General features: G+C 43.2%; 1 protein-coding gene and 1 non-coding gene across 3 annotated transcripts; one reads left to right on the forward strand and one right to left on the reverse strand.

Moving 5' to 3' along the window:
• Nucleotides 1-15,818: 15,818 nt before the first annotated feature.
• On the forward strand, nucleotides 15,819-31,892 carry WSB1 (WD repeat and SOCS box containing 1). 2 transcript variants are annotated; one of them, XM_043903127.1, is made up of 9 exons: nucleotides 15,819-16,169; nucleotides 21,431-21,599; nucleotides 23,231-23,499; nucleotides 24,924-25,055; nucleotides 26,579-26,679; nucleotides 28,941-29,113; nucleotides 29,576-29,689; nucleotides 30,415-30,522; nucleotides 30,763-31,892. In XM_043903127.1, the coding sequence occupies exons 1-9, from the start codon at nucleotides 16,130-16,132 to the stop codon at nucleotides 30,920-30,922; spliced, it is 1,266 nt and encodes a 421-aa protein (XP_043759062.1). In that variant the 5' UTR covers nucleotides 15,819-16,129; the 3' UTR covers nucleotides 30,923-31,892. The 2 variants fall into 2 exon arrangements, with proteins under 2 accessions (XP_043759062.1, XP_043759064.1); XM_043903129.1 differs by lacking the exons at nucleotides 28,941-29,113; nucleotides 29,576-29,689; nucleotides 30,415-30,522; nucleotides 30,763-31,892 and adding an exon at nucleotides 27,567-28,668 and having other exon boundaries at nucleotides 15,828-16,169.
• Nucleotides 31,893-49,631: 17,739 nt separating this feature from the next.
• On the reverse strand, nucleotides 49,632-49,703 carry TRNAG-UCC. The gene has a single exon. It is a non-coding gene; the product is annotated as a tRNA-Gly (tRNA).
• Between the last annotated feature and the right edge of the window lie 13,536 nt (nucleotides 49,704-63,239).

The following is a 63,239-nucleotide window of genomic DNA, read 5'->3' on the forward strand; positions in this document are numbered from 1 at the left end:
AGAAACTTAAGTCTACCTACTTTAAAAAAAAAAAAAGTAAAACCAAAATTCACCTAAATGCCAAGAGGTAGGAAAATAAATCAGATTACTACAGAGATGATTCATTTGGAGGCCTTTTGTTTTCTTTTAATAAGATGCTGATTGAAAATGAAAAGGCTCTGAATCCAAAGCCTAGATCTGCTACATTTTATCAAAAATTTATGGAATACAATTTCAGAAACCTCAGCTTATCCAGCAGTTATCTTAATTTGGGCAGAAGAAAGGAGCTGGGCAAATATCCCTGATGATGGACCTCTAGGTAATTTCCAAGAATTAAATAGCACTGTTCTTCTTTTCTTCCTCTTACAAGTCATTTTTCCCAGAGTACACATGGCCCCAGGATAGTTAGCTGATTTTTCCATTGTTCTCTTGGTAAGGGGGCAGGAAACATACTTGAATTATTTACTTATTATGATAATAATAATTACTCAAAATTCCCTCCCTATGTGTTTCTGGATAGGGTGAACCACAAAAAACATTCTTACATAGATTTGGGGTTTGGAAGCAAAAAGTAGCCACTTCGTAGCTCACATTGTTGCTTACCTGCTGGCTTATCTTGTTGGCATGGGACAGTGGCTGGACCTACACCTGCTCAACCTTCCCCTGAATCATTCTCCAGCTTTTGCAGTTCCTGAGCTAATTACATACTGAGGGGGACAGCTTTTCCTTGATCTATACCATCAAGGTCAGAGGCAGTGGGTCCTGACATGGTTTCAGTCTGTCCTCCTGGGGTTTTAGCTCAAGTTTTAGCTCAAGCTTGCAGGTTCCAGGTTGTGCTTGGTTTGCCTTACTTTATATCTTTTTTAAGAAAGACTTATTGCTTTATTTTTGGCTGTTCTGAGTCTTTGTTGCTGCATGTGGGCTTTCTCTATTTGCCACGAGCAGGGGCTAATCTTTGTTGCCATGCTGGGGCTTCTCATTGCCATGGCTTCTCCTGTTGCAGAGCATGGGCTCTAGGCACACAGGCTTCAGTAGCTACAGCATGTGGGCTCAGCAGTTGTGGCCCCTGGGCTCTAGAACACAAGCTCAGTAGTTGTGCCACATGGGCTTAGTTGTTCCAAGGCATGTAGGATCCTCCCAGACCAGGGGTTGAACCCATGTCCCCTGCATAGGCAGGAAGATTCTTATCCATTGTACCACCAGGGAAATCCTCCTTCCTTTATATCTACTTCCTCTTCCAAGCTGCCTTCCCTAAAGTCTTCAAGCTTCAGGATTAGGTGTGACAGCTTTACAGAGACTCCTTAAGTCACACAATTGTGTAAGATTCTATATGATGCATATAGAATACACATACACACACACAGCTCCTAGTGGGTTCTGCTTTTGTGGGTTCTGAGTCTGTGATTGAATCCTGGATGGTTGTATTATATACACTGATTTTATAGTTGGGTAAATGCATTATTTTGGGGGATTTGTGCAAAAAGAAACTTTATCATTCAGAATAGTGTATTGTAGGTTGGTTTGTACATGGAAGACTAATCAATTAAACTCAATACCTGAATTTTGAAGAATCATAAATTTGATCAAATAAACAGCTTGCTCACCTCTTTAAGTTTTCACACTTTCCTAGGTTATATAAAAAATTGCTCTGGGACAAAATAAAGAGATGATATACATATTCTTCTTAGAAATACAGGGGTAAGAATCAGAAGAGATCAATTTAAGCGGATGAGTGGTTGCCTCTGGGTGGCCGGAAATGATGATGAGTGGGATCCAAGACCACCAAGGAGATGGTGCTTTTGGTAGAAGTCTTTTTAGCATCATTTGACTCCCTAAACTAGATGCATGAAGCATTTTGATAAAAATAAACTCTGATTACAAGAAAGTTTTAATAAAAAGCCAAGTCCATGCCATCTATTTGTAATAGGGCAGGCAAGAGGAAAGGAAATAGGAAAGGTTATCATTTGAGTTGGACAACAGAATTCAGTTCTGGAGAGATTCCAATACAAGTTGAAAGGAAGGTCAAATCTGTGGAGAAATATGAAACAATAAGATTTCAAGGGATAAGAGAATGAGCTCTGCCTTCTTTAAGAGTCCTTTGCTGCAGAAAGAAAATCTTGGCAACAAGTTTCTCCTCCCCAGCTCTCTGCCTTCTCTTTTCTGTATCTTCTGAACTGAATGAATGGAAACTTAAGAAGTTATTGAAACAAGATAAGACATTGAAGCATCTCCTTCCAGAGCCATGTTTCATGGACTTGAGGAGCCTTAAGTTCTGGGACTGGAACAGTGACGGCCATAAACAATAATTTTCATTTAAGAAAAAACTTCTGATTCCTCTCACAGCTTGATTATATTTTAACCCCTATCATTTCCTTTTCATGCCTCAAGTCCTTGGATTTCAACTTCTTGCCCATCCTTCTACCTCCTCAATTTGGCCTTTCCCTTAGCATTTATTATGTTCCACCCAAGTCCATATATAGAAACATAGTTTAGAAATATCAGGACAAATTTAAGTCAAGGCATTGGTGAGAAAAGTTAGGTAGTTAACCCTTTCACAATACCTTCCCCCAAAGGAGTAAATGCAAGAGAGGTTTTTAAAAAGAGAAAATAAGATAAGTTTGGGAGGAAAACAACAAGAAAGACATAAGGAAAATTTCAGGGAAAATGGTTCTTTTTTTCTTTTTTTCTCATGTTTTTAAAATACTTTATATGGTAAAAATACAGCAAAAATATTTTTTTGTTCAAAGAGAAAAAAATATACTGCTATGGTCATGGTTCTAAGGATGACTTAAGTAGTCTCTGGCTCCTCAACAGACTAATTCACTTATATCTGTTTTATAAGCCTGCTTTTATAAGCCTGTTTTATAAGCCTGTTTTATAAGCCTGCTCCTCCATCATTCAGAGTCTCTTCCTCAAATCATTTGGTAATTTCCAGCTGCATAAATTTCTAAGGAGTCCAGTGAAGCCTGAGAGCTGAACAGAAACTATTACATTACTAGCCTGCCTTTACACATAGTTTTTCCATCTAGAGGCATAAAGCATTTCACAAATACTTTCTCTTTTAGTCAGCAGGCATTTCTACGGCTGAAACAGACGGCTGCATATTCTAAGTCATGTGAATCATCAGCAAGAGAGACTCAAATTCCAGACTCAAGTTTCAGACTTTTCCCACTGAACTTTGCTACTTCTCCAGACCCAAATGATGTACTTTCCAGGCTATGGTTCCTTCTGCTCGATGACTGGTTATCTTCCTGTTTTCTAATTCCCCAAGGGCTCCCTCCTAGAGACCTTTTTTTTAAGGTCAATTTCGTTCTGTTATCAACTCCTTTGGGCACAAATCCTCCACTAGTTACAAATTCAGTTAATGTCTGGAACTTCTCCTCAAAGAGAAGAAACTTTGATTTCATGGTCACATTTGCAGGTTCTTTCCTTTGATGGAAATTGTCTGCACCTGAAGACAAGCTCCTTTCTCAGATTGCATACACTCAATTCCTTCTTGCCTTCCTCAAGTTTTAATTCCTTTTAAGAGAGGTTTGTTTGAAATCACTTTTTTTTTTTTTCCGCAAGAGGACAAATCAAGAGCTTGGCAAACAATGAGATGTTTTATTTGTTGGCTTAGTCACTGACTCAAGGACTTTCACTATTCCTTGCTGTTATGTTGAATACACTTTCTTTGTGCTTTCAAATTGTCAATAAAACTGAAATCACTCCAGTGAAAATTACTAGCTTAAAGCACTGATATCAGAGGGTGTCCCAACTTCTTAAACATCATTTACCACCCACAATCTTTACATTTATTGACAAAAAAAGAAAATGATTAGAATTTGTACGTATGTGTGTGTAGCAGGCTGTGTTGGGGGGATGAAATAAATGGTAAATGAATTATCCAAAATCAATGATGTCATTAGACAAGCCCTTGAGAAGGATGTGTCACTTGCTAGCTCCTCATGTGATATGGGTCTATTACCTTTGGGCCATATTTCAATAAACAACACTGAAAGATGGAGGAACCTTTAGTTCCCCATTTGAAGTTATTCCTCAGATACTTTACAAAGCTTGTGCATTAAAATATATGATACATGGGCCATGGAGATGGTGGCATCATGGCGTAGGCAGTGTGAGCACTGTAGGGCAGGGCATCCATGGGGGTTGAAGGAGAAAGTGTTTATGAAGGACCTGCTGAAACGGGAAAAGAAGATGATGATATTCTCCAGGGCAGCAGGCTGCTGGGGGAGCCGCTGTCCAAAAGGAGCAAGAAGGAGCATTAAGCCTCTGTCTTCTACTTGACTGAGGGCACTGCCAACTCAAGGGACGGGAGAAGACACTGGGATACACGCAGGAGGTGCTACAGGCAGAGGAACCAGGCTAAGGAGCTGCAGAGAGGAGAAAACTGTCCCTGTCCTTTCCCCCTTGTCATCTCCTGTCCTCCCACTCCCTGCCGTCTTTTTCTCTCTCCTCACACTCTGCTCCTCATTCCAAGTCCTTTTGAATTCCTGTTTTTGTTTTGTTTTATTTGTTTTTGTTTGTACCTTGAGGCATGTGGGATCTTAGCTTACCAACCAGGGCTGGAACCCACCCCTCCACACCCTCCCACCCCTGCATCAGAAGCTCAGAGTCTTAATCTCTGGGCCACCAGAGAAGTCCCTGAACTCCTGGTTATTAAGATGTCTCCCCTCATTTTAGGCCCTTTCAATCTCCCTCTTAACCGCCTCCCTCTAAGCAGGTTCCTCTCAGCCTACACTTGCCTCCCCACCCCTCAGCAAAGGCATTCCTGGTGAGGTTTAGGAGAAAGCCAAGTCAGTTTATAAATTATCTCTCATATGGATCATTTCTACGCATGAAAAAAATTAATCTGGTTTATGTTGATTCTTAACAGCATTTAATTTTGAAATTTCAGCTTTTTAAGCCAATTTCTCAAAGTTTGCCATTGCTCTAATAATGTCACAGCATGATGCAAAATGGGTTTCCCTGGTGGCTCAGACACCTGCAATGTGGGAGAACTGCGTTCAATTCCTGGGTCAGAAAGATCCCCTGGAGGCGGGCATGGCAACCCACTCCAGTATTCTTGCCTGGAGAATCCCATGGACAGAAGAGCCTGGCAGGCTGCAGCCCATGGGGCTGCAAAGAGTCAGACACAACTGAGTGACTAAGCACATGTGATGCAAAATAAAGATAAGGGCTAAATGGTACTTATGCAGGGAAGAGACATGGAGTTAGGGGGCTACTACATGAATCCACTTGAGTTCCTGGAGGAGGTAGTGAGAAAACTAAGGAAGCCCATGACTGGACAAAGCAAACAGGGTTGATAATGGCTCAGGATCCTTTGATCTTTTGAATAGTATTACATTTCAAACTGGTGGCACAATAAGCCTAGAACCCAGGTCTCTGAATGTATAATTTCACGGTGTCAGTGAAGCACATGAGCTTAAGAAGTCAGAAGGGGCGTTCATATGCTGCCTCTGCCTCTAACCAGTATGTGAATTTGCAAAATTACTTAGTCTCTTTGAAATTGTGAAATGGGATATGAGCACTGGGAGGATTAAATCAGCTAACCTGGCAAGGGCCAGACTCAGTTTAAAGGCTAGCCTCTGCCCCACCCTCCTCAACCCTCTGCTTGACAACTGGAGCAAACCATAGTCAGTTCAGTCGCTCAGTCGTGTCTGACTCTTTGCGACCCCATGAATTGCAGCATGCCAGCCCTCCCTGTCCATCACCAACTCCTGGAGTTTACTCAAACTCATGCCCATCGAGTCAGTGATGCCATCCAGCCATCTCATCCTCTGTCGTCCCCTTCTCCTCCTGCCCCCAATCCCTCCCAGCATCAGGGTCTTTTCCAACGAGTCAACTCTTCGCATGAGGTGGCCAAAGTATTGGAGGTTCAGCTTCAGCATCAGTCCTTCCAATGAACACCCAGGACTGATCTCCTTTAGGATGGACTGGTTGGATCTCCTTGCAGTCCAAGGGACTCTCAAGAGTCTTCTCCAACACCACAGTTCAAAAGCATCAATTCTTCTGCACTCAGCTTTCTTCACAGTCCAACTCTCACCTCCACATGTGACCACTGGAAAAACCATAGCCTTGACCAGACGGACCTTTGTTGGCAAAGTAATGTCTCTGCTTATTAATATGCTATCTAGGTTGGTCATAACTTTCCTTCCAAGGAGTAAGCGTCTTTTAATTTCATGGCTGCAATCACCATCTGCAGTGATTTTGGAGCCCCCCAAAATTAAGTCAGCCACTGTTTCCACTGTTTCCCCATCTATTTCCCATGAAGTGATGGGACCAGATGCCATGATCTTAGTTTTCTGAATGTTGAGCTGTAAGCCAACTTTTTCACTCTCCTCTTTCACTTTTATCAAGAGGCTTTTTAGTTCTTCTTCACTTTCTGCCATAAGGGTGGTGTCATCTGCATATCTGAGGTTATTTATATTTCTTCTGAGGTTATTTATAATCTCAATCTTGATTCCAGCTTGTGCTTCCTCCAGCCCAGCATTTCTTATGATGTACTCTGCATATAAGTTAAATAAACAGGGTGACAATATATAGCCTGACTACTCCTTTTCCTATTTGGAACCAGTCTGTTGTTCTATGTCCAATTCTAACTGTTGCTTCCTGACCTGCATACAGGTTTCTCAAGAGGCAGGTCAGGTGGTCTAGTATTCCCATCTCTTTCAGAATTTTCCACAGTTAATTGTGATCCACACAGTTAAAGGCTTTGGCCTAGTCAATAAAGCAGAAATAAATGTTTTTCTGAAACTCTCTTGCTTTTTCGATGATCTAGCGGATGTTGGCAATTTGATCTCTGGTTCCTCTGCCTTTTCTAAAACCAGCTTGAACATCTGGAAGTTCACAGTTCACGTATTGCTGAAGCCTGGCTTGAAGAATTTTGAGCATTACTTTACTAGCATGTGAGATCAGTGCAATTATGCAGTAGTTTGAGCATTCTTTGCAATTGCTTTTCTTTGGGATTGGAATGAAAACTGACCTTTTCCAGACCTGTGGCCGCTGCTGAGTTTTCCAAATTTGCTGGCATATTGAGTAGAGCACTTTCACAGCATCATCTTTCAGGATTTGAAATAGCTCTACTGGAATTCCGTCACCTCCACTAGCTTTGTTCATAGTGATGCTTCCTAAGGCCCACTTGACTTCACATTGCAGGATGTCTGGCTCTAGGTGAGTGATCACACCATCATGATTATCTGGGTCGTGAAGATCTTTTTTGTACAATTCTTCTATGTATTCTTGCCACCTCTTCTTAATATTTTCTGCTTCTGTTATGTCCATACCATTTCTGTCCTTTATCGAGCCCATCTTTGCATGAAATGTTCCCTTGGTATCTAATTTTCTTGATGAGATCTCTGTCTTTCCCATTCTGTTGTTTTCCTCTATTTCTTTGCATTGATCGCTGAGGAAGGCTTTCTTATCTCTCCTTGCTGTTCTTTGGGACTCTGCATTCAGATGGGAATATCTTTCATTTTCTCCTTTGCTTTTCACTTCTCTTCTTTTCACAGATATTTGTAAGGCCTCCTCAGACAGCCATTTTGCTTTTTTGCATTTCTTCTCCATGGGGATGGTCTTATGGAGCAAACCATAAGGATTGCACAACTCCTAGGTTCCCAGATCACATCAAGGGGAGGAAGCAGGCCAAATCCTTATCAGGAAGTTAAGCCTAGTTTATTTGCCCTGGGCTCCCTCAAGCTTATCGCTGTGCAGGGATAATTCTCCAAACCTCTCTGGAACTCAGTTCATTCCTCTTGTGGATGGCAGGGCGGGGTGTGGGGGGGTGGGGTGGGGGTGGGGACGACTATCTATGCCCTAAAGACACAGGTTAGATAAGAGCCAATCAATGTTTATAAAATACAGTGTAACCCAAGAATGAAAGCACAGGGTCAAAATGCATTTTCAATACATGCTATTATATAGGTCAGGGCAGTATTGCCCAGAATGTGGAGTATGAGTTGCTGGTGGCATACAAAACATTTTTTAGCTGCCACATACATGACAAAAAGTGCATAGTGAGAAAGAGGTTTCCTTTCAATTGCCTTTAATTACATCAAGAAGTAATTCTCATTTGGGGTCTCTAACACTTGCTGTTTCTCTCTTTAAAAAGAGAGTAAACCTCAGGAGACATGCCTTCAGCAAGAGGAGAAATTAAGCAGAATTTAGAAATAGAGCCAAAGTTTTAATGTTTAGATTTGTCTTCTGATATAGCAACCAACACTGGTTTTCCATTTATGATAATAGCCATATTTTTTCCTGAAGAGTAAATGGAAGTTTTAAAATACATTACATATTATTTAATTTTAAAAGTAACTTGATTCAAATAAAAATATTAAGTAAATACTAACACAAATGATAAGTGGATTTGGACAAATTGGAAAGGTAGTTTTCAAATGATTGAGCTTTGGAAAACACTGGCCTCCTGCATGGGGAATCCAGGGACCTAGATTCTAGACCTGCCTCTGGTAATAACCTACTGTGTGACTTCGGTGAAGCTGAGCCTCAGCATCTTCATCTGGAACTAACAGGGCTTGTTCATGTGGTCTCTAAGGATCCCTTCTGCTCTAATGTCCTAGTATTTGAAGCATATGATTAGGATGTTTTCTATCTTTGGCTAAGAATCAATTGCTCTTACATACATAACTGATTCACTTCGCTGTTGACCTGAAACTAACACAACGTTGTAAACCAACTACACTACAAGATTGGAGAAGGGAATGGCAACCCACTTGGGTATTCTTGCCTGGAGAATTCCGAGGACAGAGGAGCCTTTCAGGCTACAGTTCGTGGGGTCACAAAGGGTCCAACATGACTGAGTGACTCAGCACATACTCCAACATAAAATAAATTAAAAAAGAATGTTACAAAATAAAATTATTTTTTGAAGAAAGCCAAAACATCCAATTGCTCTGTCTTCTTACTTTCTTTCCAAATCCCCCTTCAGGCATTTGATATCTAATTCAAAACAAATATGGATCTCCGTTTTATTAACACTCACAAATTGAACTAATGCACATGATCCAAAAATGCAAAAAAAAAAAAAAAAAAAAAAAAAGGAAGAAATTCTTCACAATGAAAAGAACAAAATTCTTTGAAATGGATTTTGAGGGAGATGACATTTGTTCTGGTCCTCAACTTCACCACTTACTGATAATGTGATCTTAGGTGACCTTAAGGTCCCTTTGAAAGTGTGTTAGTTGCTCAGTCATGCCCGACTCTTTGCAACCCCATGTACTCTAGCCCACCAGGCTCCTCTGTCCATGGGATTTCCCAGGCAAGGATACTTCAGTGGGTTGCCATTCCCTTCTCCAGGGGATCTTCCCAAGCCAGGGATCAAACCCTAGTCTCCTGCACTGCAGGTAGATTCTTTTCTGTCTGAGCCAAATTAGCAATAAAATTCTATGAAATTCAAGTGAGTCTATACAAAGGAAATAGATCAGCTGAGATATTTAACACCCCATAACAGTATTTTAATATAGACTCAAATTTGAAAGAAAAGAAGATAAATATTTTTAAAAAGACATAGCTTCTGTCTTCTGTTAATGAGTGGCACTCTGAAGGGAGATGGAAGGCATCTGGTCCCATCACTTCATGGGAGATAGATGGGGAGACAGTGGAAACAGTGTCAGACTTTATTTTTTGGGGCTCCAAAATCACTGCAGATGGTGATTGCAGCCATGAAATTAAAAGACGCTTACTCCTTGGAAGGAAAGTTATGACCAACCTAGATAGCATATTAATAAGCAGAGACATTACTTTGCCAACAAGGTCTGTCTGGTCAAGGCTATGGTTTTTCCAGTGGTCATGTATGGATGTGAGAGTTGGACTGTGAAGAAAGCTGAGCGCCGAAGAATTGATGCTTTTGAACTGTGGTGTTGGAGAAGACTCTTGAGAGTCCCTTGGACTGCAAGGAGATCCAACCAGTCCATCCTAAAGGAGATCAGTCCTGGGTGTTCATTGGAAGGACTGATGCTGAAGCTGAACCTCCAATACTTTGGCCACCTCATGCGAAGAGTTGACTCGTTGGAAAAGACCCTGATGCTGGGAGGGATTGGGGGCAGGAGGAGAAGGGGACGACAGAGGATGAGATGGCTGGATGGCATCACTGACTCGATGGGCATGAGTTTGAGTAAACTCCCGGAGTTGGTGATGGACAGGGAGGGCTGGCATGCTGCGATTCATGGGGTCGCAAAGAGTCAGACATGACTGAACTGAAAAGAACTAGTGTGCAATATGAAAGTGCCTGACTCCTCACGAGCAGAGTTGTGCCCCATCTTCATTCTTATTAGTAACTAGTTGTATGAATGTGAGAAACTCATTTGTACAGTATTTGTTTCATCACCTATAAAATAAGGTTATGTTGTATGATCTCTAAGGTCTCTTGCGGCTACGAGTCTGAAAATGATTTTATGCTTTGGAGAAATTAAATGCTAATCTCAAAGACTCCTAACTATACATTGGAGATGATTTCTTCAATACACTTATTTCTGCAGGTAAAACTAACACACAAAGTCACACAATCTTTTTTTTAAATTGGCTTCAATCACAATTGCCTCGGTCTTTGAACTCTCCTACTAGCCAAAGTTTTGAATTTGATTTCTCTTAATTTTTGTAAAGACAGTAATAATAACACTTGCTTTCTAAATTTACCTCAAATACCCGAGTGGGAAGTTAGATGAAAGACTCAATTCCATTCAGCAAACATCTATTGAATGTTAATTACGTGCAAAATCCTAAAGATGACACCAAGATAAAGAAAGGTCATAGCCCTCAAAGAACCTAAAACCAAGTAGATAAAGTGAAGCATTATCATTATACCAAGAGAATTCATTTCAAAGAAAGGAAAAAAACAAACTCAGAAAGTAAAACTGGATGGAAGATAAAAATGAACTTAAAGAGAAATGAGGGCTTCCCTGAGGTTCAGAGGTAAATAATCCACTTGCCAATGCAGTAATCACGGGTTCCATCCCTGGGGGAGGAAGCTCCCACATGCCTCAGAACAGCTACGCCTGTGTGCCACAGCTATTGAACCTGTGCTCGAGAACCTGTGCTCTGCAACAAGAGAACTCACCACAATGAGAAAGCCCTGCAGCACCAAGAGCAGCCCCCCGCTCTCTGCAGCCAGATAAGAGGCCGAGAGCAGTGAAGACTCAACACAGCTAATAAATAAATAGTTATTTTTAAAAAGAAGAAAGAAATTATATGGAGAAGGGTTGGAAATCAGTCAGAAATCCTTCAGCCTAAAAGAAACGATGGCTCATATGTTAGCAAGTGATGTCACCAATTGTAAGATCTTGCTTTCAAATCCATTCCATCAGGGCAAGAGTGACTTGGCCAGCAGCTCAAGTATAGACAGCTTATGTTCTGTCCACAGAACTCTCTGAGGAGAAAGATTCAAATTCCAGCCAATGCTGGCACCCTCCACAAGAAGGGAGAAAGAAACAGTTGACTTAAAAAAACTGTCTCAGGGACTTCCCCAGTCTTAATCTATGGTTAAGACTTCTAATGTCGGGGCATAGGTTTGATCCCTGGTGGGGGAACTGAGGTCCCATATGTTGTGTGACACAACCAAAAAAAAAAAAAGTTATCCCCAAATCAGGCAACTGGAGATAAGAGTACAGAAGCATTTCCCAAACAAAGAATAGAGGGGAGGACAAGAGAAACCCTTGCCTTTCATGCAGTCCATGAAAGACAATTTTCTTCCTCCTTATAATCTCTAGTAAATGGTTACAGGCAGGGACATTTAGAAAAATGAAAACGCAAAGTTCTATCAGGAAGATAAAAATGAATGATATGAGGAAAATCTCCATCACAGCATGGAATATTCCATTTTATACTGATTTCTCCTGAAGGTCCAGGACTGAGCTAACAGACAGTGTGTGAGTGCCTTGAGTCTGGGGCTATGGAGAGGAGGGGGATGGAGGTGGGTCAACTTGAAACTGTTTACCTGAGATTGGGACTTCAACCCACGTGACTGGGACTTGAACCCAGCCAAAACCCATGGTACCTGGTTTCAGGACCTCATGAAGTTCAGGTTCTTGGTCTCATCACAGAAAGAATTCAGTGAGAGACAAAGTGATAGGTAAGAAGAGGATTTACTCAGAATCAGAGAGAAGCATGCTCCATAGACAGAGTGTCGCCCATCACAGAGGGCGAGTGTGGCCTTGAAACGTGGCTTGGATAGCTTTCATGGGCTGGGTAATTTCATGGACTAATGAGAGGGAGGATTATTCCAACTATTTTGGGGAAGGGCTGGAGATTTCTAGGAGTTGGGCCACTTTTTGGTCTCTTGATGGTGCCTTGGAACTGTCATGATAGCTTGCTGAGAGAAGATCAAGGGCTAGAAGTTGACTCCTCTGCCATCTTGGACCCCTTTGATTCTAATTGATTTATGCTGTGTCCTTGGGCTATGACATTCTCTCAAAAGTTGTGCCCTACCCCTTTCCCTCCTGTTATAAGCTCAACAACAAGCTCTGAGAAGCCTACAGAACACTGGGACCTCTGCTTATCTTTTTGGATGTATAAATAATATGATAATTTCCCATGAACTGCTGGGAGAATTCTTGCTCAGAAATAGATGGAGAAACATCTAGACTGGCTACACCATTTTCCACACTTTGAGCCATTCTGAGTATAGATGTAAACTAAGATCAAATTACACATCTTTGAATACCTGATACTAACATTCTGCTCATACCACACTGTCATACACCCCACCAAAAAAAAAAAAAAAAAAAAAATCAGGAAGAATAGTGAAAAATTAAGGCAGCAGGGTAAAGTGTAGCATTTCTAGACATTTCATCTCCAGCAAGACTACCACAGCCAAAAGGGTTGCCTCCAGACTTTCCCTCTGGGCTCTATGATTTTTCCTGTATATTCTATAATTATCGAGGTATTTTTTACTGTTTATTAGTGCCCATGTTTATGTGTATAAATTATGCTTCTCCAGCTAAAATTTGAGTAAATTCCATACTCTTCAAATCCAGGATCCCAGACTTCACTCCGTAATCTCAAGATTTGAAACTCCTGCTCTCAGACCCAAGCACTGAATAATTTTGGATGAAGTTTTAGGCTTAGCCTGGGGGAGTTGTAGCAACAATAATACAAAGGTCCCCAAAGCAAAACAAACAGACACACAAGCAGGTCTTCTATTGCATAAACAATGAGGCTGTTCTTAACTTTTTTGTTTGTTTGGTTTTGGTCAAAGGAATCAAAAGACAGTGGCAATTTTTTTCATATTTGAGATTTAACCATACTAGGGAACAATAAAAAATACTAGGGAACAATAAAATATTTGGTGTTTTGAATGTTGGTTTGTTGTTTTGTTTTTCTGGTAGTGATAGGCTTCAAACTTCCGTTGTACAATTATTAGTGTTGTTGTTTGTTTGTTTTTTTTAAGTCATGCTTGTTATTTTAATATTGCTTCCCTTTGTTACAGGAAGGGGACACTTTCTACTCTCATCAAGGTATACATTCAGAAATAAGATCCTGCAAGAAACCTTCCTAATTTAACGCTAATTTAGATGTTTGTAACTTCAGAGACCTGTGTAGATACATAGCTTAAACAGCAACCCACCTGAAATGTTATAGCTTTTGGTGAGTATGGATTTTCTCAAAACAGGCCACAATTTTGAATTGGACACAGTCATGATATCAAGGGAAATATACCTACACTATCCATTTGAGTCATGAAAGATTAATTACAGAAGAAGCCCACCGTTCTGCACTATCAAGTACTACATATTCTGAAAGAGGAAAGGAAAAAACTCACTTCCAAATGAAGTTAAAACTACCTACAATGATTGTGGTGAAAAGTTTTTTCAATCTACATAGGAAAATATTATTTTAAGAAGGAAAAAAAGCAAGATGCAAATTTTATTGTAGTCTAGTCCAAAATTCTAATTCTTTACATAGAAAATGGTTACTCTCCTTGAACAAAGGAATGTAATAATTTTGCTTCCCCTCTCTTATGCTTATGTATTTCCGTGCAGTAGACGAAAATGTAGAAAAACACACCCTTGAGAGGGATAACTACATGAAAAATGCCTGACTGTTCAATATAACATTTTGCTGAGATGTAAGAAAATGGAATAAGAGAGGATGTAAACTTTTAAAAGATTATATTTCAAGATAGTAAATGTTGATTCAAGAATTTCAATAATGATATCCACATAAAAAATTATGACTAAATCAGCCTTGGTAGATAACCACGCAGCAGCAATGTTTTCTAAATAACTCAAGAATGAGATTCATTCTTTTCAGTGTTGGATCAGCTTTGTTTTGGAAGTCAATGCTTTCCAGAATTATTCTTTATGATTTTGATTATACACATTCTTGATGTTTTTTTATGGTTCTTTGCCAATTCCTTATTTTCTAAGAGATTTTGATCTTTCAATTTTGCAGTCAGTTGCGATTACTATATGAAAAAATAGTATCTAACAATTATGTTATACTTAGTATCTGACACTTTGTTGCCAGACCCTATTCTAAATGTTTTTTCTTAATTCAATTATTCAATTCATAATTTAATGAATTCAATTCTCTAAACTGTGAAGTTGGTAATATTATTTCCATTTTATAGATGAGAAGATTGAGGCATAGGAAGATTAACTAATTTGCCCAAGGACACACAGCTAGTAAATCTTTAAAAGACTAGGAGGAAATGCATTAAGGTATTGATGGCGACTTCTTAGGGTGTGGGGTTATAAAGAGTGGTTAAGAGAGATGACACAAACAGCTCTCGAATTAAAACACTGGCAGCTGTTTAAAAACAGAGAAGACAGACTCCAGGACAGTTTAAGAGAAAATACTGGCAGGGCTTGTGGACTGACTAAGCCACACGGGGAATGGCCGGAGTCTAAAAACCCTCCAGCTTCTGGCTTAGGTGACTGGTTGGACGTGTGCACTAGGGTAGGGAATACAAAAGATGAAACAGTTTGGGAAAGGAGACTCTCTAGGTTCAGAGTCCACAGAAGAGCCCATTAAAGTGCAAATATGTCTTCTGAAAACCGGAACCAACTTGGCTCACTGACACTTGCATCATCCCTGCTGTGGGAATGGTTAGCTGTCTCCCAGAGGCCTAGGCCTTGGGTGAAGGAGGAGCTGCCTCTGGGCAGATTCGGTGGGGGTCTGCCTTGGCCAGGGGCCACGACACTGCTGACTGCCAGCCTCGCTGCAGCCCCGAGGAAGGTCCGGCCGCAGGGAGCAGGCAGGACAAAGGCCGCCCAGGAGGTTTCCCGCTGAGGCGGGACGCCATCCTGCCCAGTGTCTCCTTGTTCAAGTCGGGTCACCTCGGCCCTTCCAAAAACTGACTGGCTCACGTCAGAACGCTGGCGGCCGGACGAGTGGTTCTTAGCGATGTTCCTTGTCTTCTCATTGTTTTTACCCGTGAAACCTTCAGTTCCCCAGCGCATGAAGGCTGGGGAGGTGGCCAAACCGAGCTGAAACCTGAAATGTCTTTTTTGTTCCCTACAGTACAGTCAGTTTAAATTTCATGCAATCTTTACGCTGTGGACTAATATGTATTATACAATTCTCGGTTTGCCTTTTCAAAGGTGCTTCAACTTATAATATCATGCTGGGACCCGGGCCAGGAAATCCAGACCCAGATAAACGCAGTCGGTAGGCTCCACCCTAGCTTTTGGGGCCTCGGCGGGGGCAGCGGCCACTCCCCCTCCTCCGCCCCCGCGCTCTTCCGGCTACCGGTCGGGTCCCCAGGACAACGCCCGCGCTCACCCGGAGGGAGGGCGGGGCGCGGAGCCGAGGCCGTCACGTCCCGAACGTCGAGAGGCGGGGTAATGGCCTTATGACGTCATAACCCCGCCCCCGTCTTCCAGATATCCCCCGCGCCGCCCGCCATTTTGTCTCCAGTGTCTCGTTTGCTCTCTTCAGCGTGGAGGGAATTGTCTTCCTTCGTAGGCGGGAGGAAGGGATCAGCATCTATTGTCTGTGTTTGACTCCGTAGTTCGGTCAGAGGCCTCCCAGAGCTTTCCCGGGGCTGTCGGCAGGAGCCTCCGCGACCGTCCCGCCCCTCCCCTCTGTCCCTGGGACCGGGAGGGACCCAGCCCGCGTCACGCCCCTCGGCGCTCGCCTTTAGCTTCTCTGTCGTTGCGTCCGCATCGCGCCCCCGGAATCAGACGGTATCCCATAGATGGCCAGCTTTCCCCCGAGGGTCAACGAGAAAGAGATCGGTGAGGAATGGGACGATGGGTGAGGGGTGCTGGAGAGCGCGCGGGGGCGGCGGAGAGGCAGGGACTCCCCCGAGGAGGGTGAGTCTGAGGAAGAACAGTGAGCAGGGCTCGAGCCCTGGAGCGAAGAGGAAGGAAGCTACCCTGCGGGTGGGTGTCGCAGAGGGTAAATGGGATCAGAATTGAAGCGGCGCCTACTGTGCGCTCGGCAAGGAGGGAGGCGGCGCGCAGAGGAGGCAAAGAGGACCAGAGAGCCCAGTGGCGAGAGCTGCAGGGATCGTGTGGCCGGAGCGGACATGTTCCCCCCACCCTAGTTTTTTCACCGGCGGTCTGAGCAGGGCCATTCTCTTGGATTTCTCTTGGTTAAGAGACCGGGGCGTCGAGTGGGCAGGGGAGAGCTGGGCAAAGATCGAGGGCTCTTAAAAAAGTTTCCGATGGAGAAAAGTATACTTGTCTGTTCTGAGCTATTATTAAAGGGTGGGTCTTCGTGTGTACGAACAACTATAAAGAGGAATGCAGTTATCAGCCTGGAAAAAGTGTTTTAAAAAATGGTATGGTGCTCCAAGGCAGCAAGCTCAGGGGAGGAGACTCAGTTATCTTTAATATACTGAGGAGCAGGGAGGAGCAGGCTGGTTGGGTGGAGTGACCGGAGAAAAGCTGATTTACAGACGAGCGAACTCTTGAAAAGGCTGTCTAGAAACTGGCTTAGTGGCCAAGCTGAAGACAGGCCAGTAGATGTTGAAGGTCCTGCGTTAGGACCTACCCCAATGACTCACTTGAAAGCACCTTACATTATCTAAATCCTTTCTTAAGGTAAAATACCTTAAAGTGGAAGCACTTTAAGGGAAGTTGAGGGTTGACTGTTTAGTAAACATTGAACTTATCGTATTATATACGTTGTTTAATTGTATGCAGTTTGAGGAATTCCCTGGCGGTCCAGTGGCTAGGACAGGGCGCTTTCATTGTGAGCCCTGGGTTGCATTCCTGGTCGGGAACTAAAGTCCCGCAAGCCCCGCAGGGCAGCTAAATATATATATGTATGTCTGTATATATGTAATATATAATCATAATACATTTATCTACAGATATACAGTTTTTACTTTAAAAAATGAAATAGATTTAGCATCTCCCCACCACTGTGTGTTAAATGAAAATTGGAGGTAGCTACTGAGCAGAGAGTATTTGCATTTCCTTGTTATTCAACTAAATTGGTGCCTTTATTGAATATTTGGAGGAGGTTTTTCTAGAGAAAGGGAGCTAAAGTAGCCAAAAGGCCCTCTATCCTGTATGTGGGTGAAATTTTGCATCTAGAGACAGCTATCTTAGAATTCTGGTGTTTTGTTCTCTTACGCATAAGGTTGAATGGCAGGTTAGGAGGGGACTTTACCCCTGGTTTTAATAACTATTTTAAACATACAGAGAAGACAAAATTCATGTCCAGTTGTTAAACTGTGGAACTCAAAAACGTTCTTATTCTCAGTCCAGTGGGGTTTTTTTTTTTTTTTGCTACTCACAGTGACACTGAGGATGAGTGATTTGCCTTTCCTATATCTGTATTTTACTTCGTCTTGAATCATTTTGAAAACTTTCCAATCCTCTCTTCTATGGATTGGACAGAGCTTCTTAGCATACCAGCATGAGGTGGAACCACCCACTAAGTAGCCTTTTAAATTATTATTATTATTATTTGCATGTTTAAGTCTCTGTTATTTCCTGATTATAGTGTAAAGTTACTAACTAGATGCCAAATATCTAAAAGAACTTTCACCTTTTGTTAACTTTTTTTAAGTCTGAGTTTTTGTTTCTTTGTTTCTTTAAAAAAATATCATTTGGATACAAAGTTAAAACCTCTGTAGCTTTGTATCTATCAGTAAGGACCTCTGTTGCTGGTTTCTCAAGTAAGTACTGAAAGAGGAGGCTAGATTCCAGGATTGATGAAAGAAGTCTATATGACAGGCAGTTACTGCCTAGAGCTACAGCCCTCTTTCACAAGGCTGTGCCACAGATCCTCCCTTTATGGTTATGAAATTGCAGGGAGGAATGTGAAGAAGGAGCTGAATCTGGTTTGCTTGGTTGAGCAGTGACTCAGATGATGTGTATAGTGTTGTATCTTATGGCCAGGTTCCATGGCAGGCAGCCTTTCCCTTATACAAGGTTGTTAAATCATAGTATCTTAGGATACTAACATTCAGCAGTTGCAGGTCATATATAAAAGTTCAAGTAATTTTTTTTCTTCATTATAAAGTTTGTGCTAGTGTATGATATTGTACCAGTAAGCATTTAAATTATTTGGTTAAATGCAATGATCATATGTCTTGTTAATAAGCAAAGAAACACAAAGTAATTATTAACTAAATACTTGTAATGGTGTAGTGTGTTTATTTGGCAGTATTTGTTGAGGGTGGCCCTATTTCTTAAAAGTGTACTTATATATTGAAAATATTTTCCATTTTCAAGAGTAGATTAGCTTATTATTTTGTGGTCTTTGCTGTCTAAACCAGTTTTTTAGTTAATTTGTTATCACCCTTTATGCAAGAGGAGTTTTGTGATTGTGGCCAAAGTTAAAGAAGGAAAATAACAGAGTGATCCTGGAATACATATTTTTTTTTAAAAATGAGTCTTTTGTAGGAAAATTAGTCCTGCTTATGCTTTCTAAAGGAGAACTGAGTTCTAGTCTAACTTACCAGATGTTTCTGAAGTTGGCTGCAAGGGCCAGTCCTCTATTTTTTGAGACAGGTGTTAATATAAGTACATTCATCTAGTTTAATCAGAGGATTTCTCTTTTTCAGAAAATGCTTGCATTTTTTTCAGTTGAATTTTAGAACTTGCGTCCCTTATTTGTGAACTTTGATTTTTTTTTCTCTTAAAATTTGTGGATTCTAAAAGATAGATGTAGTTAAAGAGAAGTCCTCCCCCTTTAAAAAAAAAAATAGGTGGAGGTTGCAGATTGAGGGGCCAGACACATAAATGAAATGATGATATAAGACTGTGGGCTTGAAGACATGGAGGGGGACATGAAGCAGCAAGCCTTTTCTAAAATCATTTGTGTATGTGTTGTCTGACTGCTGCACAGCTTTTGGGACCCTAGCCCCTGACCAGGGATTGAACCCTGGCCATGGCAGTGGAAGCCCAGAATCTTAACCACTAGGCTACCAGGGAATGCTGTCATTTGTATGCTTAAAAAATCATTCTACAGGCATCGAGTGTCACTGGTTTGTGAATTGTATATTAAAGTCATGTTCCTGCCAGTGAAATTGTTGCTGTTTTGATATAAGTGGGGAAGGGGTAGTGGGGGGTGGGGTTGGGTGGAGATCTGCTTTGATTAAATCATACCTGCAATGTGTTTAGTTGAAAAACTTCCACTGTTTTAAAGGCCATTATTAACTGGAATTTATCCAGAACAGTATGAAGGTGAAGGTAGAGAATGGACTTGAAACAGTGCAATCTAAGTGATTATTGAAAACTCACCAGATTTTATCATGGTGAAAAGATTTAGTTACTTATGTCATGGCTGTCTTCAATATATGAATGTCATGTGGGCACAGGATCTCTTATTCTCTGATCAGACACAAGACTGAGTGGGCGGAGTGGCACGAAGGAAGATTTTGAGTCATTAAAAGGAAATAGTCTGATAATCTCAGCTATGCCAGAATAGGTGCATATTTATATTTATGAATATTATAGGAAAACAGATTTCAGTTTTGTTTTACTTTTTAAACCATATCTCATTTGTTTAATGTGGCAAAGAATTGGGCAAGGAAATATTTATATCATTTAAGAATGGGAATTTATACATGTGCTTTCATATTTGTTCAATAAATGTTTGCTGAGCCCCTGTCGCACGCCAGATGCTACGCTCCCTGTTGGCAAAGCATACATTGAGACTGGATGTGTCACTGAGTACATTTTGGGGGTTTGCATAAGTGTATCTGCTTTTGCAGTAAGAGTATCAGTGGCTCTCATTTGAATTGCAATATGTAGACCATGTTGTTGGAAAGTTTAAGCCCAAAACATAAAAATTACAGAGTTGACCACAAAGCGAACCACAAAATAGATAACAGGGAAACTAACCTGAAGGTAACTTATAACTGAAAAGGGAGAGTAGCAAAATTTGAAATCAAGACAAACCCAAGACAGCAGTGGTGATAGACTTAAGATCCTTTCCCAGAATTGAGGAAATGGCAGCCACATTTGCATGTGCACAAAAATAAAAATACATGAAATTGTCCCACTTTTTTTGTCTGTAAAAACCAAAAGAATTTTTAAAAAAATCAAAAGAATTACTTCCATTTGGGGATCAGTTTGGTGGCCCATTAAGAAGATGCTTGAGGACCACTATTTGAGAATCACAAATATAATGCATTTTATTTTATTTTTTGCTTGTTTGGCTGTGCCACTTCTCATGTGAGCTCTTAGTTTCCCAACCAGGGGAACCTGCCCCCCTGCAGTGGAAGTGTGGAGTCCTAGCCACTATATCACCAGTGAAATCCCTATAATGCATTTTAAAGTACAGGTTGGGGAGGCTGGACTAAATTAAGTCCCTTTTAGTTTGGAGGATTTTTCGATTTTTGTGACCTGAAAAAGATAAGAATATTCTTGTCTGACTAGACCATTCATTTAATAGTGCTTCCTTTGAGTAGTGATATAATACTATACAGTTTATTATGGTTTTTGAAAGCTGCTGTTTGGAAAAGATACTTTTCCTGTAGAGCAACTTTGGTTTCTTGCATTTTAAATGTTAGTAATTTGAAGAAAACGTAAGGCAGGGGCTTTCCTGGTGGTCCAGTGGCTAAAACTGTGCTCCCAATGCAGGGGGCCCAGGTTCAATCTGGGAACTAGATTCCGCGTGTCTCAACAAATGTGGGAGATCTCACATGGTACAACTAAGATCTGGCACAGCCAAATCAAAGAAAAAAAAAGCATAATGCTATGTGAAAGTCAGGACTTCAGTAATTGCTAGCCCTGAGAGATCATTATTTTTATTTGACCAGTTTTTTTTTTCCCCCTTAATTGAAACTTTCTTTAAAAGTTCTTGATTTGGGAAATTTTAGGAAAATCACTTTGCCAGAACTTATAAAGATGTTTATTATCATCAAGGGGTCTTCACACAGCCTGTCTCCCCTCAGAGGGTAGAATGCAGAACTTGGTGCATAAAAAAAGGGGACAAGTCAGTGGAGTTGAGTGAAAGCCAAAGTAATATGGATACAGTCTGAAATTCATTGTTGTTATATACAGTGTCTTGTATTTTTTCTTTCTTCTTTTAGTGAGATCACGTACTATAGGTGAACTTTTAGCTCCAGCAGCTCCTTTTGACAAGAAATGTGGTCGTGAAAACTGGACTGTTGCTTTTGCCCCAGATGGTTCGTACTTTGCCTGGTCACAAGGACATCGCACAGTAAAGCTTGTTCCGTGGTCCCAGTGCCTGAAGAACTTGTAAGACTCTTCTTTTTTGTATTTTGTATCTATCTGTAGAATTTACTTTTTTCTGTGTGGATTAGTAAAATTATTTTGTTGTTTTATGTTATTTCTTTAGAAGACTGTTTTAAATGTGTTTTGATCATAAGGTGAATATATTTGTTAGAAAATCTGTGGAAAGAATTGTCTAGCCTTAATTATATATTACAGAATATTTTCTCAGATAGTTTGGTGTTTTTCTTTTCCATATAGTAAAAGGCAGATTAATTGTGCTTTGATAGTGTAGTTTCTAAAATGTGTGTGAGCCACCAGGGAAGCCCCTGGCGGCTCAGGCAGTGAATGATCTGCCTGCAGTGCAGGAGACCTGAGTTCAGTCCCTGGGGCGGGAAGATCCCCTGGAGAAGGGAATGGCAACCCACCCCAGTATTCTTGCCTGGAGAATTCCATGGACAGAGGACCCTAGCAGGCTATAGTCCGTGGGGTTGCAAAGAGTCAGACACTACTGAGCAACTAGCACATGCACACAGTGTAGTTTCTAAAATGTGTGCACTGAATTTAAAATCTTTCCCTTCTTTTCTGTCTAGTTCACCTTCATGGTTTTATTCATTAATGTCATTATTACTTTATTACTACTGATTATTACGGCGTTTAGACAGTTTTCTGGTGTCAGCTTCACAATATCTTTGTTCTCAGAGTTTTTTGTTTTCTGCTTGTTTATACTTTTGGGTTAATGAAAAGAGTCCTAATTAATATAGGGTTCTACATCATAAGGATATATTGAAACACATTTGAGATGACCAAATTACAAATTGCTTTTTATTGTTGAACTTTTTCTTAGACACTGAGGATTTTAGTCTGAATTTATTTGGTCATGCCCACATAGCTAATAGCAGATTTTCCCTTTCCCATCTATAAGGATTTTATTGTTACTCAGTGTTACTATAATAATATGGACGTTATTTTAGCAAACACTTATTGTTTGTTTGTTTGTTTTGTGAATTAAAAGCTTTTAGACGGTTAGAAAACCCCATTATACAGTTAACAGACATAAGGCAAAATAATCATTAAACAAAGTTAAAATGAAAAGTCACATTATGTCCATAGTTAGATCAGTCCAACTTAAGGTTGTTAGATGTAAGAAGAGGCATCACATATGATTGTTGTTGAAGGTATCTGCAGACTTGGAGAAAGCCTTTTCCTTGAAGTGGAGATGTCCACCATGGCAAGCCTTCCACTGATGAAGAGGGGAGTGCTCCGCAGACCCAGCAGTTAGACAATTATGAAATGCAGCGTAGGAGTGAGCCCAGGACAGGAAGGCATTGTCTTGAGGATCAAACAGCAGACTCAGGATTTCTTGTCCTGAAGAATCCTGGTCGAGCCCCCAAGATGAAAGGTTGTTGCTGAACCCACAAAAAGACGCCAGGATTCTTGGCCTCCAGAGGAGAATTCAATCTGGGGCCAGAGACGAGGCTTGATTGCTCAGAGCTTTTGTGCAATAGAGTTTATTAAAGTATAAAAGGGATAGAGAAAGCTTCTGACATTAGACATCAGAAGGGGGCAGAAAGAGTACCCCACACTTATTGTTTAGTATCCACCGGAGTCCAGAATAAATAATAACTAGATGTCAATCTGGCTTTTCTTTTCACCAGTCTCTTGCATGGCACCAAGAATATCACCAATTCAAGTAATTTAAGATTATCAAGACAAAACAGTGATGGTGGTCAGAAAAATAAGCCTCGTGAACATATTATAGACTGTGGCGATATAGTCTGGAGTCTTGCTTTTGGATCGTCAGTTCCAGAGAAACAGAGTCGCTGTGTAAATATAGAATGGCATCGATTCAGATTTGGACAAGATCAGCTACTCCTTGCCACAGGGTTAAACAGTGGACGGATCAAAATATGGGATGTATATACAGGTATGAAGTCATAGTCTTGAAAGCAAACTCGATTATTTTATGATGTAATCATAGCTTGTAGACACTAGAAGAATGAGATTTGAGGATTTTAACTTATGGAGAAGCAAGAATTGATCCTCTGAATCTGTCTTTATATAAATCCTTATTGGCCTAAATAGCATCTGCAGCTTATAGTTTTTTTTTTTTCTTTTCTGAAAAAGGACGAAAGGAAGAGGGAGCTTATAGTTTTAATTTAGGAAAATAGAGTTCATATTGCTTGATCACTTTTCAGAGAATATTATAGTAGGAAGGGCATGTCTAAGGAACATTTAGTTAATTATCACTTATAAACTAGTAATTTACTTTATGACTCCAATTACAAGATGTTTTCTTATATACTTTTTCAATATATAATAGCTTAGAGGCATTCAAGGTAAATCTCGTTTTCAGCAATCATTATCTAGCCTCTGGAAGGCTTTAATGACATTTTATCTAAAGTTTAACTAGGTAGGTTGAGAAGTTAAATTCTTTGGGCAGTTAAAAGTAAATATGTCCTGGGAATTCACTAGCAGTCCAGTAGTTAGGGCTTGGTGGGTGCTTCCCTGCAAGGGGCATGGGTTTGATCCCTGGTCTGGGAACTGAGATTTCACAAAACATGAGACATGCCTGCGGTGCCCCCATCCGAGCCCCCCCCCACCCACCCAAAAAAGTAAATGTGCTCTTCACTACCTAAAATGTATAGTTTTAGACTGATAGTCTATACTCCAAAACTTAAGAAATTTTTAAAAATGAGCTTTAAAACAGTATGTACATTAGAATACATCAAGCACTATTAACATTGAGTGTAGATAATGAGTCAGTAAATTTGATTGAATTCTGGGGAAAAGTTTAAAAGGTAAGCACATCACTTTTCATAGAAAAACAAAACTCATATAGTAGATGAATAAATACTTTTTTTCATTGAGATTATGTTTGAAAATTTAGGCTGTCACTATAAAAGGATCTTTTTTAAAAAAAAATTATTTGGCTGCATGGGGTCTTAATTGTGGTCATCTTGTTCCCTGACCAGGGATCAGACCCAGGCCCTCTGCATTTGGAGTGTGGAGTCCTGGCCACTGGGCCACCAGGGAAGTCCCACAAAGATTTTAAGTGATGCAGATTTTCTTGATATTAACTTGACTTGGTCCAAGAGTTTGTTCACATTTCAGAAATTCCCTTTTAATTTTTCTGATAAATTTAGGCTTTGGTATTCTGGAATTCATTTTAAGACATTATAAATAATGAACCTAAAAATAATAGTAAAAGCACACTAATAAGTCATTTTACAAAGGAGGTACCCATATATTTCTATCCTTTTTTTAATGATGAGAAACCTGATTTTTTAAAATATGAAAGCTGGTAAAAATTATTAACACTGTCTCTCTCTGACCTTCCATTGCATTTAGGAAAACTCCTCCTTAACTTGGTAGATCATACTGAAGTGGTCAGAGATTTAACTTTTGCTCCAGATGGGAGCTTGATCCTGGTGTCAGCTTCAAGAGACAAAACTCTCAGAGTGTGGGACCTGAAAGATGATGGTATGTCTGTCTTTCTAGGCTGTGGAAAAGAATTAGTTTCTGGGTATTGTTACTGAGAGGTGTTATAAACATTGGACATTAAAAGCGGCATGCTCATCATTCCCTTTGCTTTGCTTAGTCCTTTGGCCCCTTTCTCTGTGCAGATCAAACCAAACTGTAAATGTGACCTGGGATAGGAGCCAGCAGTTACTCTTAAGTGAACAATCTGCTATTACTCGGAAACTAACAACACAGATCTGTATCAACTCTTTAAGGACAAAATCTGTATCAGTTTTAACGTTTTATTAGAACTGGTTTGTGTTGGTTTATTTCCTTTATATTGGGGAAGTTATCAATTTCCTGTTTGCTTAGTGAAAATTTAAGAAGATCTTGATGTAATGAAAGATACTTCTTAGTAATTAATAAAATGTAAATTCAACCATGATTTATATGCCAGAATTTATAATATGTAAATAATAAACATAACTGGGATAGGTTAAGTAAGAAATTATAAAAATAAGAGATTTACCCACCAATATAGTAAAAGGATTTCAGTGTCAAGTTTTAGCTTTTTTGGAAACATTGGTGATTGTGGTGCCAAGCTTTGGGGAAATCTACCTTGTTTGAGAGGACCTGAGATAAGCATTTCTTCCCCCTTCTTAACCTCCAGTGAAAGAATTTACAGCTTTGACTAAAACCTTATATTAAGATCCATTGGTGCTCCACCAGCCTCCAGCTGGACGTTGACAGGCTTGTTTAGACAAGTGTAGCTTAAATTGCGGAGAAGGCAATGGCACCCCACTCCAGTACTCTTGCCTGGAAAATCCCATGGATGGAGGAGCCTGGTGGGCTGCAGTCGATGGAGTCGCTATGAGTTGGACACGACTGAGCAACTTCACTTTCCATTTTCACGCATTGGAGGAGGAATGGCAACCCACTCCAGTATTCTTGCCTGGAGAATCCCAGGGACAGGGGAGCCTGGTGGGCTGCCATCTATGGGGTCGCGCAGAGTCGGACACGACTGAAGTGACTTAGCAGCAGCAGCAGCTTAAATTGAGTGTAGTAGGAAACAAGGCCCTCAGATTTGGAGACTTGTTCCGGTTTATGGGTAGTAACCATTACCTGATTTTGAGACTTGTTCCGGCTTATGGGTAGTAACCATTACCTGATAGAACAATACACTATTACCAAACTATGTGGCACCTCTTCTACATTTATCGATTCTATAATTGCTTAGCTGTTAAGGGATCCCAAAAGTTTAAAAAATTAAGAAAGTCAGCTGACCTTTTCTTAAAGGGCCAGATGGTGACTATCTAGGCATCTCTGCATAGTTACCTTCTCTGCTGCCCCAACAATGGGCATGCTTGTGTTTCAGTAAAACTTAGGTGCAAAAATAAGCAACAGGTGTATATTGCCAACCCCTGTTATAGATCTGTAGTGTTATAGATCCCTGCCCCTTAGAAGTTTGTGATTCTGCCATTTTTGAGATGCTAGTCATTGGAATTAGATTCCAGGGTTAACACAGATATTTTCTTTTTGTTCAGGAAACATGATGAAAGTATTGCGGGGCCATCAGAACTGGGTGTACAGCTGTGCATTCTCTCCTGACTCTTCTATGCTGTGTTCAGTGGGAGCCAGTAAAGCAGTATGTGTCAAAGTTCCTGTATATCTATTGTGAATTGGATTGTAATAATGTATGCAAAATCATTTTAAATCTGGTAACCTATTAAGTCTGTGCTCGGTGTCTTAAATATCTTAAATGTTTTATTTCATGATGGGGGAGAATTTGCATGAGGGAAATTAAATATAGCTATTGATTATATTATAAAGTGAGAAATTGCATTGCTTTAGTTAGAGATGATATTTGTAAAATATGGGGTATGGCAATTTTATTTTTTGTAAGATCTAGGAAAGTATATATGCTGTAGAAGAGATCTAGTCCAAATGTTAAAACATTCCCTTGCTAATTATTTTCTTCTCTGTTGTTCTATTTTTTTTTTTTGGTCCAGTTTGCTGTTTAAAAAGTTTTGAGTCCCAGCTGGTCCTGGACATTTAACTGAAAAAAAGTAACTTAAAAATCTAATAAGAATAAAAAAACAGTCATGTATGTCCTAGAGTGAATTTCATCTAAATTTTATATGGTCTGTCTTGCATAGCATACCTGTAGACAGATTAAGTATAAAGTGACTCTTAAGAGAGTTTTCCTTATTGATGGACCCTCCTTTAGTCAGTTATCTACTAGCTCTGTGTTAGTATAGTTAGAGATCTTACTAGCTTCAGGTATTTATGAAAATGGTTGAAGTCCAAATAAATGTGATGATCACAGTACACTTTGAATTAATGGGGGTGGGAGTCTGGTTAAAATGGATTTTATTTAGCCAAGAAGTGTGTTAAAATGATAGTTGCGAATGTTGACAGTTTAGGAAAAAAATATTCAGTTCTTTAACAATCATAAGAAGAGCAAAGCTAGATGTTGACATTGCTATTTTAGGCTGTGTGTTTTCCATATGCTTCTTGCTTTCCCTGTCACAGGTGGTGGCAGCAATATTGGTGTGATTGAGGTTATGCTGGCACCACTCGCACACAGGCGCACAATGGTGTTAGCTGGGCAGAAAGAGTGGCATCTCTGGCTACCGGGCTGGGGGCGACCTTTACCATAGGATGAAGTAACCTTGCATTCGGCTGCAAGGTGTACTGTACGTACACAGGTGCTGGTCGATGTCCACTTTCTGCTTTTCTTTCTTTCTTTTTTCTTTTTAAAAATAATTAAAAATAATTCCCCCCGCAGTGAAACCAACTGACTCCTCCGATGTAATTGATCTTCCAGTTTGGTGGAATTGGGAGTCTTAACATGTGAAACCAATTTAGTGTAATGTAATTGGCTTTCAAATGGTTTCTCTGTGCTATTTTTTGGAATTCATTGTGATACTAGAGATACCTTAAGTCTTTGATCCAACTGAAAGTTTGTATTTATTTTCTTTGGAAATAATATATTGTGTCTGTGCAGAAAAAAAGTAGCAAAAAGGATTGCTTTACTCCAAGAGGAGAGTTTAAAGAATTAGGATTGTTACAAACCTCTAAGCTGATGTTTAATATAACAGACTGAAGTAAACATTGGAATCCTGTTTAGAGCTATTCTGCACAGTCTAACTACTGATCTTTAGAATCTAAAACTATATGTGAACTAGTACTAAAGTAACTTAAATGTTTCATACTTAAAATGACTAATGATTGTGGTCGGTTTGGGAAAAATAAGATTGGCAAATCTTGATTCACAGAAATGTTAATTGTATTATTTTTGTAAATTAGCATTTTCATTTTGTAATGTGGTTTAACATCCTTGTTGTTTGCCAAAGAAATTTCATTTGGCTGTGAAAAATTCTCTTTGCTTGCAGTATCTGTTTCTCTTCCTAGGCTCACGTTGGTGACCCAAGCCTATTGTAAACAAGTGATTATCTCAAAGGGAGATGCCAATGGAGTAACAATTTGTTAACCTTATATTTTCTGTCTGTATATTTTTTAAAAATTTGGTAGTTTCTGGAAATAAAAAAAAAGGGGGTTTGTAGTACTTAACCCTATTTATTTTTGTATATTTTAGTTAATTAGTTTTTGGAATAAATGTATTTCAGTATAATTTTGTGCTTAAATTGCATTGCCTTTTTTGTATTTAGGCTTATTTTTAAATTAACATTTAACAGAAACATTTGAAATAGAATTTGCATGTTTACCTTAATTAACTTAAAAACTGATTTTAATCTGACTATGACACTGAGCATATTCTTTTAATTATTCATAATTTATAATGTTTAATATAATCTTAATTAAATTTAGCTGTTTTAGTTTAAGATGTGCCATTTTGTCCTTTGCATGTCCGAATGAAGCTATAACATGAGCCTTTTCTTGCAGGTTTTCCTTTGGAATATGGATAAATACACCATGATACGGAAACTAGAAGGGCATCACCATGATGTTGTAGCTTGTGACTTTTCTCCTGATGGAGCATTGCTGGCTACGGCATCTTATGATACTCGAGTGTATATCTGGGATCCACACACTGGAGCCATTCTGATGGAATTTGGGTGGGTACAGCATGCATTATTTCTGTAATTCATCTCTACTATCAGTGTAGTTTAAGAGGTTCCAGAGATGATCAGAATCATTAACATGACATCTAAACTTACAGTCTATTGTAATTTGAAATTTGGGTATCATTTATGCCCTTTAATAATGCATTTAAATTCTACCAATAAACTTGACTGTCTTGATACAGATCTTGTTACTTAACAGGACATGACTCTGTAGAAGTGGTAATTATATTTAGAGTTTTGTGTTGGGGAGCCGTAAACTTAGTCTTAAGAGTCTTAAACCACTCTAAAAAGGAGATTAGTAATTAGGTTTAATTACTTCATTTAAAGTGGGTAGATCAACTCTGCTCCATCTTCTCAATTGTGTTCATGAAGGCCACTTTAAACTGGATGTACCAAGGTAGTTTTGTTTCTTGAGGTGACTCACTTGCCCTAAAAACATGTCTTTTATTTCAGGCACCTGTTTCCCCCACCCACTCCAATATTTGCTGGAGGAGCAAATGACCGATGGGTACGATCTGTATCGTTTAGTCATGATGGACTGCACATTGCAAGCCTTGCTGATGATAAGTAAGTGTGTGAATTACAGCTTGACATATTGTCTTTTAGAAAGATTTCCTTTCATTCTTCTACTTAATAAAAAACATTCTTAAGGATGAAAAAATCTTTCTATAGTTTGAGTTTTAATGACTTTTTATCTAGACAAGACTTTGGGAGATGTTGGTGTGTCTTAAAGAATATTGGCCTGAGTAGTATTTGTGTAAACTGAAGGTAATGAGTGCCTTTTCCTGTGTTCTTTATTAACTAGTTCAGGCAAACTAGGTGCATTTTTAATTAGCTTTTTAGCTTAGCTGACAGGTTTTTGTTTGGTTTGTTTGTTTTCTTTTAGTAATATAAAGGTTGAAACAAGGACATTTTCAAAGTGAAATAAATGGTAAAAAGTCATTAGTACCTGCTGAAATTGAGACTGTAAAGATGAAATGTCACGTGTCTGAAATGTGCTGCTTTTGGTAAGAAGCAGAAACTAGATGCAGCCATTCCATTTTCCCATACTTTTATCCATGTTCCTGGATATGGCACTAAGCAGTTTGGTCACATTGATTTAGAAAGTGACTCATTACAATCTTTCTAGAATGTTAAGAAACACAGAGTTATTTGCCAATAATCATTGTTTTCCTTTTTGTTTAGGTAGGTTCTGACTTAGCACAGAGTGGCATTTCTTTCTGAATTTTAAAAGTTGCTTTTACCTTAAATTTCCAACTAGATAATTATTGGACAATTTATTTCCTTTCTAGAATGGTGAGGTTCTGGAGAATTGATGAGGATTATCCTGTGCAAGTTGCACCTTTGAGCAATGGTCTTTGCTGTGCCTTTTCTACTGATGGCAGTGTTTTAGCTGCTGGGTAAGTGATTTTTCTCTTAAGAGGCAATTTAAGTTGGCTTTAGTCAAAGCAACCTGTATGTTACCCAGTAAATTCCGTAAGGGCTCTTTATAATACTATTGCAGGTCTCCTTAATCAGGTTTTAATGTGCAATTTGTGGCTCTAACTCACAGCCTTGGTGGTAATTGTTTTGAACTGTGGGATGATGAAATACATGGATTTGTGTGACTGAGCCTGTGATTTTTGTTTGTTTCTGTTTAGGACACATGATGGAAGTGTGTATTTTTGGGCAACTCCAAGGCATGTCCCTAGCCTTCAACATTTATGCCGCATGTCAATCCGGAGAGTGATGCCCACCCAAGAAGTCCAGGAGCTGCCAGTTCCTTCCAAAGTTTTAGAGTTTCTCTCCTACCGTGTTTAGAGGATGCTGCCTTCCCTAGTATTAGGGACTGAACACACTTTACACAAACCTCAAGCTTTACTGACTTCAAGGTTTAGGAGATTTATTTAATTTTATACATTCTTGTATTGCATTTTGATCAGTTGAGCTTTTAAAATATTATTTATAGACCTTAGAAACATTTCTGAACATATCAAATGTAAATTTTTTTCTAAAATTTAACTGTGAAAACATATACATACATGTATATATTTAGATATAGGCTGCTATGTGTTGAATGGACCCTTTTGCTTTTCTAATTCTTAGTTTCAGCATGTATATGTTGCTTCAGTAGAGCCGCAATATATATCTTTGCTGTAAAGTGGAAGTAACTTTTTATTATTCTGTAACACTGAGTTAGATGGTAAATACTAACTTAAGACAGCTGAATTGCACCATACAAAATGTGTATTTGGTTGGGGGGTAGTCAGACAACTGACCTGCAAGTAAAACACAGCTTCTGTCTAGGGAAGGATTTTGCTTTTGTTAGGAGTGGCATCTGAGAGGTAGAGTTTGAATGTGACATTATTAAATTAAAAAATAGGATATAACCAGGAAAAAGGAGTGCCCCCCCCCCCGCCCCCCCCCCCAACTTGCTGCGGGCCTTAATTTTGGAAAGCAGCTTGCTACTTTAACCCCTGTGGTATAAATAAAGTACTATAAATTTTAGTCAATTTGAAAAAATCCATTTACTGTATTATTGCTAAATATTTTGTTGTTTGTACTAAGGGACAATTATGACTGTGGTGGGGATTTGTTTTGTTTTGTTTATTTTATACATATATCCTATGTTTCTGCAGAGGATAATACTGGTGACTTGCCAAAGAGAAGCAATACAGTATGTCTGCTTTTGCCTTCTGTTATTTATCATACCTGCAGATATTAAGAATGTATGAGTTAATGTAAAATATATATTTTTGTTGAGTTTTCTAATTAAAGACTTAAAACTATCGCAAATGTTTCTTAAATATGTTGGAAGCACTACCACAAGCAAATTTAACAAGAGTAATGAAATTGCACAACTATAGAGCATTCAGTTCAGTCGCTCAGTTGTGTCTGACTCTTTGTGACCCCATGGACTACAGAGCCTACTCATCCTCTGTCATCCCCTTGTCTTCCCACCTTCAATCTTTCCCAGCATCAGGGTCTTTTCCAGTGAGTCAGCTCTTCGCATCAGGTGGCCAAAGTATTGGAGTTTCAGCTTCAACATCAGTCCTTCCAATGAACACTCGACTGATCTCTTTTAGGATGGACTGGCTGGATCTCCTTGCAGTCCAAGGGACTCAAGAGTCTTCTCCAACACCACAGTTCAAAAAGCATCAATTCTTCAGTTCTCAGCTATCTTTATAGTCCAACTCTCACATCCATACATGACTCCATATGTATGGAAAACCATAACTTTGACTAGACGGACCTTTGTTGGTAAAGTAATGTCTCTGCTTTTTAACATGCTGTCTAGGTTGGTCATAGGAGCAAGCGTCTTTTAATTTCATGGCTTCAGTCACTATCTGCAGTGATTTCAATTGCTGTTTCAATTGCTTCCCCATCTATTTGCCATGAAGTAATGGGACCAGATGCCATGATCTTAGTTTTCTGAATAATGAGTTTTAAGCCAACTTTTTCCACTCCCTTTAATAGGGCACTACTTGAGAACTAATGCTTCATGAATGCAGTCAGTTTTACTTGGTTGGTTCTTGGAGAACCATTGTAGAAATGCTTACTTTAAAATAATTACTGAGCAATAGAAAATTATGATCTTTTAGGGGAACGAATGGGCTTCTCTGGTGGCTCAGACAGTAAAGAACCTACCTGCCATGCTGTTGACCCATGTTCGATCCCTGGGTCGGGAAGATCCCCTGGAGAAGGGAATGGCTACCCACTCCAGTAATTTTGCCTCGAAAATTCCTTGGATAAAGGAGCCTGGCAGGCTATAGCCCATGGGGTTGCAAAGAGTCAGACATGACTGAGCAACTGACATACAGGGCTGCTAATAGGCTTATCTTTAAACCTCTTATGATTTTTTTCTGTTTTCATTTTGCTTCATAAAACCTCTGCTTTGGAGTAGGAAATGGCAACCCACTCCAGTATTCTTGCCTGGAAAAGCCCACGGACAGAGGAGCCTGGCCAGCTAGAGTCCAAAGGGTTACAAAAGAGTTGGACATGACTGAGCGACTAAACATACATATATGTATATTTTTTTTCTTTTCACAGAATTGGGCAAGTAAAGCACTTGTAGGCTTGCCTAGTGAGTTTTTCATTATGCTACAATGTTTTAAAGTATTCTTTCAACGGTTTTAGTAAATCCACAACCTCCGGTATAACTCATTCAACTAGGGCTTCCCTGGTGGCTCAGTGATAAGAGATACAAGTTTGATCCCTGATCTGGGAAGACTCCACGTGCCTCAAGGCAACTAAGCCCGTGAGCCACAGCTACTGAACCTGTGTTCCAGAGCTTGGGAGCCGCAACTACCAAGCCCATGTGCTGCAACTACTGAAGTCGGTGGGCCCTAGGGCCCGGGCACTGCAACAAGAGAAGCCACTTCAATAAGAAGCCAGCGCACTGCAAATAGAGAGTAGCCCTGCTCATCGCAGCTAGAGAAAAGCCTGCAAGCAATGAAGACCCAGCACAACCAAAATAAATAATTTATTCGGCTATATTCCTGTTGCAATTGATAACTGCTTCCAGTATTTTACTAATCAAATGCATGGCACAGAGAAGAATGCCCTCATCCATTTCTGTGTGTAACTCTAACCTGAGGAGGTGTAGAATTCCCAAGTCAGTCTTGATACACATTACCAAACCGATTTCCTGGAAAGATGAATCGTCAGTTTCTGCATTCACCCTGCACCATCTCAACAATAAAAATAATTTGTGTTTAAAAAAATAAATAAAACCTCTGCTTTATCAGGTAATAAGGTACCGTTACCCTTCACACCACTAAATTATTTACTTTCCAACCAGTATATCCAATTAAGTAAAAATAACATTTTGGGACAATAAATTTTCAGAAAAAGCCAGAATTGCTTGCTATCTCATGAAAACCATAGTGCATGGTGGAAACAAGATTGGGGAATGTAAGTAGAAACATGCTTACATTTGCCATGTTTCTATCAGGAAGAGGTAATAGCAGGATGGTAATGCTTTAGTCTGAGTGACCAAAGGAAGGTAGGGAAGATGTCATTGGGATGCTCACATGGGTCAGATTCTAGCTACATGATTTTTAAAATGGTTACTGCTGCTTTCTTTCATGTCATTTTGAGAACTGGCAAGAGAGCCTTTACGTTCAGATTTCATTTCCTGTTTTAGGACCCCATTAAGGGTGCATGTGTACATAGGAAAATGCCTCTCACCCTCAGTTAAGTCGCTCAGTCATGTCTGACTCTTTGTGACCCTGTGAACTGTAGCCCACCAGGCTCCTCCGTCCATGGGATTCTCCAGACAAGAATACTGGAGTGGGTTGCCATTTCCTTCTCCAGAAGATTTTCCCGACCCAGGGATCCAACCTAGGTCTCCCTCATTGCAGGCAGATGCTTTAACCTCTGAGCCACCAGGGAAGCCCTCTAAATGCTTAAACAATGTCCTAATTCCAAATCACTTCACAGCAGTCTGTCTCCCTGAGGACATGCAGCATATTTCTGAATGAGAAGGTATCAGCAAGATTTAATTTATTCCTTGCTCAAATTTCTCCTCCCACAGTCCTCGCCCACCCCAACTGGCACGGCTTGCTTGCTGAGCTTCACTCCCCCTCACAGAAGCACAGCGCCCCACAATATGCACAGCTGTGGCAAGAAGCCAGCAGGCACTGAAAATCAACAGCGATTCGCATCTGACAGCATTTCCTCAATTTTGCACTCCAGACTAGAGTGAAGTTGACAAGCCTAGCTTGGGAGGCTCCAAAGGTTCTTGGTGTGTATACAGTAACAAAATAATTAAATTAATTTGCCAGAATACTTCTTTAATTGGGGGCCTAAGTAAGAATTCCTAAATGGTTGGGGAAAAAAAAACCCAAAAAACTGTTGACAAGACCTGCACAGGAGGTTATCTGCAGTGTTGTGCACAGCTTCTTAATCAGCGACAGTCTCTCAGTTTGGAGGCCGTTGAGAAGACAATTTACCAATAATTATCATTTTGTGGGGATACAGGAATCATTTCAATAAGCCACATTCCCAGGAGTGTGGTGGGAAAAAAAAAGTGATTTGCCTGGAACGGCTCTCAGGCTTTGTCAAAACTGCCTCCAAGTTAAAAGGTTTTCATGACCAGATATATTCTTAAACAATTCATGACAGAACTGCTTTACTCGAAGGAAATTTAAACTTTTAGAAGGATATAACAAGGTAAGAAGATCCAGCAAGTTAATCTGAGAGGCATCATTTTTTTTTTTTTCCTTTCTTGTTACCCTCAGTAGGCAATCTATTTTCTCACAACTTCAAATGACTTTAAAACCTGTAACTTGATCTGAGGTTGGCAAATCTTAAGTTGATGATCCTTGAAATCACCTGCCTGCTTGCGATTGAGGTAAAGTTGGATTCAACTGGTTTGTACTGCCTTCAGGGCAGTAAGACCAAAAAAGGCTGAACTGCAAATATAGCATGCTTCTGGGCTAAGGCAGCGTCTGATGGGTGCAGAGGACTTGGCTGTCAGCCAACCCACCCAGGAAGGAGAAGGAAATAGAAAGCATGAGAAGTAAAACGTCTCACAAGCCAGAAACCACAGACAGTCCAGTCTCTAGGTCAATTAAAATGAAGGTTTGTCGGCAATAAACATTTTGTCCAAGTAATTCTGACGAGGTTCTGGCCTAAGAAAATGCATTCAACTATAGAATGCAGGAGACCCAGGTTTGATTCCTGGGTCAGGAAGATCCCCTCCAAGGGAATAACCCACTCCAGTATTCTTGCCTGGAAAATTCCATGGACAGAGGAGCCTGGCGGGCTACAGTCCATGGGGTAACAAGAGTCGGACACGACTTAGCCACCACCATAGAATGTTTAGATGATAAAACACAAGCAGTACATACAGTAGAGTAATACGTGGGTTTACTACAGATAAAGTATCAGTTAACACTGATTCCCCTGAGAATTGAGAGCTATTCGTAGTGAAAAATGAAGTGCAGTCAAGAAAAATGGTGGTCATAACCATGGCTTACATTTACGGTAACAAGTTTGGGAGGAATGAAGATCAGTTTGCAATCTCAATGTGCTCTTTCCCCTGTGAAACTTGCCTTTAGCCAAAAACAAAATGAATGAGGTATAAAATAACCTACTTGTTTTACAAATGTTTGGGAAGCTTTGTGTGGTTGTGATATGGCATTCTTAAAGGTTTAACAGTTGAGGAATCAGAAAAAAAAAAAAAAAGATTGAATCAGGTTAGGATTGGAGAAGGAGACAGGATTTAATTCAACTTTGATGAACTCCAATTATTTTCCCTTTTAGAGACTGCAACCCTGTGCTTTCTCTTTTAGAGAGATGACAGAAATCTGGGAACTTTTTTCCACCAGTAATAACTGCAGAGAAGTTGCTCTTCTGGTCTCAAAGTAAACCTAAACTTTGTTTAGCAAAATCTGTAATACAGTGATCATGGTGATTTTTGTTGTTGTTTTAAATAAGGCCGAGGCACCAATGGCTATTTTTAAAAATTGTAGTCCAGAAACAAAGTGTGGACTCTAGAAATCAAGTGTGGGTCAGGAATAAGATGAATGACTTGCAGTGAAGATAGATGAAGTGGCAACTCCAGTAAATTTTGTGTATAAGTTTCCCAATTATTAAATAAAAATGAAATGTTCTTACAGAAAAAGATGAATATTAAAAGATACCTGAGAAAGATACAAAATAGAACCAGGAGTGAGGCTAGTATAAAATAGAAACCATAAAGACATGCTTTTGCACTAGGTGAGCACACAGCATTTCTTTGTAATCCTCAACCATCTCCCCACCTCTAAGACCCTCTAAAATGATTTCACAGGAATTACATAGGTTTCAAGTTGTCTCTTCAGTGATACTAGTTGAATTGAGAAACAGGAACTGTGGGGTCAACTGTGTTGTAAGAGTCTGCAGCCCCCAATTCGAAAGTGTTCCCACCACCCTCTATTTTATGACTCAAACCTGTTTCACTCAATTTCACAACATGTCCAGATCTTGTAGATATGTGAGTTTATGACCTAGATGGTCTCTCCTTGGTGGTCTCAGACAAGCTGCCCCAGCCCAAAGTGGCCTTGCCCCTTCCTTGAATTCCATCCTCTTAATTTCCACACCATTTGTTTGGCCTTTCAAACATGCCCTGTTGCTGGTTACTTCTCCTTAGGGGCTGGTGCCCCATTTAGGAGGCTAATGCTTCACACTTGGGAGGGCCTCTCAACTTTCTCCCACAGGGCTCTGCCCCTGGTAGGCATTTGGGTCACACTGGCAGGGTGTTGGTGCCATGGAAAGGAGAGAGCAACCCCTGATCAGCAGTCATGGAAGTACCCCTGGGCTGGGGGCTGGGGATGAGAGCCATAGCGCCATCCATCCAGCTGGGTGGAGAAAGCAGTTCTCTCAGACTGGGACGTGACGCTCAACACCTGTGAGGACCCAGAAGTGTCTAGGCTTGGCCACATCTGGTCTCAGATTAGGAGAAAGTTCATACGGTAGGTTGGCCCAGTTTCTCACCCCACAGAAGGCCAGCTGCCCAGAGGACTTCACAGAAGTGCTGGCTGAGGCTGCATCTCAAGAAGGACTTTGGGGATTGCTAGCTTGACTGCTTAACAGCAGGTAACTTAAAAGATGCTGTGAGAGTGCCTCCTCTCCATGAGTGGTGTTTTGCTAATATTTCATATCTGCACAGTGTCAGGGATGTGGTAGGCAGCATTCAGCATGTGTTACTACCATTTGTTGAGCATTGGCCGTGTGCTCGTTGCTATTCCTGGAGCTTCCCAATGACTCTGAAGTATTATTATCAGAGTATTAGGTTCTGAGAGACTAACTCAGTATAGGTCATGTAGCTAAGAAATGACATCAAGGATTTAAATCCCAGTTACTCTGTCTCCAGAGCCCTGTTTCTCTACAAAACGGGCACTAGACTTTAGGGAAGGCACTCAGTCAGACTTAGACTCCTTAGTCCCTGCTTGTGCTGCCAACCCCCTGGGGTTAGTCCCAACATACTCTTTTTTTCCCTGGATCATGGAGAAGAAAAAAAAAAAAAACTAGAAGGAAACACTCCAAATAAAATTTGGCAATTGACACCCACGCAGACAAGAAAATGATTGTTGAGCCTTGTGCTTTAACCCACAACCTGGGGAAATTACACTGGACATTGGTTAGTTCTAACCCCACACTGTTCTTCTTAGAAATTTATCTCAAACAAATCATTTTTATTGCCCATGAGGACTATCCAACTCAGGCTGAAGCAGGAAGCAGCAAAGCAGTCATAAAAAGTGAGAAAGTCAGTTGACCTTAAAGCCACAGGCCTTAAAGATCAACACTAGGTCAGTTTACAAATTGCCACCTCCAGGGGAAACCTGAGCCCCTTGCACCAGCTCTATGAACAAGGTTAGATGTGCTTGCCTGGGACTGACTTAGAGGGAATACCAACCACCACGACCACCGGGATGGCACTGGGCCACGTGGACGAGTTATCTTGGTCAACTGATACAGATGCCATCGAAGGAGCAGGGACAGTTCACAATCAGGGAGGGCCTGAGTCGGGAATACAGGATCAGATCCTTCTCACCATTCATGGATTGAAAGCTACACTTTTATCCCCTCAACATCTGACATCTCTGAAACTGGGATGCATTTTTGAAATCGATCTTTAAATTTTTTTAAGTGGTACACGCTGATGGTACAGATTATAATTGGTGGCATCTAGGATTTGATGAAATATAAGTCAGTGTTATTTACATGCAAGTTACAGGTGATAATGTCAGGAGCAGAGGACACCAGAAGCAGGTGGTAAACGAAGTGAGACTCCATGAGGCAAGTGAAGGGGGATCCATTAGCCCTTCCTGAAAAATGGCTTGACAATGAAAGCCATCCAACAAAAAATCTATTAAAATCACAAAATAGCTAACATCTATAGAATTTACTATGATCCAGGCACTGTCCTAAGTGCTTAACCTATATAATCTAATCCTTGCAACAACCCAATGAAGAGGATAGTCTTACCCCCATTTTATAAATGAAGAAACAGGCACAGATGGGGATAACTAACTGTCCAAAAAGCTACCTGATTGTAAATGGTGGTGTTGGGTTTCAAACCCTTGAGGGCTTTCTGACTCCAAGCCCTGGAAAAAAACACAACACTCAATGTGCAAATTGAGCATGAAGTTTAACTTCGAGCTTCCTGTCAGGCAGAGCAAAATAGGATCTACAAGTAAGTAAATCCTCAAAAAACATGAATCTACACATGTACTTTTAAAGTAATGTCTTCACACCATCATTGTTTTGAAAGATTCTCATGATTTCTTTAAGCCAAGCTGTATGGAAATGTACAAAGATGACAAAAACTGCATACTATTCCTTCTCCCAGAAATGACATAGAAGATCCCATGCTTGATATCTCATTTTGTGATTGAAGGGTGGGAGGGCAAGGATAGACAGAGATGTGGAACATCCATCTGGAACTTTTTGGTAGAAAGTGGGTCACTTTGACCTGTTTTCTAGACAGTAATTACTGAAAGGCCACTGACACATCCTCAGACAAGGCCAAAACAGAATTTGATGATATGCCTGTAAGATCATACACTTCAGAGTCAAAAATTACTTGGTTTAAAATCTTTGCTCTAACTTCTCCATAGTTGTGTGATCTTGGGCAAGTCTCCTGACCTTTCTGAACTTCCTCTTACTCACTTGTGAAATTACACATCATCCTAGTACCTAATGCCCAGGGTTATCAGGATTAATAGGAAAGCAAGCTCCCATAGCATATTGAGGCCTAGCCTAAGACAGGAAGCTGAGATTATGCCTAAAAATCTGTAGTGGTAAAGGATCCACCTGCCAATGCAGGAGATGCAGGTTCAATCCCTGAAGGAGGAAATGGCAACCTACTTCAGTATTCTTGCCTAAGAAATTCCCTGGACAGGCAAGCCTAGTGGGCTACAGTCCGTGGGATTGCAGAGTCAGACACAACTGAGCATGCTTGCAAGCTTTATGCTTATAAGAGTCCAGAGCATCAAGGACCATGGGTGTTTTTGATTATCCCCTTCCCCAAGGCAAATCTGAGGCAAATCAGAGAATTTTTTTTTTTTTAGTGTGTTGAGCTATTGTTTTTAGCATTTTTTTCCCTTAAAGAAATGCCAAAGGCCTTAAAACAGCCACGCCCTACACAGGGCCTCATGTGAACAGTCAGATGATCAGGGTGGGCTGGGACAAGAGGCTGGGAAGCAGAAGTTGGCTGCCTGCTCCCAAGACACAAGCTCTAGAGCCTAGGAGGAGCCTCCTTCCACTGGAGGGGAAGGCAGAGAGCCTAGGGGTTGGGGGGAGGGCAGTGGGGAGGCTGCCGCCCCAGGCAGCAGAGGGTTTTGCTGGAACCAGCAATCAGGCTGTGGGTACAGACTGTCTGAGGATACTGTTTAGCTGCCCTTGGGTGTGAACTGGTCAGGGCACAGAATCATCCTCTCTGGCCTGATTCCTGCCTCTGCCCAGGTAGTAGCTGTCCTACCCTGCCTTCCTCAGCATCCTGCGCCTCCCTCTGTTCCTATACCTGTTATTCATGTACTCATTCATTATTTCCTTCCTTCCTTCATGCATTCATTTATTCACTCAGCATATCTCGAGCACTTGCCATATTCCAGACCCTGATGGTACGACCTCCAAGAATCCCAGTGTTGAAAGCAGATGAAAACAAACATGCAAAACTAAACAGCAAAGGGGGGAAAAAACAACCTCATAATTTCTATAATTGGTCACAGGCTGGATCATTACTCATGGCCTTATTTGCTGAATTTATCACTGGAAGTGTTAGGTAGTTAGAATAGGAAAAAGGAGTCCAAAATAGCGGTGGCTAAAAGACAAAGAAAGGAAAAAGCCCATGAAAATAAAACAAAGGGAGGTCCAGAGGACTGGAATGAGAACCTCAGGTGAAATAAACAGCCCTCCTGGCTAGCCCAATTCACGTAGGGCAGGCTCAGGGGGAGGAGAAAAAACATATAAAAAGAGGAACCAAAATTGAGCATCTCATGTCTTTTGGGTCATCCTGCCCTCATGCCTCAAGGATGTATCTTCCTTTGCTTGCCAAATAAAACTGAGCTGTAACGGAGCTATTAACACTGGTTGGTCCACCATTTCAAATTTTTGCTGCAGTGAGAAAGAACCAAGGAAATTACACATTTCCCCGACAGAAACAACTGAAAGAGTTAGCTGACAGCAGAGTCTGTAGCCAAACTGCCAGGGTGAGCACCCCAGCTGTTTACTAACTGTGGGACCTTGGGAGGAACTGAGCTTCTCTGTGCCTCTGTTTGCCTCTATAACTAATAGTAGTTACAGAGAAGATCAGTAATTACAATTATGGGGATAATAGTAGTTACATCCTCATAAGGTTGTCATGAGGATTAAAGGACTTAAGACTGGGTCTGACATATAGCACAGTGGAAGTGTTTAAGTTGGTTTTCTTTAAGATGTTGCAAGTTCCTCATAGAATGATGGGGTTCTACACCCACCCCACCCAAGCTCACAGCAAGTGTGCCCCATGGCCCTCATCAGAAAATGGATGGTGGCTCACTGGGAAAGAATCTTCCTGCCAGTGCAGGAGATACAGATTTGATCCCTGATCCAGTAAGATCCCACATGCCTCGGGGCAACTAAGCCCCTGTGCCACAACTACTGAGCCCATGCACTGAAACTGCTGAAGCCTGCATGCCTAGAGTCTGTGCTCTGCAAGAAGAAAAGCCACTGCAGTGAGAATCCCGTACACCACAACTAGAGTAGCCCCCCACTCACCACAACTAGAGAAAGCTGGTGTATAGCGACGAAGATCCAGCATGGCCAAAAATAAATAAATAAATGGTTGGTTTTTTTTTTTTTTTTAATTGAAAAAAGAGAAGAAAATGGATGAACTATGTTGACCCTAAGAGTTACTTGTGGAATTTCCCTGCCAGGCCCCTTCCCTGGACATTCTGAGTTGGAACCACAACCCAGGGGTCGATGAAAAACATGTTGCCTGCCATATTAGTAAACATAGGATGCTGCAGCCATCAAGCCATCCCATTACAGCCAACCGGACAGTGACCCCAGAGGAAACTCAGGATGGAAACCCAATAGAACAGGATAGAAACAGGATAGAAACTCAGGATAGATGCCTGCCAACCCAGCCATCAGCTGCTGCAGTCACCTCCAGTGGTGCAGCCTGAGGACACTCAGGAAGAGAAAGCATTGGATACTGAGCCCAGAGAGCTAAGGTGCTAGCAAAGGAATGCTTTCTGTGACTCTTGCATCTTCCCATATATAGGAAAGTACTAAATTCCTTAACTTGAGTTTTCTTTGAAGTGAAGTGAAGTCGCTCAGTCGCGTCTGACTCTTTGCGACCCCGTGGACTGTAGCCTATCAGGCTGCTCCATCCATGAGACTCTCCAGGCAAGAATATTGGGGTTTCCCTGGTGGTCCCGTGGTTAAGAATTCACCTACCAATGCAGGAAACACATATTTGGATCCTGGTCTGGGAAGATTCCACGTGCTGTAGGGCAACTACACCCATTCACCAGGACTAGTGAAGCCTGGGCACCTAGAGCCCACGCTCTGTGATAAAAGAAGCACCGCACCCAGAGGCCTGTGCACCGCAAGGAAAAGTAGCCCCTGCTGACCGCAACTAGAGAAAAGCCTGTGCATAGCAGTGAAGGGCCTGTGCACCACATCAAACAGACCCCATGCAGCGAAAAAATAAAAAAGTGATTTTTTTTTTTTTTTGAAGTGCTGGGTACCTGGTTTTTGTTGCAAAAGCTCCTATATATTCTGACTTCTTCTTTACCTCTTCAGAGTGGTCCCTCAGCACCATCCGAGAGTTCTGTCTCCTGGCCTTGAAGTCCTCAGAATGTCCACCAAATAAGACATAATTGTCAGCTTTTAGGAGGCTTCCCCAGGGGCTCATTGGTAAAGAATCTGCCTGCAGTGCAGGAGCCACAGGAGATGTGGGTTTGAGCCCTGGGTTGGGAAGACCCTCTGGAGGAGGGCAGGGCGAGCCACTCCAGTATTCTTGCTTGGAGAATCCCATGCACAGAGGAGCCTGGAGGGCTATAGTCCATAAGGTCAAAAAGAGTCAGACATGACTAAAGCGACTTAGCATACACAGATGTCAGCTTTTAGCTTGTGCATCTTTTTTCCATCAACACAGGCCACACAGAAGTATGTTCCCAGTTGAAAAACCATTGATTTGGTTCAACCCCCTTAATCTGACTGAAATCAATCAACTCAATCAAGACAAGGTGAAGTTGGCAGCAAAGTCCAAACAGGAAAGTGAGGAGCTGTTTCCTTTCACTCCCTTTGTTGGAACCGTGGCCCAGGGGCCCTCACAGCAAATGGAACCCTAAAAATGGTGGGGCTTTGAGGGGAGACTGCCAGAAACCAGGGAGGATTCTGGGAAACCACAGAGGATCCTGGGAAACCAGAGAGGATGCTGGGAAACCACCTGAGGACAGTGCTGCTACCCTTCCCATGGCCTCTCTACCTGGCTGCCTCTCCCAGTTCAGAGCACACTCTTTGGCCCTCTTCTGCAGTGCATGCCTCTCCAGGCTCTTTCCTTAGGAAGCAGAAGTGCCTGCTTGTAGACAGAACAGGCTCAATTCAGCAGCCTTTCAGTGGCTGAAGGATGGAAGGAAGAGATCAAGGGGTTGGAGAGTCTTTGATGGTACAGACTTTACTTGACTTACAATGAAGTTACCTCATGATATCATAAATTGAAAATGCCCTAAGTAGAAAATATATTTAATGAACCTAATCTATCAACACCATGGCTGATCTCAGTGCACCTTGAAAGAAAAGTGAAAGTGTTAGTCGCTCAGTCATGTCTGACTCTGTGACCCAGAGTCACCAGGCTCCTCTGTCCATGGAATTCTCCAGGCAAGAATACTGGAGTGGTCACCATACCCTTCTCCAAGGGATCTTTCTGACCCAGGGCTTGAACTCAGTTCTCTGGCATTGCAGGCAGATTGTTTACTGTCTGAGCCACCACAGTAGTGCTCCTTAAACTTACTGTAAACACATTAGCCTACAGTTGGGCAAAATCAGCTAACACACAGCCTGTTTTATAATAAAGTGTTGAACATCTCATGTAATTTATTGAGAACTATACTGAAAGTGAACTGCTCGTCCGGGTCCAGAAGAGTTCTAAGTGTATCTGTTGTTTATCTTTGTGATCCTGTGTCTACCAGGGCTGTGGCTGCCCTGCCCAACATCACAAGAGAGTATCAGACATATGGCTAGCCTGGGAAAGGTAAAAGTTCCAAGTATGGTTTCTACTGAATTTGTATTGCTTTCACCTCATCATAACATCAAAAACTCCTAAGTGGAACCATATAAGCCAGAGACTATTTGTGGGCGTGGCTGAAGACTTTGACCAGGAGGGGAGGCAGGGCCAATAGCCTGTTCATCTCTCAATCCAATTGTTTGATTCAGGAAGAATCAGACATTTTAAAGAAGGTTCTAGATGCAATGCTAAGTTTGAAGCATGAGTCAGTATTCACCAGGTTGGGTGAGAGGTGTGGTCAATGTGTAGAGGTGTGAAGCAGCTTCTAGGCATTTTAGGGAAGGTGAAGTAGCAGAAGCCCAGCAGTGCAGTTATAGTGTTAGTTCTGCTTATCAGCCGTGGGATAGCGGAGGAAGAAGTACCAGAGAGGGCAAGGTAAGAGGCAGGGAGAATGGAGAGGGGCCGATGACATCATTAGCATTTTTTCCCACTTTGCTGAATAGAATTAATTATATTATTATTTATAGTCATCACATGATACTTCAGAATGTTTTGGCTTATTCAGTGATAATAATAATAATAACAGGCAATATTCACCACCATCTCACCAGGACTGGGTGTTATTTTGTCCAAAAAAGGTTTGGTACCTTGGGTGTTCATAGGTAGCTGCTTCCTCCCACGGTCCACATTCCGAACACAGTCCCTGAAAGAAGGAAAACTCTTGAAAGGTGGATGAAGTGTTAAGCTGTGGAGAGGACAGGACCCATACAGACTGGTAAAGTCAGCCAGAGTCATGGGGGTTTCAGCTTTAGGCTGGAAAGGTTACTCTCTTTCCATTGTCTAATATAAAAATGTTTCCTTGAGGCAATAATGGGATTTCAAGAGCAAGAGGTACAGGCAGAGAACATATAACCTTGAGTAAAAATGTGTAAATGAAAAAAGAAAGGTGGAAGGACAGAGGTCACATTCTCCCCGTAACATTTCACTAAGAGTAACTATTCTCCACCATTTAATGTCACCAACCTCACTCCCTCTACCCAAGCCTCCTCTTGCATCCGTCTCATTGTGATTGTTTCTGCTTCTGTCTAGTGGTCAGACTGTGAATCTAGACCTAAGGGCAGGGACATTTTCCCATCTGGTTTCTGGGAGTAAACACTGACACACAGTGTGTGGCTCAAGGGACCCCAGAAGGTTCTGTGGACTGATCTGAACACCCCGCCTCCGTTCCCCACCGCCACCAAGGATGCTGGTTGCTAACTCTTGTGGAATAGTCATTCTGAGGAAGAAGAATCACCTGCATTCAATTTTATTGGGGAGCGGGATGGGTAAGAGGGAGGCAGAACTCTTTAAAGTTGGGTTGTGGCAGGTTCTTGGGAGCACAGGGTACTGGGGAGAAAGTGGACCCAGGTTCACGCCCTCTATTTCTCTTTTCTCACCCCCAGTGCCTGGCCAAGGGGTGAATGGGCACAGGGGCTCCTTGAAACCCTGCGGAGTGACTGACCCACACGGGTCACTTGAGGCCACCTGATGGGACTCTGGACTGTGTATTAAGACAATAAGCAGAGCCCTGTAGCGGTGGGGAGGGCTTGATCTGCATTTGGAGACAAACTGTTTATCTTTGTCTCTGCCTTAAAAGGAGGGAAAAGAAACTACGTTACCAAAACTTGGAAGCAGGGCCACTAGTCTTCAAAAGGAAGGCTTTGCAAGTGCCTGGTGGTCCCCCACAGAGGGACAATTGTCAGTTCTGATGGCCAGAGGGTGGTGGAGGTGTTTGATGGCAAATAAAGAATCTAGGGGGAAGTTTCCCTGGTGGCTCGATGGTAAAGAGTCTGCCTGCAAAGTGGGAGACCTGGGTGTGGTCCCTGGGTCGGGAAAATCCTCTGGAGAAGGGAATGGCTACCCACTCCAGCATTCTTGCCTGGAGAGTCCCAAGGACAGAAGAACCTGGTCGGCTTCAGTCCATGGGGTCCCAAAGAGTTAGACATGACTGAACGACTAACACTTTCACTTTTTTTCACTTTGAGGTGTGCCTGAAGGACCCCAGGGTCTGTGCACAAAGGCAGAAGCTTTAGACCGGGCTGGTTCCTGACTGGGGATGAGGGGCAGGCCAGGGAGCTGGGGAAGCAGGTGGTGAGGCAGGGACACCAGGAGGGTGACTCTGTGCCCTTAGCCTGTCAGCCCTGTGCCATCACAAGCTGGTAGAGAGAGTAGCAGAAGCATGCATTCCTCTGCTCTCACAGTTCCACATTTAGAAAGTTATTCCCTAGAGATGTGCCCGCAGTGAACCATGGATGTGCACTGTAAAGGTAAAACCAGGAAGCCTCCTGTCCATCCAAGAGGGCAGGGCTAACCCTCTGTGGGATGTCAGGAAACTTTCCAAGAAGGAGACAAAACTGCAGAATGAGAACAGAGCAAGTTCTAGAATGGTATGCTCAGTTTATATTAGTAGTTGAAAAAGTTTGGAAGGATTTACACCCAGGCATTATTAATACCAATGAGATGTGAATTAGGGGAGAATTGGACTTTCATTCTGACTCTATATACTTCTGTCTTGTTTGGACATTTTACACCAAGCTTTAGCTTTTTAATTATTGAGACCATCAGTTTATTTCTTTTTAAAATACATTTAAAAATTAATTTTTATTGGCATACAGTTGTCTTTCAAAAAAGTTAAATTTTGACTGGAGTATAGTTGCTTCTCTTTTTTTCTTTTTTAAGATTCATTTATTAATTTAATATTTGGCTGCGCTGGGTCCTCATTGTTGCTCCTGGGCTTTCTCTAGTTGTGGTGAGCAGGGGCTACTCTCTCGTGGAGCACAGCTCTAGCGTGCGAGGGTTCAGTAGTTGTGGTGCACTGGCTTAGTCCCATGGCATGTGGGATCTTCCCAGATCAGGGATTGAACTGGTATCTCCTTCATTGCAAGGCGGAGTCTTAACCACTGGACCACCGTGGAAGCCCCTTATCATTAGTTTTTTTTTTTGGGCTACTCTGCACAGCATTGTGGGATCTTAAGTTCCCTGACCAGGGATGGAACCCATTCCCCTTGCATTAGAATCACTGAGTCTTAACCATTTCCAGGGAAGCCCCTACAGCAAACATTTTTTAAAAGTCAATTTAGGGTATTTCCTAGTGGTCCAGCAGTTAGGACTCCACGCTTTCACTGCTGAGAGCCCAGGTTCAATCTCTGATGGGGGAACTAAGATCCCATAAGCCACATGGCTTGGCCTCAATATAGCATTTAAAAGTTGCTAAAGACAAATTTCTGCCTTCAGTTCTGTGAACAAGTCATTCCAGCAAAGGCACAGCGCACCTACCCACTTCCCCCTTTATTCTGTCCACATTCTCTAAGGTGGGGAGCGTGAGGGGGTGGGGAGCATATGAGGGAGTGGAGGGCATGAGGGGCCCGGGAGTTGAACTGCTGGGCACTCTGCCGTGTGTCTTGGCACATAATTTAGCCCTTCTGAGCCTCACTGCGTTCACCTATAATGCAAGCTCAGAGCTACCTCTGATGGATGCTCTGGGGCCCCAGGGAAGTAGAAGTTGCAGCAGTCCAACTCCACAGCCAGGGCAGCGTGGGTTCAGAGTTAGACCCAGGCTCAAGGTAGGGGAAGGAGGCAGGAAGGAGACAAGGAAACAGGGGTGAGGACGAGCTCCCGTTTCTTCTGGACTCAGCCTGTGGGTATAGGAGGTCTTCATGTCACTTGGGTCCAGGGCTTCCCACGCTGATGCTGACCCCACCTTCTCCAAGGTAGGGTCTTCCTGGGCCTCGCCAGCCATCTCCAGCTAAACAGACCTGGGCTGTCCGGGCTGCGTCTAGCTCCCCTGAGACTGTGTAGCTCACACTTTTGGACCAGGCGATGGAAAGTACCTCTTCATCAGCAAGTGAGAATTTTGGAGAGATGAAGAAATGCAGTCCAGGTTGGATTTAGAAGCAGAGAGAGGACTGAATGGGCTGGGGTGGAAGTGGGAGATTGGTGGCCTTTGCAGCCTGGGATACAAATACAGGACCCAGTGAATAGGATGTATGTATGTATGTATGTATGTATGTATGTATGTATGTATGTATGTGTGTGTGTGTGTGTGTGGTGGGGGACGGGATCACCTTCTGGAGCAGTCAGAGGTGGATCCCAAAGGAATCCAATGCCAAGGTGAGGTGTCCCAAATTGGGCAGCAGAACTTGAGATGCAAAGGAGACCGGTGATTTGGGGACCCACCCCAGCAAACCCAGCCTCCAGAGTCCAAGATCACACGTTCTGAACTCCTACAGCCAGGGCTTTATAAGTTCCCTGGAAGCTGCCCATGACTGCCTCCTGACCCACCTGGCACTTGAGGGACTCCTCAGATATCTGTCACATGAGTGAGCCAGGAAGGAAAGATAGATGCCCTTCTCATTCACGTCCTGCCCTGGGCCACCGATGCTCAGCAGCAAACTAGGCCACCGGCCTGACCCAGTTTCCCCGTGTGCCAGCCGAGCCGGAGGGGCCATGGATGAGGCCAGAGCAGGCGTCCAGGGTGACTCCCAGGCGCCGCCCCGCGGCCCCGCGGCCCTCCTCTGCAGCGGCCCTCCTCTGCAGTTCCTTGGATCGGTCTGACTTTGGCCTCGGCCATGACTCTTGTGACTCATCTCCAGGAGGAGAGAGAAGAAAGGGGCCGTTGTGGTCCCCACGCTGGCCCGAGGCTGGCGCGTCCCTGGGGCAGCACCGCCCCCCGGTGGCCGCGGCGCCCCGGGGTGCTGGCCCAGCTCCGGCCCTGCTGGCCTTGCGATCCGGGTGCGTCCAGTGATCCGGAGCCGGTCCGCCCCGGTGCAGGGGGAGGGGCTGCGTTCTGGGTGAAACCTCTACAAAGGGTGGAATTGTTCGTCCAGCGCCCCGGGAGACTGCACGCTCGGCCTTCGGAGACCCCTCTCCCGGGGAGCCCTTTCACAGAGCGGGGCGGGGGCCGCGGCCCTTCCCTAGTGAAAGCCTGGGTTGGCTTCCTGCTTTCCCCAGCCCCCGAGACCACGTGTCTGCTGTGTTTTAAAAATAGATGCGAACATCTGCCGTTTCCCTTTTGTGAGTGGTCTATTCATATCTCTTGTCCATTTTATTTTTTTTCCATTTTCTATTTTTTTCTCTTACTGAGTTTTAGAAAATTTCCTTCATGTTGAGTCTGTCATGCACTGCAAATATTTTCCTAAGCTTAGAATTTACCTCGATTTTGGATTTGGTGATTTTTGACACATACACCCCTTACATTTTTTTTTTTTTACATTTTTTAAAAATATATATATATTTTATTTATTTATTTGACTTCATGAGGTCTTAGTTACAGCACATGGGATCTTGTTCCCTGACCAGGGTTTGAACCCGGGGCCCTGCATTGGAAGCACAGAGTCCTAGCCACTGAACCACCAGGGAAGTCCCCACACCCCTTACATTTTTATGTTCTCTGACTTTTTGATGTTTTGCTTTAGTCTCTCCCCCTTTCTGCTTATAGGACTGTTTCCATCTGAGTTTCAAAGAGTTCCCTAATTTTCTTCTAGATTTCGATTTTTTTTTTCCCTTCTCCTTCCCACCCTCCTCCTTTCCTCCCCCTGCTCCTCCTCCTCCTTTTAAATCCTGGAATTTAGCTTTTAGATCCTGGAATTTCTTTTGCTATAAAGTGTGAAGAAAAGGGGCTTCCCAGGTGGTGATAGTGGTGAAGAACTCTCCTGCCAATGCAGGAGTCCATCCCTGAGTTGCCAAGATCCCCTGGAGGAGGGCGTGGCAACCGACTCCAGTATTCTTGCCTGGAGAATCTCATGCACAGAGGAGCCTGGCAGGTTATGGTCCATCGAGTCACAAAGAATTAGACAGTACTGAAGCGACTTAACAAGCATGTGAAGTAAAGATGTGAGCTTATTTTTTTTCCCCCAAATAATTAACTAACTTCCAAAATACCATTTATTCAGTCTTTCCCCTTTAGTAGAGTATTTCCTCACTGATTTGAAATACCACCTCAATTATAAACTAAATGCTTGGGCTTGTTTCTGGCCAAGCAGAAACAAGTCAAACGGAATAGACTTCTTCAAAAAAAGAAGTCAAAGGGAATAGACTTCTTAAAAAAAAAAAAAGCATTAGACCACTGCTCATGAATTTAGGACATATTCACATTCTTTAAATTCCAGCTAAAAATGCAGTCTTCAGTGAGACATCTGTGAATGAAAACTGGATGGGAAATATTTCATTTAAAAGCATAAGACCATTCTGGGGAATTCTCTGGTGGTCCAGTGGTTAGGACTCTGTGCTTTCACTGCCAAGGGTGCACCCAAATTAAAAAAAAAAAAAAAAGTATAAGGACATTTTAAATTCTTATAGTGCAAAATGCCAAGCCTCCCTCCAGAAGGGCTAGATTAATTTATCTTCCACCAGAAGAGTATGAGAATGCCCTTACTATACTCATGCCAAGGATGAGAATTGTTTGTAAAAATAGATCTTAATTTCAAAGACAAAAAATACCACTTCATTGTTCTGTCTTAATCTGTAGTTATTTGGTGCTGGGGAACCCCTTTCAGCAGGACCACCTGGGCAGGGGAGGCAACTGCCCTATTTCCTCATCTCAGGCTCACATGAAATTTGCCTCTGCCACCTCTCTCTACTCCTTATGGCTAAGGTGACCATGATTTTTTAATTGAAGTGAAATTCACCTAGCATTAAATTAACCATTTAAGTGAACAAACCATTGGCATTTATTAATAGTACATTCACTATTGGTTGTGCAACCATCACCTCTATCTAGTTCTAAAACATTTACATCACCCCCAAAGCAGACCCATAGCAATTAAGCAATCACTGTCCATTTCTCTCTCCCCATAACCTGGCAACCACAAATACACTTTCTGTCTCTATGGATTTAATATAGATTGTCTGTCTCTATAATAATATAGATCTGTCTCTATGGATTAAATATCTTTCAGATATTTTATATAAATGGAATCATACATTATGTGACCCTTTTAGAATATGAATTATTTTTGGCTGCGCTGGGTTTTTGTGGCTGCTTGGGCTTTCTCTGGTTGCAGTACACGGGCTTCTCACTGCGGTGGTTTTTCTTGTTGCAGGGCTCTAGAGTGAGCAGTCTTCAGTAGTTGTGGCACACAGGCTTAGCTGCCCCTCAGCATGTGGAATCTCCCCAGACCAGGGATCGAACCCACATCCACTGCCTTGTCAGGCGGATTCTTAACCACTGGACCACTTATGTGACTTTTGTGTCTTGCTTTTTTGTCTTAGCAAACTATTTTTGAGCCTCACCCACATTGTTGTAGCGTGTATCAGTACCTTTTATGGCTGAATAATATTCCATTGTGTGGCTATGCCAGTATTTGCTTATCCATTCCTCCCCTGATGGACTTTTATGTTGCCTCCACTTTTTTCGCTATTGGGAATAGTGCTATGAACATTAGTACAGACTGTGATTTTTTGAAGTAATCACCGGGTAGCAATGTGACAAAGCAGGTTTTCTAATCTGTGAATTTTTTTAACATGAAAATTTCATGGTGTTGTAAAAGCAAATCACATTTTTGACATACACTTCATGCTGTCAATGAAAAGTACCTGTAAAGACTAGAGGGTAGACCGCACATTTGTTGACCACAGATGTGTTAGGCTTAATTGATGGTAGCAGAAGGTGCCCTGCTTGTATCCCCTGGCCACCTGGAGTCATTTAGATAGTAGCCTTAGGCAGGTAGCTTCCTGCATCTGTGCCTCAGGATGTGCAGCCCGCACAGGGGCAGCTCAGAAGTACCAAAGAGTTGCCAATATCCCAGGTGTGACCCTCAGCCAGTGAGGAGCATCCTTACCCCTCTGCTGAATCCTGGCGAGTGTTCTGTGCAGCCCTTCAGAGGGTCCTGGTGGGAGTGACCCCAGTTGCCCCCACTGGTCACTTGCTCTTGTGTGCAGACTTCAGGGGCCTCCCGCCTCTGTTCCACTTCTCCTCCCTCACTGAATGTTGGATTTCTGACTCCTCCCTTTGTTTCTTTTGTTTTATATTTACCTTGAGCAAATTACTTAAACCCAGTGCCTTAGGGGCCCCATTTATAACATAGAGCTAGTCCTAAATGCCTGCCTCGATGAACACCAAATGAACTAATGTATGTGAAGCGTCTAGAAAAGTGCCTGGCACAGAGCATGTGCTCAAAATATCAATCATGATAATATAAACAGGACCAGCACAAACTGTGAGAAATAGAACCCACCTGGCTTTAGTTTCCTCATCTGAAATGTGGATTAAGATGCTTCTTTTGAAAGATGAGCGTGAGGAGTACGTGGAATGACATAGCACAGGGCCTGGCCCCAGGTGAGGACCAGTCCTGGGCAGGCCAATCACCCTACGTTCATGGAGTGGCTGTGCCACCATGAGTGACTTCCACCAAACAGGAGGGGCCAGTGCTGGGGGGCAGGCGACACATTTCAGAGTCCCCGGTCACTTCCTCCTTTGTCTCTGGAGAATGGTGTGACCTCAGGGGGGTCACTGTCCCTGAGGCTTTGGTTTCTACCTTTCCCAAAAGAAGTGGTTGAATTTAGGGGATGGTCCAATGCTGTACTGGCTCTAAAGATCTAGGGAGAGTCCTGCCCTGGGATGGACAGACACAAAGATGCACAAATCCACAGACAGACAGACACACACACACTCACACACACACACACTGCAGAAAGGAAGCATCTGCATATCTGCTGGGCCACTTGAGTCACCTCCTGGAGTCATAGGCCCCAAGCTCTGTTGCTCTTGAAAACCACCCAGAATAGAATAATGAGTCCAAAAAACTTTTCCAGGCATTTTCACATGTGAAAGCTGTTTTCATCTTAGGCCCCTCCTCTCCTTTTGTCACTTTGCAAATGTGTGTGGCTGCCTTGCCAAGCCTTGGGATCAGGCCACGTCTCCCCGTTGAGGGCTCGGGTGAGGGGTTGGGGGAACACTTTCCTTCCTCACTGCTCTCTTCCCAGCTGCTGCAGGTATCTAAGAAACCCAGAGGAAGAAGTCAACAGCTCCCAACGTTTTACAGGGGTCATAAAACGAGGCTCCACCCTGCAGAGAAAGCCGAGGAAGGGAAGTAACCACAGAACAGATGGGGCCCGGGGAGGGGGCAGCACTAGGTGCAGAGGCGCCGAGGCAAGTGGTGGGCGGGACTCAGAGAGCATGCGCAGAGGCTCAGCGCCAAGCTGCCAGTGGGGACGGAGAGAGCATGCGCAGCCCGGCCTCGGGGCTCCAGGCATCAGATCCACAGGCTGGGTATTCTTTCAGCTCCCAGACTCCTGAGGGGCAGGGGGGATACACAGAACTTTCTTTGTTTTCTATAAACGTGCCTCATTTCGGAGCCCCTTTTCCATCAGACTCATGGCGAAAAATATCACTTCTTCCAGGAGTTATATCTTAGTTCTGAGACCTTAGTGCAATAATGCATAGTAGGAAGATGGTATTTTGATTCTCATGAAACAATCCCCATATCACTTCTGACATGGGCACTTGCCCCGTCCATAGGCCCCCATTCTTCAAGTCTGATGTTTTCCTGGTACTTCCTCATGGTCACTGTCACAGCCAAAGGGTATCCCCCAACCATCCCCTCTCCTCCCCTGCCAGGCTTCCGCTGTCTCCCGGGGCGTCTGTCATTCTTCAGGCCAGGGGACCCTCCTGGTTCTGGGCTCTCTCCCCACTGCTCTGGCCAAGGTGTCCCCTTTTAGCACCTCTGGAAATTAACTCAGGTCTCTTAAGACGTAGGCTCCTAAAAAAGATTTTTCGGTTGCTTCTGCTTCCCTCTTTTTCCTCTCTGCTCTGCTTGGACCCACATAAACGGCTTGAATGTGGGAAAGGAAATGGAAATATACAGGGAGAAGAAAGAACACTGAATATCTCACATGGAGTCCATACATAAGTACATACAGGAAACACCATAAGCTTGTTAATGCTTAGTGGGTCTAAAGTCTTAACCAAGATCATACAAGATCTAGAAATTTGCATGAGTCCAAAAATGGAACAATGTTATCTGTTGCTAGGGTGGTTAAGGCTGAAAGCAAGCACCATTTAATCTCACCACCATCTCCTGATATTATTCTCATTTTATGTTTGAGGAAACTAAGGCTTAATGAAAGTGTTAGTCATTCAGTCATGTCCAACTCTTTGTGACCCCATGGACTGTAGCCTGCCAGGCTTCTCTGTCCATGGAATTTTCCAGGCCAGAATACTGAAGTAGGTTGCCATGTCCTCCTCCAGGGGAATCTTCCTGACCCAGGGATTGAACCCAGGTCACCTGCATTGCAGGTGGATTCTTTACTGCCTGAGCCTCCAGGGAAGTCATGTGGGTAACTGATACGTGTCCTTCCAATATGCATACCCAAATCACTTTGTGAAAAGGGGTGCGTGAGTTGAGGGAACTAAATCCTCAATTTTGTTGTTGTTGGTGTACAGACGAACTCTTTATTCAGACAGAACTTCCACGGGAAACCTGAAGGTGTGTTTCTGTTCTGGTTGAAGGCGACCGGTCAGAGGGTTCTGTGTGCAGCCTTCTCCTCCCCCTCGCCCCTGGAGGGCACTTGGGGCACGTCTGTGATGTCCTAGGCCCAGCGGCCCTCTGGTCTATGCGGCCTCCAGGCCGGCCCTACAGTCGGCCCCTCAGGCCTGGGTGGGCATGTTTCAGGGCGCCCAGCCCAGTGGATTTCCTGGGAAGACACTGACTTTGTGGGACCCGCAATCGAAAGCTCCTGCTCAGTTCTTCCCTTGAGGCAGCTGGGCCCTGAGCCTGGACACCAGGTCGGGGCCAGATCCCTGGGCTTCTGGGAGGATTTGGAGGCTGGCCCACCCCCTGCTGCCCCGTCTCACCGCTGCATCCACCGCAGTCAGCCAAGGCCGGACGGGGCCAACTGCTTTAAATAAATGTTAATCCTGCTCAGAGCTAGATTGACAGGGCCTCTGGGAAGGGCCGCAAGGAACAGAGCTACAATTGGTCCCCCGAGGCAGTTTTTTCTTTCTTTTTGGCAACTCTCTTCATTGAGGCCATTGCTATTCCATCTCCTTTTATTCATAAAATGAATGTTTCCAGAAACACTATAGGCCTTGGGCTTCCGTAGCTGGTCATCTCATCCGTTCACTCGCCGAATAAACATTAGGCGAGCACCTACAGGGTAGCAGGTGCTGTATTCAGCACCAGGGATGCAAAGGTGAGGGAGAGGTATCTCCTTCACAGTCCACAGGTCGTAGGTCACAGGTCACAGTTCATGCCTCTGTGCTTTTCTAGCCCTGGGAAATTGTAGTGGACATTTGCTGGCTTTTGGCCACTCAGCATTCATTTCCCCTAACAGCTCTCTGGTTTCCTTTCCCATGACCTGCCCCCCACGAGCACAGCCTTGCTGAGACAATGAATCGGGGAAGCTTGCCCTCCCCTTCTGAAAATCAAAGAGGTGGCTGGAGGTTTTCTCAGCCACAATTCTTCCTCTTTCTGCCTAATGAGACCAAAACCTGGAGACACAACACAAGTCCGGCAAGTCAGACCCCTTCCAGGACTTTGAAACAAAGTTGGGAGCGACAGGTTCTTCATCTGAGCAGCATAACCTCTGCCAAGGAACTTGTGCTTCCTGTACTTTTTCGACGCCTAGTTCTCCAGCCTTTCTATGGATTCTGGGCTTCTCCCAAGTTGCCTTTCCTTTTTATTTTATTTTTCTAATTTTTTAAAAAAAATTTATTTTGGGCTGCACAGGGTCTTTGATGAGGCTCATTGGCTCTTCTTTCCTGTATGTCTGTCATCTATCTGAGTCTTAGTTGCAGCATAAGGGAGCTTCCTTTCATCATTTGAGAATCTTTTGTTGTGGCTCATAGACTCCTAGTTGCAGCTACTGCTGCTAAGTCGCTTCAGTTGTGTCCGACTCTGTGCGACCCCATAGATGGCAGCCCACCAGGCTCCCCCGTTCCTGGGATTCTTCAGGCAAGAACACTGGAGTGGGTTGCCATTTCCTTCTCCAATGCATGAAAGTGAAAAGTGAAAGTGAAGTCACTCAGTCATGTCCGACTCTTCGAGACTGCATGGACTGTAGCCTACCAGGCTCCTCTGTCCATGGGATTTTCCAGGCAAGAGTACTGGAGTGAGTTGCCATTGTCTTCTCCACCTAGTTGCAGCATTCGGGCTCAGTTGCTCCATGGCATGTGGGATCTTAGTTCCCCCACCAAGGATCAAACCTGTGTCCCCTGCGTTGAAGGTAGATTCTTAACCAGTGGACCACCAGGGGAGTCCCTTCTTTTTTTTCAGATTGCTAGACTTGGTTTCTGTTGCTTGCAATCAGAAGAACCCTGACCAGCATCCCAGGTGCCAGCTATTATTTCACTTGCATCTAACTTGCTTACCACATCCATTGGCAAGCAACTGTTCTGGGTCAGAGTTGTGGATACATAGACCTGAAGGAAGACAGACAAACAAACTGCAAGTGTTTAAACTATGAGAAGGGTCCTGCAAGCTTAGGGAACAAGGGAGGAAGAGGTCAGCTCCACCTGATGGTAGCAGGTAGCCAAGAAGGCCGGTCATCCAGAGTTCGCTCTTTTGCCCTCTCCCTCCTCCCCTTCCTCAAGCTTCTCTGCATAGCAGTTGGAGGGATCTTTTACAAATCAGATCAAGTCACTGCTGGGCTCAAACCCTCCAGGGGCTCCCTGTCGCACTCAGAGCACAAGCCAAGTCCTACAGTGGCCTACAGGCCCTATGTAACCTGGGTCCCCCCCGAAGGACTGTGTCCTGTGTGGTGGGATGGGACCTCAAAGGCAGGCTCTCTCCAACTAGAAGGAAAGAGATTGCTACAGAGATTGTTTACTTCTAAATTTTAATTACAGTAAAATACATAGAACCTAGAATTTATCATATGTATATATCATATCATATATATATACCATATATATGCAGATGACACCACCCTTATTGCAGAAAGTGAAGAAGAACTAAAGAGTCTCTTGATGAACATGAAAGAGGAGAGTGAAAAAGTTGGCTTAAAGCTCAATATTCAGAAAACTAAGATCATGGCATCTGGTCCCATCACTTCATAGCAAATAGATGGGGAAACAGTGGAAACAGTGGCTGATTTTATTTTTCTGGGCTCCAAAATCACTGCAGATGGTGATTGCAGCCATGAAATTAAAAGATGCTTACTCCTTGGAAGGAACTTTATGACCAACCTAGACAGCATATTAAAAAGCAGAGACATTACTTTGTCAACAAAGGTCCATCTAGTCAAGGCTATGGTATCTCCAGTGGTCATGTATGGAGGTGAGAGTTGGACTGTGAAGAAAGCTGAGTGCAGAAGAATTGATGCTTTTGAACTGTGGTGTTGGAGAAGACTCCTGAGAGTCCCTTGGACTGCAAGGAGATCCAACCAGTCCATCCTAAAGGAGATCAGTCCTAGGTGTTCATTGGAAGGACTGATTTTGAAGCTGAAACTCCAATACTTTGGCCACCTGATGCAAAGAGCTGACTCATTGGAAAAGACCCTGATGCTGGGAAAGATTGAGGGCAGGAGAAGGGGACGACAGAGGATGAGATGGCTGGATGACATCACCAACTCAATGGACATGGGTTTGGATGGACTCCAGGAGTTGGTGATGGACAGGGAGGCCTGGCGTGCTGTGGTTCATGGGGTTGCAAAGTCAGACACGACTGAGTGACTAAACTAAAGTGAAAATTTATCAACCATTTTAAGTGCACAGCTCAGTGGCACTGACTCATACTGTTGTGCGAATATCACCTGTATTCGTCCACAGAACTCCTGAACCTGTAAAACTGAAACTCTACACCCATTAAACACTAACTCCCCATTCCCTCCTGCCCCACACTGTCCCTGGCAATTCTTCTACCTTTAGGAATTTTAGACTACTCTAGGTACCTCATATGGAGAAGGAAATGGCAACCCACTTCAGTATTCTTGCCTGGAGAATCCCAGGGATGGCGGAGCCTGTGGGCTGCTGTCTATGGGGTCGCACAGAGTTGGACACGACTGAAGTGACTTAGCAGCAGCAGCAGGTACTTCATATATTTGTCCTTTGGTGACTGGCTTATTTCACTTAGTATAATGTCTTCAAGTATATATATGCCACATTTGTTATCCATTCACCTGTTGATGGGCTTCCTAGGTGGTTCAGTGGTAAAGAATCCGCCTGCTAATGCAGGAACTGAGGGACATGTGGGTTGGATCCCTGGGATGGTAAGATCCCCTGGAAGAGGAAAGGGCAACTCACTCCAATATTTTGCCTGGAAAATCCCATGGACAGAGGAGCCTGGTGGGCTACAGTCCATGGGGTCGCAAAGAGTCAGACATGACTGAACACACACACAGGCACACCTGTGGACAGACACTTGGCATGCTTCCACCTTTTAGCTATTGTGAATAATGCTACTATGAATGTGGGGTTACAAATATTTCTTCGAGTGTTTGCTTTCAAAACTTCCTGATATATACCCAGAAAGCAGAATTGCTGGATCATAGTCTTCATTTTGAGGAACTACCATACTGTTTTCCCCCCCAAAACTTTTAATTTTATATTGGAGTATAGCGGATAAACAATGCTGTGATATTTTCAGGTGTACAACAAAGGGACTCAGCCATACATATACATGTGTTAGTTCTCCCCTCAACTCCCTTCCCATCCAGGCTGCCAAATAACATCGAGCAGGGTTCTCTGTGCTATGCAGTAGCTCCTTGTTGGTTATTCATTTCAAATACAGCAGTGTGTACATGTCCATCCCAAACCCCCCAACTAATTCTTCCCCCCATCCTTCCCTACTGGCAATCACAATTTTGTTCTCTAACTTTGTGAGTCTGTTTCTGTTTTGTAAATAATTCATTTGTATCATTTCTTTTTAGATTCCGCATATAAAGGATATCATATGGGAGCTTCACTGGTATAGCTCAGAGGTAAAGCTTCCGCCTGCCAATGCAGGGGACAGGGATCGATCCCTGGTCCAGGAAGATCCCACATGTCTCGGAGCAGCTAAGCCCGTGGGCCACAACTACAGAGCCTGTGCTCTAGGGCCTGGGAATCACAGCTACTGAGCCCACATGCCCTAGAGCCCGTGCTCCGAAACGAGAAGCCCCCGCAATGAGAAGCCCCCGTACACCACTCGCCGCAACTAGAAAAAAAGAAAGCCCTTGCAGCAACGTAGATCCAGCGCAGCCAAAGGGGGAAAAGAAGGATATCATACGATATCTGTCTTTTTTTGTCTGACTTACTTCACTCAGGATGACAATCGCTAGGCCCACCCATGTTGTGGCAAACATCACCATATTGTTTTGACAGCAGCCACACAATCAGTCGTACATTCCCACCAACAGTGCACAAGCTCCAATTTCTCCACATCCTTTTCAGTGCTTCTTGTTTTTTTGTTTGTTTTTTGAGAATAGCTATCCTAATGGATAAAGTGGTATCGCATTGCGGTTTTGTCTTTCTTTACTTATTAGTGATATAGAGCAACTTTTCTTGTGTTTATTGGCCATTCCTTTATCTTTGGGGAAATCTCTGTTTAAGTCCTTCGCCCATTTTAAAATGCTGTTGTGTGTCTGTTGGTTGTTGATTCTTAGGATATCTATATTCTGGATATCAACCCCTTATGACGTATAGAGTTTGCAAATATTTTCTCCTGTTCTGTGGGCTAGTTTTTCACCGTTACTTGAGCCCTTTGATGTACATACACCATGCGGAAGTTTTTTTTTTAATTAATTAATTTATTTTTGGCTGCACTGGGTCTTACTTGCTGCGTGCAGACTTCCTCTAGTTGCAGAGAACGGGGGTTACCCTGGCTGCGGTGCTCGGGTTTCTCATTGCAGTGGCTTCTCTTGTGGAGCAGGGGCTCTAGGACCCGTGGGCTTCAGTACTTGTGGTGCACGGGCTTAGGTGCCCTGTGGCACGTGGAATCTTCCCAGACCAGGGATCAAATCCATGCCCCCTGCATTGGCAGGCAGATTCTTAACCATTGGACCCCTAGGGATGCCCATGGAGAAGATTTTAAAGGGTTGGTAAGAAGTCTGTCCGTTTGGGCAGCAGTGGAGGGAGAGCAAGGTGTTTCGGTCAAAGGAAACAGCCCGTGTAACGTGCAGAGGAAATAAACGGGCAATAAGTAGTGGAGTCTTGCTAGAACATGTGTATAGAGAATAGGAAGTAGGGAGAGATGAGGTTGAAGGAACCACAGCACAGTAGCCCAGCCAAGTGACTTGGACTCTAGTCTAAGATGGGAGCTTCTCAAGGAGTAGTCCCAGGACCCCTGCCTCAGCATCACATGCTAGGAGTTAAACATGCACCCTGTTGCCCCAGCTCTGACCTACTCTGGGGTGGGGACCGGGGATCTGGCTATTAACAAGCCCCTGGGATTATTCGGACCGAAAGTCAAGTCTGAGCACTGTTCCAGGGCCAATGAGGAGCCACCGAGGGGTCTAGCTAGGCGGATGGAAAGATGACCTGGGCTATTCTTCAGGGTGGGGCGCCCTGGGCATGGCTCTACCCCGCCGTCCTCCAGATAACTCAAGCTCACCCCACCTGGCTGCCTCCACCGGCCTCTCCGGCTCCCAGCCATCCCCCCTTCCCTGTCGGCTGCCCCCTGCGGGGTCCAGGGTCAGGGGTGGCGGAGGGGGCCCGAGCTGCTGCAGCCAAGCTCACATTCCTCTCACTTCCTGCCATTGTCCTGGGTTCCTGTGGCTGCGCCTCTGCTCTCGCCCCGACCGCCCCAGGGCTCGGGGGAGCGATGACTCATTTCCTTTCTTCCCAGTGACGTAATCCCGAGCCCGGTTGAGCCGGTCCAGCCGGCGGCCGGGCCCCTCCCCGCCCGCTTAGATCCCGGGCGCCGCACGGCGCTTTTTGGCCATCAGGGGGCGCCCGAGCCCGCAGAGCGTCCCTCGGTAGCCAGGACCCACCCTGGCGGGCCTCACCGGGAAACGGACCTGCGGGAGGTGGGGCTGTGCGTTTACCCAGGCATTGCAGCCCATCCCGGGGAGCCAGGGACTGGAACCAAGGAGTCTCGGCCCCCAGGCGGGCGGTTTTCCCACAGTTGTTGCTCAGTCGCTCAGTCTTGTCCGACTCTTTGCGACCCCATGGACTGCCGCACGCCAGGCTTACCTGTCCTTCGCCATCTCCCTGGAGCTGCTCAAACTCATGTACGTTGAGTCTGTGATGCCATCCAACTGTCTCGTCCTCTGTCGTCCCTTTCTCCTGCCTTCTCCTTCTTTCCCACAGACCCACAGGTGCTAATTTTACCCTCTTCGTTCCCCACCCCAACCCCATGGTGTTTCCCGTGCAAAGTGTGCAGACAGTAATATTTCCAAGATCCTGATCATTTGCGGGCCCAGAAACAGGGTCACCCCTGGAAGTAGCAGGAACTGAGGGCGGCTGGGGCTTCACCTGGGAAGCATGTTGATGAGTGGCTTTATGACAGTGTGGTGGCCTCGAATCTCCTACGGATATGGAAGATTTGTTGTTGTTTTTAAAGCACGTGTGCTCAGTCGTGTCTGACTCTTTGTGATCCCCTGCACTGTCGCCCGCCAGGCTCCTCTGTCTGTGGAATTTTCCAGGCAAGAATTCTGCAGTGGGTTGCCATTTCCTACTCCAGGGGATGGTCCTCGCCTGGGGATCTTCCTGACCCACGGATCAAACTTGAGTCTCTTGCGACTCCTGTGCTGGCAGGCAGATTCTTCACCACTAGGTAAAGTCAGCATTTTTCAAGAGGGTGGTTGAGTTTTGGGAAGCATACCTCCCAAGGTGGAGCACCTGTGAGACACCTGCAGGGCATTGCCAGAAAGTCTGCAGTAGCTGCTGGGGACAGAGCCATTAAAAGCCCATTCCTGTTGTGTATGGCCCTGTTTCTATCAGTGGATTGATGGAGGCTAGTAGGGCTTGAGCTAACCCAGCTAGTGGGGCATGAGCTTGCTATTCCTGGAATTGTTCAAGCGGGCACTGGACTACCATTCTAGGGGGTGGCATAAATAGGCGTTGACCTCAGGATGGGGGCTTTCCAGGTGGCTCAGTGGTGAAGAATCCACCTGCCAATGCAGGAGACGTGAGTTCGATCCCTAGGTGGGGAAGATCCTTTGGAGGAGGAAATGGCAACCTGCTGCAGTATTCCTGCCCAGGAAAGGCCACGGACAGAGGAGCCTGGCGGGCTACAGTCCATGGGGTTGCAAAGAGTCGGACACGACTGAGCATGCACACATGCACTGCATGCATGCACACTGCAGGATGCGAGTTCGGGCTAAATGTTCCTCCAGGTTGTTGCTCTGAGGCACAAACAGCGAAGCTGAGTGCATTACTGAGACCCCCGTTCCTGGATCTGCCACCATGATGTCTTGAGAGAAGAGGCTCAGGGGAATGGAGTTTGCTCCCAAGTGTTCTGGGGACGTGTTCTTGGCTGGTCAGCACTTCCTCCTGAGAGGAAGTGCTGACCTAACCCTACCATCCAATGTGGTGGCCCAGCTGCCCCTCGTGAGACAGTGACTTGTCTTGGAGGAGTCAATGAGACCTGAATTCATATCCCATATCTACCACTTCCTCAGCAAATCCTGTTACTGCTGTGAACCTCAAGTTCTCCAGCTGTGAAAGGAGGATGAAGATATTCATTTAGAATTGTTGCAAGATGGTGTGTGTCTGGTGGTGCATGTAAGAGCTTAAAGAGCATTCCTTCTCTCTGCTTTGCTTTAGTTCAGGGGCCAGGCTGTGCCCTCCTGGGGAGTGACAACAACATTCTTGAAAAGGATGTTGAATGTTGAAAGGTCGAATAGATGACTTTCATATAGGTGTCTTTCACTTTTTCCTTCTGCATCTGAAAGCTGTGAATGTCACTGGACCACAACTGTCCTTGGGCATCTCCCTTGACTTCTCCAATCCCAGTTTATTCCCTTTTAATAAGAAGACAGTGGGAAAGGGATTCTCAAACACCTGCTATTAGGTCCTATAGACATTCTTTGATGTGG

The sequence above is a fragment of the Cervus elaphus genome, chromosome 5 (genome assembly GCF_910594005.1).
Source record: "Cervus elaphus chromosome 5, mCerEla1.1, whole genome shotgun sequence".
NCBI lineage: Eukaryota > Metazoa > Chordata > Mammalia > Artiodactyla > Cervidae > Cervus > Cervus elaphus.

Bases quoted from the DNA above. Each gene is read 5' to 3' on its own strand.
- WSB1 (XM_043903127.1), top strand. From the start codon at position 16,130: ATGGCCAGCTTTCCCCCGAGGGTCAACGAGAAAGAGATCG. The intron at 23,500-24,923 runs GTATGAAGTCAT...CATTGCATTTAG, and splicing joins AATATGGGATGTATATACAG to GAAAACTCCTCCTTAACTTG. The intron at 29,114-29,575 runs GTGGGTACAGCA...CTTTTATTTCAG, and splicing joins GCCATTCTGATGGAATTTGG to GCACCTGTTTCCCCCACCCA.